The following is a 72,089-nucleotide window of genomic DNA, read 5'->3' on the forward strand; positions in this document are numbered from 1 at the left end:
GATGAAGTGTGTGCAGCCTGCTCAATAAACAAAGCAGAGCTCATGTCTTTCATGCAACTTTTTTTTAAATCATCATTAGTCACATCATGCAGCCTTAGAATGTACAGTGGCAAGAAAAAGTAGGTGGCCCCTTTATAATTACCTGGATTTCTGCATAAATTTGTCACAGATGAAGATCAGATCAAATTTTAAGTCACAACAATAGACAAACACAGTCTGCTTAAACTAATAACACACAAACAATGACACTTTTTAATGTCTTTGTTGAACACACTGTGTAAACATTCACAGTACAGGGTGGAAATGGTATGTGAACCCTTGGATTTAATAACTGGTTGACCCTCCTTTGGCAGCAATAACCTCAACCAAACATTTTCTGTGGTTATGGATTAGACCTGCACAATGGTCAGGAGGAACTTTGGACCATTCCTCTTAACAAAACTGTATCAGTTCAGCAATATTCTTGGGATGTCTGGTGTGAACCACTCTCAAGGTCATGCCACAGCATCTGAATTGGGTTGAGGTCTGGACTCTGACTGGGCTACTCCAGAAGGTGTATTTTCTTCTGTTGAAGCCATTCTGTTGTTGATTTACTTCTGTTTTTTGTCATTGTCCTGTTACATCACTCAACTTCTGTTGAGCTTCAATAGGCAGACAGACAGCCTTCCATTCTCATGCAAAATGTCTTGATAAACTTGGGAATTCATTTTTCTGTCAATGACAGCAAACTGTCTAGGCCCTGAGGCAGCAAAGCAGCCCAAACCATGATGCTCTCTCCACCATACTGGGGATAAGGTTTTGATGTTGGTGTGCTGTGCCTTTTTTTCCACACATAGTGTTGTGTTCCTTCCTTCCAAACAACTCAACTTTAGTTTAATCTGTCCACAGAATAGTTTGCCAGAAGCGCTGTGGAATATTCAGGTGCTCTTTTGTGAACCTCAGATGTGCAGCAATGTTTTTTGGACAGCAGTGGCTTCTTCCATGGTGTCCTCCCATGAACACCATTCTTGTTTGGTGTTTTAAGTATCGTAGACTCGTCAACAGAGATGTTTGCATGTTCCATAGATTTCTTTAAGTCTTTAGCTGATTGAGCATTCTGCACTGTGCTCTTGCAGTCATCGTTGCAGGATGGACACTCCTAGCAAGAGTTGCAACAGTGCTGCACTTTCTCCATTTATAGATGTCTTAACGTGGACTGATGAACATCAAGGCTTTTAGAGATACTTTTGTAACCATTTCCAGCTTTAATTAAGTCAACAATTCTTCATCTTTGGTATTTTAAGATCTCTTTTGTTCAAGGCAAGGTTCACATCAGGCAATGCTTCTTGTGAATAGCAAACTATGACTCGCACTGTCCCCTTTCTTTCCGGCCGGCTCGGGCCTCCCTCCTGCTCTGTGGCTGAGTGACTCATTGCGAGCTTACAGAACAGGGCTGTGGGCAGCTGAGAGAAAATGGAGGAAAACTAATCTTACGGAGGACCCATCATCCTTTCACTCCCCGTCTACCTTCTCTTCCTATGTATCCGTAGCTTCTGCATCTAACCCTAGGAAGCACCACCTTCTCCTCCCTCAATCCTCCACCCCTACCGACGACTTAGTCAACCACTTTGAAAAGGTTGACGACATCTGCTACTCAATCACTACTGAGTCCACTGCTCTCACTCACACAGAACTACTCTACGCCTTGACCTCTTTATCCCTTCCCTCTCTAGGTGAAGTGAGGTTTGGCCGCCCGACAACCTGACGGACATAATTCCCACAGCTCCGTGTCAAGCCAGGATTATCGCACATGGTTACTGGGGGATCAGTGTGATCGGCTGGCGCTGATTTCAACCACATCTGTCCGTAAGGTGAGACAAGCTGTGACACTGAGCGTCCCGGACCAGACATGAAATATTATCGTCAGCAGATTTCCAGCCATAATGGTTCAGCAAAGCCTCGTTGTGTTTCAGGGGCTATTATAACAGCAAAGGCAAAGCTCCTGGCGCGTGATCTACCTTCAGATTGAGAACAAAGGGTTAAGGAAGGCTCTTCTCCATCTGCTCAGAGGGACGCACTCAGGCTGTCTGGCCGCCCGACAACCTGCCCACTCGACCCCATCCCCTCCTCCCTTCTCCAGACAATCTCTGGAGACCTTCTCCAATTCTCCAATTCCTCAATTCCCTCATCAACTCATGCCTGACCACTGGCTGCGTCCCCTCTGACTTCAAAATGGCCTGAGTCGTTCCCCTCCTCAAGAAACTAACACTTGACTCATCTGACATCAAAAACTATAGACCTGTATCCATTTCTTTCCTTTCCAAAACACTTGAGGGTGTGGTCCCTGATCAACTTTCTCCATTTCTCTCTCTGAACGATGTTCGGTCAGGCTTCAAGACGCGTCACTCAACCGAGACAGCTCTTATCTGTGTCACGAATGCTCTCCGCACAGCCAAAGTTGACTCTCTCTCCTCTGTTCTCATCCTCCTAGATCTATCCATTGCATTAGATACCATGAACCATCATATCCTCCTCTCCATCCTCTCAAAGCTGGGCGTCTCAGGCTCCGCACACTCTGGGTTGTATACTACCTGGCTGGCCGCTACGCATAGCAGGATATCTTGTAAGTTTCCAGGTTAGAGTCCCGCTCCTTGAAAGCGGCAGCTCTACCCTTTAGCTCAGGGTGGATGTTGCCTGTAATCCATGGCTTCTGGTTGGGGTATGTACACTCAGTCACTGATGCACTTATTGATGAAGCCAGTGACTGATGTGGTGTACTCCTCAATGCCATCGGAAGAATCCCAGAACATATTCCACTCTGTACTAACAAAACAGTCCTGTAGCTTAGAATCCGTGTCATCTGACCACTTCTTTATTGACTTTTTAGTCACGGGTGCTTCCTGCTTTAGTTTTTGCTTGTGAGCAGGAATCAGGAGGATAGAGTTATGGTCAGATTTGCCAAATGGAGGGCAAGGGAGAGCTTTCTACACATCTCTGTGTGTGGAGTAAAGGTGGTCAAGATTTTTGTTTTCCTCTTGTTCCATATATTTAACATGCTGGTAGAAATCTGGTAAAACGGATTTAAGTTTACCTACCTTAAAGTCTCAGACCACTAGGACTGCCGCCTCTGGCACAGTGTTTTCCTGTTCGCTTATGGTCGTATACAGCTCATTGAGTGCGGTCTTAGTGCCAGCATCGGTTTGTGGTAGTAAATGAACAGCTATGAAAAATATAAACTCTCTTGGTAAATAGTGTGGTCTACAGCTTGTCATGAAATACTCTACCTCAGGCAAGCAAAACCTTGAGACTTCCTTACATTTCGTGCACCAGCTGTTATTTACAAATATACACAGACCGTCACCCCTCGTCTTACCGGAGGCAGCTGCTCTATTTTGCCAATGCAGCGTAAACCCCGCCAGCTGTGTTATTTATGTCATCGTTCAGCCACGACTCGGTGAAACATAAGATTAAAAAAATAAAAAATTATGACCCGTTGGTATGATATTCGTGATAGTTTGTCTATTTTGTTATCCAATGATTAGTCCTAGTAGCCAATGTACAGAGGCAGATTACACACTGGCAGAAATAAAATAAAAATTACAAATAGCGCGATAAAACACACAATAACACAATTGGTTAGGAGACCATAAAACAGCGCCATTTTACCCTCACAGGAAGCAGCGTAGGTCCTAATCCAGGCACATGTCCTCACTCATCTTGACTACTGCAACTCACTGTTGGCTGGGCGCTTCACTTGTGTCATCAAACCCTGCAAATAATCCAGAACGCTGCAGCCGCCTGGTTTTCAATCTTCCCACGTTCTCTCATGTCGCCCTGCTCCTCCGCACACTCCACTGGCTCCCAGTCAAAGCTTGCATCCACTACAAGACCATGGTGCTTACCTACTGAGCAGCAAGAGGAACTGCCCCTCCCTACCTTCAGGCTATGCTCAAACCCTACACTCCAACACGAGCACTTCGTTCTGCCACCTCTGGGTCCTCCTTTTCACCTCAACCCCCCCAAAATGTAAATTATGAACTAGCACTTGACCTCCCTTTTCTAGAGCTGACTAATGATAGCTCCTTAATTGAGGAAACATGTATTTTCTATACTTGTGATATGTGGTTGTCCCAACTAGCCATCCATAGATGAATGCACTAAGTTGCTCTGGAGCATTCTCTAGATGAGTAAATACATTTTTTTTTAAAATAACTATATTCCTGAAATTCTACACATTTTGCCAGGACAATATGATATCTGAGTAAGAAAATAAATTGGGCCACGTGTCCTTCATGCACAGTGCAGTGCATTCGGGAAAGTATTCAGACCCCTTGACTTTTTCCACATATTACATTAAACTGAAATATCACATTTACATAAGTACTCAGACCATTTAATATCAGTACTTGGTTGAAGCACCTTTGGCAACGATTACAGCCTTGAGTCCTCTTGGGTATGACATTACAAGCTTGGCACACCTTTCTCTGCAGATCCTCTCAAGCTCGGTGTCAGGTTGGATGGGGAGCACCACTGCAGTTATTTCAGGACTCTCCAGAGATGTTAGATTGAGTTCAAGTCCAGGCTCTGGCTGGGCCAATCAAGAATATTTAGAGACTTGTCCGAAGCCACTCCAGCGTTGTCTTGGCTATGCGCTTAGGGTCGTTGTACTGTTGTAAGGCGACCCTTCAACCCAGTCAACCCAGTTAAACCAGAGGTCCTGAGCACTCTGGAGTAGGTTTTACCAGCAAACTATCTGTACTTCGCTCTGTTCATCGTTCCTCGATCCTGACGAGTCTCCCAGGCCCTGCCGCTGAAAAACCTCCCCACAGCATGATGCTGACACCACCATGTTTCACCGTAGGGATCGTGCCTAGTTTCCTCCAAAGGTGACGCTTGGCATTCAGGTCAAACCGTTCAATCTTGTTTCTCATGGTCTGAGTCCTTTATGTGCGTATTGCAAACTCCAAATGGGCCTTTTCCTGAGGAGTGGCTTCCGTCTGGCCACTGTGGTACCTTATATAGACAGGTGTGCGCATTTCCAAATCATGTCAAGTGAATTTACCACAGGTGGACTCCAATCAAGTTGTAGAAACATCTCAAGGATGATCAATGGAAACAGGATGCACTTGAGCTCCATTTAGAGTCTCATACGAAAGGGTATGAATACTTGTGAATAATGTATTTATAAAAACCTGTTTTTGCTTTGTCATTATGGAGTATTGTGGAACACAATCAAGGGGTCTGAATTCTTTCGAATGCACTGTATATACAAAAGTATATGGACACCCCTTCAAATTAGTGGATTCGGCTGCCACGAGCCACACCCGTTGCTGACAGGTGGATAAAATCGAGCCATGCAATGTTCAGAGGCACACATTGGCAGTAGAATAGCATTACTGAAGAGCTCAGTGACTTTCAAATTGGATAGGATGCCACCATTCCAACAAGTCAGTTTATCAAATGTCTGCCCTGCGAGAGCTGCCCCGGTCAACTGTAAGTGCTGTTGTGCTGTAAGTGGAAATAGCTCAGCCGCATAGTAAGTCATACAAGCTCACAGAAAGGGACCGCTGAGTGCTGAAGCTAGTAAATATAGTCTATCCTCAGTTGCAACACTCACTACCGAGTTCCAAATGGCCTCTGGAAGCAACATCAGCACAAGAACATCGGGAGCTTCATGAAATGGGTACACACGGCAAAGCAGCCGCACACAAGCATAAGATCACCATGCGCAATGCCAAGCGTCTGTTGGAGTGGTGTAAAGCTCGCCGCCATTGGACTTTGGAGCAGTGGAAACGCGTTCTCTGAAGTGATGAATCTGGGTTTGGCGTACGCCAGGAGAACGCTACCTGCCCAAATGCATAGTGCCCACTGTAAAGTTTGGTGGATGAGGAATAATGGTCTGCGGCTGTTTTTCATGGTTCAGGCTCCTTAGTTCCAGTGAAGGTAAATCTTAATGTACAGTGTACAATGACATTCTAGACGATTATGTGCTTTCATTTGAGGAATGCCCTCTCCTGTTTCAGCATGGTTCAGGCTAGGCTCCTTAGTTCCAGTGAAGGTAAATCTTAATGTACAGTGTACAATGACATTCTAGACGATTATGTGCTTTCATTTGAGGAATGCCCTCTCCTGTTTCAGCGTGACAATGCCCACTTGCACGAAGCTAGGTCCATACAGAAATAGTTTGTCTAGATCGTTGTGTTAGAACTTGCCTGGCCTGCACAAAGCCCTGACCTCAACCCCATCGAACACCTTTTGAAATTAATTAACAATTTTATGCTGAAGTGTCTTGAGTCAGCAAGTATTCAAGCCCTTCATTGCATGGACTCACTGTAATAGTGTTTTACAGACAGAGTAATACACTGTACAAAGACACATGCGTCTTTCCTAAAAGGCATCCTGGCTGAGTCTACTTTCCACCAGGCACTGGGAGACAAATGAACCTTTCAGCAGGACAATAACAGCAAGACAATCTGGAACCTCTCTTTCTAAAACTATGTGCCGAAAATGTTGCATCCCTATTACGAGCCTGTTCATCCTCTCTTTTGTATCATCTGAGATCCCTAAAGATTGGAAAGCTGCCGCGGTCATCCCTCTCTTCAAAGGGGAGACACTCTAGGCCCAAACTGTTACAGACCTATATCCATCCTGCCTTTCTAAAGTTTTCAAACTGTTAACAAACAGATCACCGAGCATTTCGAATCCCACCGAACCTTCTCCGATATGCAATCTGGTTTCCGAGCTGGTCATGGGTGCACCTAAGCCACACTCAAGGTCCTACACGATATCATAACCGCCATTGATAAAAGACAGTACTGTGCAGCGGTATTCATTGACCTGGCCAAGGCTTTCGACTCGTGTCAATCACCGCATTCTTATTGGCAGACTTAATCGCCTTCGTTTCTCAGATGACTGCCTCGCCTGGTTCACCAACTACTTCTCAGATAGAGTTCAGTGTGTCAAATCGGAGGGCCTGTTGTCCGGCCCTCTGGCAGTCTCTATGGGGGTGCTCCAGGGTTAAATTTTCGGGCCGACTATTTTCTCTGCATATATCAATGATGTCGCTCTTGCTGCTGGTGATTCTCTGATCCACACCTTTTCGCAGACGACACCATTCTGTATACATCTGGCCCTTCTCTGGACACTGTGTTAACAAACCTCCAAACGGGTTAACGCCATACAACACTTCTTCCGTGGCCTCCAACTGCTCTTAAATGATAGTAAAACTAAATGCATGCTCTTCAAGCTATTGCTGCCTGCACCCGCCCGCCCGACCAGCATCACTACCCTGGACGGTTCGGACTTAGAATATGTTAGAAATACCTAGGTGTCTGGTTAAACTGTAAACTCTCCTTCCAGACTCACATTAAGCATCTCCAATCTAAAAATTAAATCTAGAATCTGCTTCCTATTTCACAATAAAGCCTCCTTCACTCACGCTGCCAAATATACCCTTGTAAAACGGACAATCCTACCTATCCTTGACTTCGGAGATGTCATTTACAAAATAGCCTCAAACACTCTACTCAGCAAATTGGATGTAGACTATCACAGTGCCATCCGTTTTGTCACCAAAGCCCCATATACTACCCACCACTGTGACCTGTATGCTCTCGTTGGCTGGCCCTCATCTATAAGTCTTTGCTAGGTAAAGCCCTGCCTTATCTCAGATCACTGGTCACCATAGCAACACCCACCAGTAGCACACACTCCAGCAGGTATATTTCACTGGTCTCTGCTCTGCAATGACTGGAACAAATTGCAAAAATCACTGAAGCTGGACACTTACATTTCCCTCACTAACTTTAAGCATCAGCTGTCAGAGCAGCTTACCGATCACTGTACCTGTACACAGCCCATCTGTAAATAGCCCACCCAACTACCTAACTACTATTTTGCACCCCAGTATCTCTACTTGCACATCTATCACTCAGTGTTAATGATAAATTGTAATTATTTCGCCACTATGGCCGACCTTACCTCCCTAATCTTATTACATTTGCACACACTGTACATAGATTTTTCTATTGTGTTATTGACTGTACGTTTGTTTATCCGATGTGGCCAATTGTAGTTTTTATCGAAAAGCTGTGCTTGATGTTGGCCAGGTCGCAGTTGTAAATGAGAACTTGTTCTCAACTGGCCTACCTGGTTAAATAAAGGTGAAATAAAAAAATGAACTAAAACAGAAGGCCAAATCTACCCTGGAGTTGTTTACCAAGACAGTGAATGGTACAGTTTTGACTTAAATCTACTTGAAAATCTATGGCAAGACCTGAAAATGGTTGTCTAGCAATAATCATCAATCAATTTGACAGAGCTTGAAGAATACATAAAAAATGTTGCACAATCCAGGTGTGGAAAGCTCTTAGAGACTTACCCATAAAGACTCAGCTGTAATTGCTGCCAAAAGTGTACTGTGAATACTTATGTAAATGAGATATTTCTGCATTTCATTTCCAAATAAATAAGCAACAAATGGGTGAGAAAAGATGGGAGTAGATGGGTGAAAAAAAAAAATCAAGAATCCATGTTGAATTCAGGCTGTAACAACTAAATGTGAAATGGGGGGTATGAATAAGTCAAGGGGTATGAATACTTTCTGAAGGCACTATGTTTGTTTTTTTTTTTTTGGGGGGGGCCCTAAAGCGTCGGCTTATGTCGCTTAATTAAGCCCGGGTCGGCCCTGAATGCACTACTTTGGACCAGAGCCCTATGGTCAAAAGTGGTGCACTATGTAGGGAACAGAGTTCTACAACTTGTTTTGCTAATGTGTTATAATGCGTGAGTGAGTGAATGGGGGATTGCATTTAGTGGATGAAATTATGAATGACAGACTTGTAAACACATAACACTTATGCTTTTTTTCTGGCAGAAAACTAGTCATTACTTTTGCTGTCCACATCATGGCATTTCATATCTTGAAAAATTCAATAGGATCAGGTTAAAATAATGCTTCTGAAAGAAGAGGTAAATTCATACTCAATCGTGGAGTTTAGATTTAATTGAAGCAGGGTACACAGCAACAAAGAACTGGTAGGGAGATTGACAAATCATTATACTTCATACCGGTGCAGTTAACTTTTTAACAGTACAAAAATAAAGATTCTATATTTTCACCACAAAAGCAATTGTGGCAAATTACTTTGAGTCAAAGAGTAAAGAAAGCATAGAAATAAACTAGTGAGAATATATATTGCCTCTATTCATGTTTATGGCATATAAAACTTTAGGTATCTAAATCACACAGTATGCTACAGAACAATGAATTTGTTAGTCCAGTGATATGGCTCTCTGGGTAACTCTGCAGTTAAGCTAATTTGCCATTGAAAAGGCAGCAAACATTTCAAAACAGGAATGTGCTTTACAATAGCCCAAATGGTATCAACTGCCCCAGAAACAAAAAAATTACTACTTTTAAATACATCGTTAGCTGTGCATATGAGAAAAAAAAATCAAAATATAATCAGAGGATACAGTATGCCTTGTCATTAGAAAATATAGTAGAGACAGTAATCATGTAACAAATCATAGCATACATTCTTGCTCACACAAAAACAATCATGTTAGCGAGTAACAGAGTGTTCTGGTTGGGATATTGTGGAAGCTAGGGGGTACACACATTTGCCATACAAAAACAAATATTTTTAACAGGTAGAATGAAAGAAAGGCTTAGCAGTCTTGAGCACAGAGTGTATACTGGGTTTATATTTGCACTTGGTGAGAGATGCAACATCAAATTTCGAAACATATTTACCATATTTGAGCAGTGAATACAGAAAATTGGGAGAGCATCCATGTGAAAACTACACAAACAATCCTTATTCAACAAATATACTTAAATACCCATGTACATAAGGATACATACAAGATTAAATCAAACTCATAATAATAACCCCTTAACAGATCATTTTGACAATCATTTATTACACTTAGGCTTAAACCTAAGATTTCTAATGTAGGAATAAGAACTCATTTTTGTCAACATATTTGTCTGCAAACCGAAACGAGATATTGCACCTCCCTGAACAGAAAACAAAACAATAACACAGAAGAATAACAGGATTAAATAAGAAATTAGACACCATACCAGGAATTTAGTACAAAGAAAACTTTTTCCAACAATAATACATTACATTTCAATCTCTCAACAAAAAAATGTCTACGTAAAAACACAAATCATCACAAGCACATGTTTAAAACATAGTTTACAAAAACAAAACTGTCATTATACTCAATACTCAAGACTGCTAAGCCAATACCATTTTATTGCTAAAACTGGACAAAATAGATTATACTGCATTTTGTTCAAAGCCACACCGACACATTTTAAGTTCAAGTTTGATCAAAAAAAAAAGAAAGTTATATTCTCAAGACCAGAGGGTATTCCAAATTGCCCAGTAAAATATCAGTTTTAGGTAAAAAAATAAAATAAAATAAGAAAAAAAGAAAAAGAAATAGATTTATGAATTATTTTTTTGTTATTCTATAGCTAGTGCATTACAAAAAGGAAAGGTAAGCCGCAAAGTGTTGAAAATATACTTTAGAAACCTCAATAGTACTGTTAATAGCTCTGTTTTCATCATCTCAATGATTCCAGAATCTTCATAAGACGGCGTCCACTCTAATGCTCCTGAAAGATATTACAAAGAGGAAAATGTTGTGTTGTTTACCTTCATTCATGCAACAGCACACACCAATACACGCATGCCTGTAAACTTTTCAAGACTTGGCTTTAACATATACAGTGCCTTCAGAAAGTACTCCGACCCAATTATCGGGCTACCCAAGAGGAAATGCTGGCATTAGAGAGGCAAGGGGGAGTCCATGCGAGATTAAGGCAAAAAGGATAAACCGGCAACCTCTTCCCTCCATTCTACTGGCGAATGTAGTCACTCGGGTTTGCCTCCACATCAACTCCAAGTGGTGTGCTAACTCCAGTGCGGTGGAAGTGTCGACCCACTATTCACCGGTCTTGGAATACCTGATGGTCAAATGCCGACCCTTCTACCTCCCGAGGGAGTTTTCAGCTCTTATCGTGACTGTTGTATTCCACCAGGATAAGAGAAATAACTAGCTGAACAAGTAAGAAAACCTACACTTCCGTTCAAAAGTTTGGGGTCACTTAAGAAAGGTCCTTGTTTTGGAAGAAAAGCACATTTTTTGTCCATTAAAATTAGACGCCGACCGATTAATCGGCATGGCCGATTAACTAGGGCCGATTTCAAGTTTTCATAATCGGCATTTTTGGATGCCGATTATGACCGATTACATTGCAATCCTGGAGGAGACTGTGTGGCAGGCTGACCACCTGTTACGCGAGTGCAGCATCGAAAGGACCTTGTGGCTGCAAGGAGCCAAGGTAAGTTGCTAGCTAGCATTAAACGTATCTTATAAAAAAACAATCAATCTTCACATGGTTGATGATATTACTAGGTTAACTAGCTTGTTCTGCGTTGCAAATAATCAATGCGGTGCCTGTTAATTTATCATCGAATCACAGCCTACTTCAAACGGGTGATGATTTAACAAAAGTGTATTTGCGAAAAAAGCACAATCGTTGCACCTAACCATAAACATCAATACCTTTCTTAAAATCAATACACAAGTATATATTTTTTAAACCTGCATATGTAGTTAAAATAAATTAATGTTAGCAGGTGCAAGCAGAGTTCGGTTATATGCAGCAGTTTGGGCCACCAGACCGTAATTAATTGGCCAGAATTTTACATTATTATGACATAACAGTGAAGGTTGTACAATGTAACAGCAACATTTAGACTTAGGATTGCCACCTGTTAGATAAAATACGGAACGGTTCCTCGAGGTCGACCGATTAATCGGAATGGCCGATTAATTAGGGCCGATTTCAACTATTCATAACAATCGGAAAACGGTATTTTTGGGCAGATTTTTTTTTCTTTTACATCTTTATTTAATCTTTATTTAAGGCAAGTCAGTTAAGAACACAGTCTTCTTTTCAATGACGGCCAGGAACGAGACAGAACGAGAGATTTTTACCTTGTCAGCTCAGGGGATTCAATCTTGCAACCTTACAGTTAACTAGTCCAACGCTCTAACCACCTGCCTCACGAGGAGCCTGCCTGTTACGCGAATGCAGTAAGCCAAGGTAGGTTGCTAGCTAGCATTAAACTTATCTTATAAAAACAATCAACGACTGTCGTTGCTCCAATGTGTATTTAACCATAAATATCAATGCCTTTCTTAAAATCAATACACAAGTATATATTTTTAAACCTGCATATTTAGCTAAAAGAAATCCAGGTTAGCAGGTAATATTAACCAGGTGAAATTGTGTCACTTCTCTTTGCGTTCATTGCACGCAGAGTCAGTGTATATGCAACAGTTTGGGCCGCCTGACTCTTTGCGAACTAATTTGCCAGAATGTTACGTAATTATGACATAACATTTAAGGTTGTGCAATGTAACAGGAATATTTAGACTCATGGATGCCACCCGTTAGATAAAATACGGAACAGAATAAACGTTTTTGTTTTCGAGGTGATAGTTTCCGGATTTGAACCAAGGCTCGTATTTCTGTGTGTTTATTATAGTTAAGTCTATGATTTGATAGAGCAGTCTGACTGAGGGGTGGTAGGCAGCAGCAGGCTCGTAATAGTCAAAGGTATATGGTTTAGAGAGAAATAGTTGACGCGCTGTAATTCCTGTAATAACTTGCGGCTGAACTTGAAAGGGTTCCTTCGTAATTTTACCGTTCATGTCTTCCATTGAGAATGTCTTGATCTACTTCAAATAAGGTCTGTTTCGTGCTTAAACCACCTCTGCGTTTTGATACCCATGTAAATCTCACTAGGATAAGGTAACGTTTGGCAACATATTTTCATAAATCCACTCTACAAAAAAATGACCTTCGCTTATATTTAGCCAATATTGATCAGAGTTACCTTGTCCTATGGATATCTACACAGTTATAAAATTGGTGGTGTAAGCTACCTACACGAAAACAGACCTTATTTTAAGTTAATCTAAAAAAATATCTTATGGAATAAATGAATGAACGAACCGCTTTTCAGATTTTGCTAGAAGGTGTCATGGGAATTTTGACTCGCACATAAGAATCACCTTAAGAAACACCCATTCAAAAGCCCATATGTATTATATTAAGTTAAAATAAAAGTGTTCATTCAGTATTATTGCAATTGTCATTATTACAAAATATTTATATATATAATTTTATTTATTTTTTTAAAATAGGCCGATTAATCAGTATCGGCTTTTTTTGTCCTCCAATAAATTGGCGTTGAAAAATCATAATAGTCAAAGGTATATGAAATACAAATGGTATAGCGAGAAATAGTCCAAAAATAATAACTACAACCTAAAACTTATTAACTGGGTGTCACACCCTGATCTTTTCCCCTGTCTTTGTGATTGTCTCCACCCCTCCAGGTGTCGCTCATATTTGCTTTGGTGTATTTATCCCGGTGTTTCCTGTCTCTCTGTGCCAGTTCGTCTTGTATGTTTTGCCAAGTGGGTTAGCCTAGTGGTTAGAGTGTTGGACTAGTAACCGGAAGGTTGCAAGTTCAAATCCCCGAGCTGACAAGGTACAGCTCTGTCGTTCTGCCCCTGAACAGGCAGTTAACCCACTGTTCCTAGGCCGTCATTGAAAATAAGAATTTGTTCTTAACTGACTTGCCTAGTTAAATAAATGTAAAAAAAAAGTCAACCAGCGTGTTTTCCTGTATTCCTGCTTCTAATTCTCTTTTTGCTTGTCCTCCGGATTTGACCCTTGCCTGTTTTCTGACTCCGTACCCACCTGCCTGCCCTGACCTCAAGCCTGCCTGTCACTCTGTACCTCCTGGACTCTGAACTGGTTTTGACCATTCTCTTGCCTACCCTTTTTGGATTGATTAATAAATAGAAAAGACTCAAACCATCTGCCTCCGTGTCTGCATCTGGGTCCCGCCTTGTGCCCTTTTACTGGGAATATTGACGACTCATGTTAAAAGGAACCACCAGCTTTCATATGTTCTCATGTTCTGAGCAAGGAACTTAAACGTTAACCTTTTTACAGGGCACATATTGCACTTTTACTTTCTTCTCCATCACTGTGTTTTCGCACTATTTAAACCAAATTGAACATTGGTACCGGCTTTTGGTCCTCCAATAATCGCTATCGTCGTTGAAAATCATAATTGGTCAACCTATAATTAAATTAACATAAAATTGATCAGAAATACAATGTAGACATTGTTAATGTTGTAAATGACTATTGTAGCTGGAATCGGCAGATTTGTTTTATGGATTATCTACACAGGCGTACAGAAGCCCATTATCAGCAACCATCACTCATGTGTTCCAATGGCACGTTGTGTTAGCTAATCCAAGTTTATCATTTTATAAGGCTAATTGATCATTAGAAAACACTTTTACAATTATGTTAGCACAGCTGAAAACTGTTGGTCTGATCAAAGAAGCAATAAAACTGTCACCATCACTCCTGTGTTCCAATAAAACTTTATACTACTTGAGTATCTGGAGCATCAGCATTTGTGGTTCGATTACAGGCTCAAAATAGCCAGAAACAAAGAACTTTCTTCTGAAACTCGTCAGTCTATTCTCGTTCTGAGAAATTAAGACTATTCCATGCGGGAACTGGCTCTAACCAGAATAGAAAGGGGAGTGGGAGGCCCCGGTGCACAACTGAGCAAGAGGACAAGAACATTTGAGTGTCTAGTTTAAAACAGACACCTCACAAGTCCTCAACTGGCAGCTTCATTAAATAGTACACCAGTCACAATGTCAACAGTGAAGAGGCGACTCCAGGATGCTGGTTAGGCAGAGTTGCAAAGAAAAGCTGTCAGGCATATTAAGGTACTTTCAACCTCTCCTTGTCCCAGTCTCAAATTTGAAGATGGCCAGCATCATTCCTGTCCTCAATAACTCTAAGGCTTTATGCCACAATGACTACCAGTAGCACTCACCTCTGTAATCATGAAGTGCTTGAGAGGCTGATTATGGCACACATCAACTCCACCATTCGAGACACACTAATTTGCCATAGACCCAACAGATGCATAGATGACGCACTATCCCTGCTCTCCACACTGTTCACCCGCCCTCACCCACCAAGAAAAGAGGAATACCTATAAGAGTGCCTTCATTGACCACAGCTCAGCATTCAAAACCATTGTCCCCTCCAAGCTTGTCACCAGCTACGACTCTGGGGATGCAACTGGATCCTGGACTTCCTGACAGGTCGATTCCCAGGTGGTCAGGCAACATCCCCTCTGCCATGCTGACCCTCAGCACAGGGGCCCCACAGTGGTGTGTACTGAGTCCCCTCCTGTTCACCCACGAGCCACGCATGACTCCAACACTAGATAATGGCGCTGGAGGGGATGACTGCTGTTAATGTTGCTGCTACCGTCTCTTATGACCGAAAAGAGCTTCTGGACATCAGAACAGAGATTACTCACCTCGAAATGGACAAAGATTTTTTTCTTTAATTAATAAGTCAGATGTGAAGGATATACTGCTTCCTGGAGACCAGGCCCAAATCCCCATCATTCGCGTGAAGAAAAGAAGGAAATACAGGGTGCGGAGGTCTGGGTGCCTTATGAGAATTTGTTGGCGAGTGAGTAAACCACCACTACCCTCCGTATTACTGGCCAACGTGCAAGCTGTATTAGGCCTTAAGCAAACAAGAAAATGCTCATCCAGAAGTGGCGCTCCAAGTGGCCGGGGACTTTAATGCAGGAAAGCTGAAATCCGTTTATCTCATTTCTACCAGCATGTCACATGTGCAACCAGATGAAAAAAATTCAACTCCCCGACCACCTTTACTCCACACACAGAGAAGCATACAAAGCTCTCCCACGCCCTTCATTTGGCAAATCTGAGCATAATTATATCCTCCTGATTTCTGCTAACAAGCAAAAACTAAATCAGGAAGCACCAGTGACTCGCTCAATATGGAAGTGGTCAGATTTTTCTTTTTTTTAAAATTTTACCTTTATTTAACCAGGCAAGTCAGTTAAAAACAAATTCTTATTTTCAATGACGGCCTGGGAACAGTGGTTTAACTGCCACTTCAGGGGCAGAACGACAGATTTGTACCTTGTCAGCTCGGGGGTTTGAACCGCAACTTTCCGGTTACTAGTCCAACGCTCTAACCACTAGGCTACCCTGCCACCCGATGACTCGGATGCTACGCTACAGGACTGTTTTGCTAACACAGACTGGAATATGTTCCGGGATTCATCCAATGGCATTGAGGAGTATACCACCTCAGTCACTGCCAACATCAATAAGAGCATTGACGACGTCGTCCCCACAGTAAACGTACGTACATTTCCCAACCAGAAGCTATGGATTACAGGCAACATCCACACCTACATAAAAGGCTAGAGCTGCCGCTTTCAAGGAGCGAGACATTAATCCGGACGCTTATAAGAAATCCCGTTATGCCCTCAGACGAACCATCACAGGCAAAGCGTCAATACAGGAATAAGACTGAATCCTACAACACCGGCTCTGACATTCATCGGATGAGGTAGGGCTATTACGGACGAAAAAGAGAAACCCAGCCACGAGCTGCCCAGTGACACGAGCCTACCAGACAAGCTAAATGCATGTTATACTCACTTTGAGACAAGCAACACTGAAGCATGCATGAGAGCACCACATGTTCCGTCCGACTGATCAAGCTCTCCGTAGCCGAGTTCACAAAGTCACGGGGCAAGACGGATTACCAGGACGTGTAGTCAAAGCATGCGCAGATCAACTGGCTAATGTCTTCATTGACATTTTCAACCTCTCCCTGAGATGGTACCTACATGTTTCAAACAGACCACCATAGTCCCTTTGCCCAAGAAAAACCTGTCTAAATGATTACCATCCTGTAACACTCACATCGGTAGCCATGAAGTGCTTTGGAAGGCTCGTCATGGCTCACATCATCACCATCATACCAAAAACCCTAGACCCACTCCAATTCGCATACCACCCCTACAGGTCCACAGATGACGCCATCTCAATCGCACTCCACACTGCCCTTTCCCATCTGGACCACCTATGTGAGAATGCTGTTCATTGACTACAACTCAGCGTTCAACACAATAGAGCCCACAAAGCTCATCTCTAAGCTAAGGACCCTGGGACTAAACATCTCCTTCTGCAACATGGTCTTGGACTTCCTGATGGGCCGCCCCAGGTGGTAAGGTTAGGCAACAACACATCTGCCACATTGATCCTCAACACTGGGGCCCCTCAGGGGTGTGTGCTTAGTCCCCTCCTGTATTCCCTGTTCACCCATGACTGCGTGGCCAAGCACAACTCCAACACCATCATTACATTTGCTGACGACATATCATTGTCCTGATCAGGACAATGTTAAGAGAGACCTGGCAGTGTGGTGCCAGGACTACAACCTCTCTCTCAATGTGAGCAAGACAAAGTAGCTGATCATGGACTACATGAAAAGGAGGGCTGAACAGGCCCCGTTAACAAGGCTCCCGAGTGGTGTAGCAGACTAAGGCACTGCATCTCAGTGCAAGAGGCTTCACGACAGTCTCTGGTTTGAATCCAGACTGTATCACTTTCGGCCGTGATTGGGAGTCTCATAGGGCTGCGTACAATTGGCCCAGCGTTGTCTGGGTTTGGCCATCAACGTAAATAAGAATTTGTTCTTAACGGACTTGCCTAGTTACATAAAAAAAACATTGACGGGACTGAAGTGGAGCAGGTCGAGAGTTGCAAGTTCCTTGGTGTCCACATCATCAACAAACTATCATGGTCTAAACACATCAAGACAGTTGTGAAGAGGACACAGCAACACATTTACACCCCTTAGGAGACTGAAAAGATTTGGCATGGGTCCCCAGATCCTCAAAAGTTCTACAGCTGCACCATCGAGAGCATCCTGACTGGTTGCATCACCACCTGGTATGGCTCCGCATCTGACCGTAAGGTGCAACAGAGGGTAGTGCAAATGGCCCAGTACCTCACTGGGGCTAAGCTTCCTGACATCCAGGACCTATATACTAGGCGGTGTCAGAGGAAGACCCCTACCGCACAGCAAAAATGGTCAATAGCCACTTGGACTATTTACATTGTATCTGGGGAAGGGTATAAAACTCTTTCTAGATTGTTGGAAGTTTCCCAGAGCACAGTGGTGTGTTCCAGACTTGTTCTTCATGATGCAAATCTCTGTCATGACTACACGTGAGGTTCACAATTAACGTTGACAAATCTCTGAGACTACCTGGTCTTACACAGTGCACCAACAGGATGCGTGGTTTTATATGCAGTATTCTGTTTAGACTTGATTAAACACTTAGGTGGATTAAAACTCATTTTTTCAACCATAACACATTTTTTGTTAACAAACTATAGTTTTGGCAAGTCAGTTAGGACATCTACTTTGGTCAACATTAGACAGATTATTTCACTGATCATTCAGAGATATCATCACATTAAGCATTGCGACTGAATCTATTTGTTTTGCGATTCGATACTGAGATTGGAGATGAGATGTCTGCTGCAGAGAGCATGAAAAAGTTTTGATCAGTCAGGGAAATAAAACATGTTGGCTCACTATTTGAATAATTTTGCACTTCCAATTTTTCAGTTCTGTCTCCTAGAGATGAATGTTTTTCAATAAAGACCCTGTGAAAACGCTGGAGGAAATATCCAATAAAGTTTGAAATATCCAATAAATGTTTCCACTTCATGATTGTGTCCCACTTGTTGTTGATTCTTCACAAAAAAATACAGTTTTATATCTTTATGTTTGAAGCCTGAAATGTGGCAAAAGGTCGCAAAGTTCAAGGGGGCCGAATACTTTCGCAAGGCACTGTATATCCACAGTAAAATGAGTCTATATTGACATAACCTGAAAGGCCGCTCAGCAAGGAAGAAGCCACTGCTCCAAAACCGCCATAAATAAAGCCAGACCACGGTTTGCAACTGCACATGGGGACAAAGATCGTACTTTTTGGAGAAATGTGCTCTGGTCTGATGAAACAAAAATAGAACTGTTTGGCCATAATGACCATCGTTACGTTTGGAGAAAAAAGCGGGAGGCTTGCAAGCCAAAGAACACCATCCCAACCTTGAAGCACGGGGTGGCAGCATCATGTTGTGATGGTGCTTTGCTGCAGGAGGGACTGGTGCACTTCAAAAATAGATGGCATCATCAAAATGATGTGGATATATTGAAGCAACATCTCAAGACATCAGTCAGGAAGTTAAAGCTTGGTCGCAAATGGGTCTTCCAAATGGACAATGACCCCAAGCATACTTCCAAAGTTGTGGCAAAATGGCTTAAAACTTCTCTAGAGTAGGGGGCAGCATTTGGAATTTTGGATGAAAAGCATGCCCAAATTCAACTGCCTGCTCATCCCCAGAAGATAAGATATGCATATTATTAGTAGATTTGGATAGAAAACACTGAAGTTTCTAAATCTGTTTGAATCATGTCTGTGAGTATAACAGAACTTATGTAGCAGACAAAACCCGGAGGACAAACCATTCAGATTTTTTTTTTCAATGGTTTTCCAGATTTCTAAGGGACTTGCTTGCAGTTGCTATCGCTTCCACTGGATGTCACCAGTCTTTAGAAATTGGTTGAGGTTATTCCTTGTGTAATGAAGAAGTAGCCCTGTTCAAAACGAGGGTCACTTCATGTGTCCCGTTTGATAGAGGCGCGTGACCAGAAAGCTAGCGTCAGTTTGTTATCTTCCTTGTATTGAACACAGATCATCCAGTCTTCAATTTTATCGATTATTTACAACTTCTTCCGTGTTGCCCCAAATTTCTAATGAGTTAACTGTTACATGATTAAAAAAATCAAATAAAAAGTTTTAAATCGGGTAACAATTAATTAGTGGATTAAATGAATCATCAGATTAATGAAAGTCAAGTCATGACAACACTGACAGAACAACAGAGTTCATTGTATGAGATGGGAGAACTTGCAAGAAGGACAACAGTCTCTAGAGCACTTCACTAATCTGAGATTTATGGGAGAGTGGCCAGATGGATGCCACTCCTGAGAGAAAGTGCACAACAGTTCGTCTGGAGTTTGGTGGCAAAAAGGCCCGTGGGTCTGTGGTCTGATGAGACAAAATTGTAACTTTGTCCTGGATGCAAAGCAATATGTCTGGAGAAAACAGCACAGCCTATCACCCTCTTAACACTATTGCTACCATGCATAGTGTTCAGCATCATTCTGTGGGGATCTAACTTAAGAGTTGAATGGAGCCAAATACAGGGAAAATCTGCAGAGCAAAAAGAATGGGGACAAGAATGTTCCAAAAGGACAAACAAGCATACAGCCAAAGCAAAATGGCATTAGAACAATAATGTGAAAGTCCTTGAGTGGCCCACCAAATCCAGACTGAATACATTCAAGCCAAAGCTGTTCACCACCACTCCCAATCTAACTTAAGAGCTTGAGAAAATCTGCAAGGAATGGGACAAAATCCCCAAATCCAGATGTGAAAAGCTGATAGACATACCAAAGACGACTCAAAGCTGTAATCACCGCTAAAGGTGCTTCTACATTCGGGGTTATGTAAATTACAGATTTCCTTTTCAATAAATTTGCTAAAATGTCTAAAAACAATGTCATTATGAGGTATAGTTTGTAATCAATTTATTCCACTTTGAATTCAGGCTGCAACACAACAAAATGTGTAATAAGTCCAGGGGTATGAATACTTTCTGAAGGCACTGTATGTTTAAAGGCAGAGCTGTGCAGAGAGGCAGACACAGTGCTGTGCTGAGAGGCAGTGCACTGTTTAGGGGTAGAAACAGAGCAATTTAAAGACTGAGGCAGAGACAGAGCGGTTTAGAAGCAGAAAATCTGTTTAGAGAACGAGAAGCGAGAGACGGCGCTGTTTAGAGGCAAAAACAGAGCGGGTTAGAGACAAAAAAAGAGATGATAAGAGAGAGGCACATAAACTCAGCAAAAAAGAAACGTCCCGTTTTCAAGACCCTGTCTTTCAAAGATAATTCATAAAAATCCAAATAACTTCACAGATCTTCATTGTTACACCGTTTCCCATGCTTGTTCAATGAACCATAAACAATTAATGAACATGCACCTGTGGAACGGTCGTTAAGACACGAACAGCTTACAGACGGTAGGCAATTAAGGTCATAGTCCTGAAAACTTATGACACTAAAGAGGCCTTTCTACTGACCCAGAAAAACAGCAAAAGAAAGATGCCCAGGGTCCCTGCTCAACTGTGTGAATGTGCCTTAGGCTGCAAGGAGGCATGAGGACGGCAGATGTGGCCAGGACAATAAATTGCAACGCCCGTACTGTGAGACGCCTAAGACAGCGCCACAAGGAGACAGGACAGACAGCTGATCATCCTCGTAGTGCAGACCACATGTAACAACACCTGCACAGGATCGGTACATCCGAACATCACACCTGCGGGACAGGTACAGGATGGCAATAACTACCCAAGTTACACCAGGAGCGCACAATCCCTCCATCAGTGCTCAGACTGTCCGCAATAGGCTGAGAGAGGCTGGACTGAGGGCTTGTAGGCCTGTTGTAAGGCAGGTGCTCACCAGACAACACCGGCAACAACGTTGCTTATGGGTACCAACCCACCGTCGCTGGACCAGACAGGACTGGCAAAAAGTGCTGTTCGCGGTTTTGTCTCAACAGGGTGATGGTCGGAGTCGCGTTTATCGTCGATGGAATGAGCGTTACACCGAGGCTTGTTCTCTGTAGCGGGATTGATTTGGAGGTGGAGGGGCATCACCGGACTGAGCTTGTTGTCATTGCAGGCAATCTCAACGCTGTGCGTTTCAGGGAAGACATCCTCCTCCCTCATGTGAAACCTTTCCTGCAGGCTCATCCTGGCATGACCCTCCAGCATGACAATGCCATCAGCCATACTGCTCGTTCTGTGCATGATTTCCTGCAAGACAGGAATGTCAGTGTTCTGCCATGGCCAGCGAAAAGCCCGGATCTCAAACCCATTGAGCACGTCTGGGACCAGTTGGATCGGAGGTTGAGGGCTAGGGCCATTCCCCCCAGAAATATCTGGGAACTTGCAGGTGCCTTGGTGGAAGAGTGGGATAACATCTCACAGCAAGATCTGGCAAATCTGGCGCAGTCCATGAGGAGATGAGGAGGAGCAGTACTTAATGCAGCTGGTGGCCACACCAGATACTGACTGTTACTTTTGACCCCCTTTGTTCAGGAACACATTATTCCATTTCTGTTAGTCACATGTCTGTGGAACTTGTTCAGTTTATGTCTCAGTTGATGAATCTTATGTTCATACACATATTTACACGTTACGTTTGCTGAAAATAAACGCAGTTGACAGTGAGAGGACGTTTCTTTTTTTGCTGAGTTTACAATGTAGTTTAGAGACAAAAGGCTGTTTAGGTCATGTTTAGAGAAAGTTGTTTAGAGGCAGACAGAGCTGTCTAGAGGCAAAGACCACTGCTTAGAGAGCTGTTTAAAGCCATTGTGAGTACAAGTTTGGCTGTGTTGTACATTACCTGAAGACCTGGGCCCTGGGTTGCCTGTGCACCCGGCCAGAGGTACGCTCCCTGCTGCCTGTAATACTCTGCCACAGCCGCGCTGTATTCTGGGAGCGAGCTCTGCTGCTGAGATGTCTGACCTAAAGACATTGTGAGAAAACAGCATCAAATAACGCTAGCACAATCCTATTTCTAAACCTTGACTATGTCTAAAGACAACTGACAAAATGAATGAGCCTACAATTTCTTATATTAATCCTCCCATGCTTTGTTATAGTCATGGACAATAATCTGGGTATTTTGGCCTGCAAACACAGAAAGGGCCATGAAGGTGGACATGGAGAATCATAATCATTGCATTATCTGCAATGTCTACTACTGGGGATATACTGCGCTAAATGCTGAACCTCAAGCTTTGATGCAGTTGCACTAAATTGTCACAATAAAGCAAAGTTACTGAAAAACAAAACTCTGAATATTGCATTTGTTCGAAAAGTCACATGGGTAAGACAGGGTTTGTATGGTCTCATGAGCACTTGCCTAGCTTTTTATAATACTGCTCCCATGCTTTAGAGTAGTCCATCTGGCCTGCTTGGGGTCCATTGTGACCTGTACCCAAATAATACAACATTGTATTAAACATATGACAAATACCAGTGTATTTAAGATGGGCTCCAACATTTGGGGATAAGTTCTCTAACATTTGGGGATATGTATTTGCTTTGCAGCATTTGGCCCAAAGCTGTCAGAACTCACTTGATTCGGTGAATAGTAGTCAACTTATATTTTAATTTTCCTCAGAAGCCCTTCTGACAATTGTTTTGTTATTTGTAGAACATTTCTGTTTCGCCAATGAAATTGGTTCAAGCCATAACAGACTAACCCCTTCAATTGGCTTACAAGCAAAAGAGGAGTGGATGAACTCTAATGTGTACCTACTAGACCTGGTTCATTCTAGGGCTGCATGATTAATCCAATTCGCATCGAAATTGCAATGTCCATATCGCAAGAGGCTGTGTGCGATACTTTGAAATACCCCTCAGCCGCATGGAACATTGTTTCTATAGTTTACTCGTTGTTACTTATGATTTGTCGGATGTTCGAGTGGTCTCTCACTGTCCTCCGGTTTCCACTAGTGACCACAGCCACAAAGTCAAAATTGGCTATATTGTAAAGATTAATGAGAACAAACATTGCTTTTTGGTCTTGATTTAAGGTTAGGCATAAGGTTAGCACAATGGTTAGGCTTAAAATCAGATTTTAAGATAACTAGTAGAAATAGGTAGGATTTATGATTTTGTGCCATTACAGGATTAAGACTTATCGCTGGTCAGATGTAGCAGGGCTTGAAAACTAATACGTATTACAAAAAGGATTCCCAGCCGCGAGCTGCCCAGTGAGGCGAGCCTTCCAGATGAGCTAAATGCCTTTTATGCTCGCTTCGAGGCAAGCAACACTGAAGCATGCATGAGAGCACCAGCTGTTCCAGATGACTGTGTGATCATGCTCTTGGCAGCCGACGGAAGCAGACCTTTAAACAGGTCAACATTCACAAAGCCGCAGGGCTAGACGGATTACCAGGACGTGTACTGAAAGCACGTGCGGACAAACTGCCAATTTTCAACCTCTCCCTGACTAATTATAATACCTACGTTTCAAGCAGACCACCATAGTCCTTGTGCCCAAGGAAGAGAAGGTAACCTGCCTAAATGATTACCACCGTAGCGTTCACGTCATAAGCCATGAAGTGCTTTGAAAGGCTGGTCATGGCTCACGTCAATGAGCCACTCCAATTCTCATACCTCCCCAAAAGATCCACAGACGACACAATCTCAATCGCACTCCACACTGCCCTTTCCCACCTATACAAAAGGAACAACTATGTGAGAATGCTGTTCATTGACTACAGCTCAGCTCAGCTGTAGCTCAGCGTTCCAACACCATAGCGCCCACAAAGCTCATCACTAAGCGAAGGACCCTGATGGGCCGGCCCCAGGTGGTAAAGATAGGCAGCAACTTAGTCCCCTCCTGTACTCCCTGTTCACCCACGACTGCAACACCATCATTAAGTTTGCTGATGACACAACAGTGGTTGGCCTGATCACCAACAACGATGAGACAGCCTATAGGGAGGAGGTCAGAGACCTGGCAGTGTGGTGCCAGGACAACAACCTCTCCTTAATGTGAGCAAGACAAAGAAGCTGATGGTGGACTACAGAAAAAGGCAGGCAAAACAGGCCCCCATAACATCAACCGGGGTGTAGTGGAGCGGATTGAGAGTTTCAAGTTCCTGGTGTCCACATCACCAAACAAATATCATGGTCCATCACACCAAGACAGTCGTGAAGAGGGCACCGACAACACATTTTCACCCTCAGGAGACTGAAATAATTTGGCATGGGTCCTCAGATCCGCAAAGTTATACAGCTGCACCACCAGAGAGCATCACTGCCTGGTTGCATTACTGCCTGGTATGGCAACTGCTGATGCCTCCGACCGGCAAGGCACTACAGAGGGTAGTACAACCCAGTACATCACTGGGGCCAAGCTTCCTGCCATCCAGGTGTCAGAGAAAAGCCAAAAAAGTTGTCAAAAAGACTCCAGTCACCCAAGTCCTAGACTGCTCTCTGCTACCGCATGGCAAACGGTATGGGAGCGCCAAGTCTATGACCAAAAGGCTCCTTAACATCTTCTACCCCAAGCCATTAGACTGCTGAACAATTCATCAAATGGCCACCCGGACTATTTACATTGACACCCCCTATTTGTTTTTACACTGCTGCTACTTGCTGTTTATTATCTATGCATAGTCACTTTACCCCTACCTACATGTACAAATTACTCTCGACTAACCTGTACCCCGCACATTGACTCAGTACCCAGTGTATATAGTCTCATTATTGTTATTTTATCAAGTTACTTTTTATATATGTTTTTACTTTCGTTTCTTTTGTAAATATTTTCTTAACTCTTTCTTGAACGGCATTGTTAGGTAAAGCGCTTGTAAGTAAGCATTTCACGATAAGGGCTACACCTGTTGTATTCGGCTCACGTGACAAATACAATTTGATTTGATGACCCTGTCCTCCTGCACCCGCAGAACACACACCAAGACCGCCCCCTGCCACTCAAGCAGGTAGTGCAGTTCCTGACTGGCCAAAGTTATATTCACACTGTCAGCGTGCAGTTCTTATATTAATGCATGCGGTATTGCAAACAGACTTGTCCAATTTGTGAAAACAATGCAGCTTACCAATTGCTTCTTTATATGCATCGACATCTATAATATGCATCTACTTTGTGAATCTTCCTCTAGCGCGACCTGAAAAAAGATTGTTAGTTACAGAGGTACTTTTTTTAGCACGCTGTATCTAGCCACTAATGCTAATTGACTGAGCTAAATAAAGGTGGTATTAAATTATTTGACCAGATAAATTGACTGAGAATACATTCCTGTTTACAGATTAACGCCCTGGGGAATAGTTACAGGGGAGAGGAGGATTAGACAACGCCTGGGGAATAGTTACAGGGGAGAGGAGGATTAGACAACGACCTGGGGAATAGTTACAGGGGAGAGGAGGATTAGACAACGACCTGGGGAATAGTTACAGGGGAGAGGAGGGATTAGACAACCCACCTGGGGAATAGTTACAGGGGAGAGGAGGATTAGACAACGACCTGGGGAATAGTTACAGGGGAAAGGAGGATTAGACAACGACCTGGGGAATAGTTACAGGGAGAGGAGGATTAGACAACGACCTGGGGAATAGTTACAGGGGAGAGGAGGGGATTAGACAACGACCTGGGGAATAGTTACAGGGGAGAGGAGGATTAGACAACGACCTGGGGAATAGTTACAGGGGAGAGGAGGATTAGACAACGACCTGGGGAATAGTTACAGGGGAGAGGAGGATTAGACAACGACCTGGGGAATAGTTACAGGGGAGAGGAGGATTAGACAACGACCTGGGGAATAGTTACAGGGGAGAGGAGGGGGTGAACGCAGACAACGACCTGGGGAATAGTTGATTAGCGGCCAGCCAGACAGATGGATGCAGGGTGGTATGCTGCTGGCAAAGAAATTTGGCTCACAAACGTTAGCCATCTAATAGACTGGTACCAGTGGTGGTGGAGATCTGAATGTTTGTGCAACGACATGTTCTGAATGAAAATCCTCTGCTTTTTCATTCATTGCAAAACACCGTATTCAAAGTGCCCACTATTCCAAACATCGAAATAGAAAAAAAATATTTCCTTAAGAAAATGTTTGCTTGTCTTGAACTATGGTTGTGAAGAACGTTGTCATGGGATTGAAAAACCTTTGTTGTAGTAGTAGTAGTAGTAGTAGTAATGGTGGTAGGCTACTGACTGCAGTAGTTAAGAAGAGGTACGTAATTGCAAATCATATTAATCTTTGGTGAAATATTATTTTGTCAAAATCGTGCAGCCCTAGTTCATTCCCAACTAAATAAGTCTTATGCCTGGATGGTGTTTAACACGCTGGGTCAGAAACATCTAAACATGTTTGTGGTGGTGTTTAACACCAGCCAACCACACCTACTGCTGGGTCAGAAACATCTAAACATGTTTGTGGTGGTGTTTAACACTAGCCAACCACACCTACTGCTGGGTCAGAAACATCTAAACATGTTTGTGGTGGTGTTTAACACCAGCCAACCACACCTACTGCTGGGTCAGAAACATCTAAACATGTTTGTCGTGGTGTTTAACACCAGCCAACCACACCTACTGCTGGGTCAGAAACATCTAAACATGTTTGTGGTGGTGTTTAACACCAGCCAACCACACCTACTGCTGGGTCAGAAACATCTAAACATGTTTGTGGTCGTGTTTAACACCAGCCAACCACACCTACTGCTGGGTCAGAAACATCTAAACATGTTTGTGGTGGTGTTTAACACTAGCCAACCACACCTACTGCTGGGTCAGAAACATCTAAACATGTTTGTGGTGGTGTTTAACACTAGCCAACCACACCTACTGCTGGGTCAGAAACATCTAAACATGTTTGTGGTGGTGTTTAACACCTGCCAACCACACCTACTGCTGGGTCAGAAACATCTAAACATGTTTGTGGTGGTGTTTAACACTAGCCAACCACACCTACTGCTGGGTCAGAAACATCTAAACATGTTTGTGGTGGTGTTTAACACCAGCCAACCACACCTACTGCTGGGTCAGAAACATCTAAACATGTTTGTGGTGGTGTTTAACACCAGCCAACCACACCTACTGCTGGGTCAGAAACATCTAAACATGTTTGTGGTGGTGTTTAACACCAGCCAACCACACCTACTGCTGGGTCAGAAACATCTAAACATGTTTGTGGTGGTGTTTAACACCAGCCAACCACACCTACTGCTGGGTCAGAAACATCTAAACATGTTTGTGGTGGTGTTTAACACTAGCCAACCACACCCTACTGCTGGGTCAGAAACATCTAAACATGTTTGTGGTGGTGTTTAACACTAGCCAACCACACCTACTGCTGGGTCAGAAACATCTAAACATGTTTGTGGTGGTGTTTAACACTAGCCAACCACACCTACTGCTGGGTCAGAAACATCTAAACATGTTTGTGGTGGTGTTTAACATAGCCAACCACACCTACTGCTGGGTCAGAAACATCTAAACATGTTTGTGGTGGTGTTTAACACCAGCCAACCACACCTACTGCTGGGTCAGAAACATCTAAACATGTTTGTGGTGGTGTTTAACACCAGCCAACCACACCTACTGCTGGGTCAGAAACATCTAAACATGTTTGTGGTGGTGTTTAACACTAGCCAACCACACCTACTGCTGGGTCAGAAACATCTAAACATGTTTGTGGTGGTGTTTAACACCAGCCAGCCACACCCACTGCTGGGTCAGAAACATCTAAACACCTACTGCTGGGTCAGAAACATCTAAACATGTTTGTGGTGGTGTTTAACACCAGCCAACCACACCTACTGCTGGGTCAGAAACATCTAAACATGTTTGTGGTGGTGTTTAACACCAGCCAACCACACCTACTGCTGGGTCAGAAACATCTAAACATGTTTGTGGTGGTGAACCAGCCAACCACACCTACTGCTGGGTCAGAAACATCTAAACATGAACTATTCCTCCTGTCCTATTCATGCTCTATTTGGCTCAGTGTGAAGTCCCGCCAAGGGACAGATTTATGATTAGCTTCCCCTCCCCAATCCTAACAGAAACCACTAAGGGATAACTGCATAACTGACCCAAGCACAGCAACCTCTACTTCACTGATTACTGAGAATTGCCCTGAGAAGATGAAATAACTTGGACAATTCAAACTCTGACTTATCTGCTTGTAAGCATTTATGAGTCTTACATTTGAGAGATATTTGTAAGACACTGAAATTAGCCACATTTTGCAGAGTCCATCTTTATATGTCTATTTCATATAAACTCTGTGCAAAATCGTTTCAAAACTATGTTTAAGCTGAGGAAGTATCGATATCAAGATATTGCTGTAAAGTTCAGCCTGGTGGAACCAGCCTGATCGCTGCATTCACCTTTGGTTTCAATGACGAATGTCACTTGGGCTCCCAAGTGGCGCACTGGTCCTAAGGCACTGAATCTCAGCTTGAGGCGTCACTACAGACAACCTGGTTCGAATCCAGACTATTACAACCGGCCGTGACTGGGAGTCCCATAGGGCGGCGCACAAGTGGCCCAGCGTCGTCTGAGTTTGGCCGGCGTAGGGGCCGTCATTGTAAATAAGAATTTGTTCTTAACTGACTTGCCTCGTTTAAATAAAGGTTAAATAGATTTAAAAAAATAAAAACATAATGCAGATCAGGCTGGTTCCATCAGGCTAGCAGAGTTGATGTTAATCGCAATACAAGAAAGGGTTACCAAATGTTTACAGGCTGTGCTTATGACTAGCTGTTGAGCAAAAGGTGACTTACTGGGGTCCTGCTGGCCTTGAGGCTGCCATGTTTGATAGGTAGTCCCCCATCCTCCTGTCATGAAGGTCTGGCTCCACTGCCACAACTTATCAAGACAGAAAGCAGAAAGAGCTACAGCAACACAAAAAAATGCATTTAGGTACAACCGACAGGGCGAACAGAAAGTCTGACTTACTTTTGATGAGTTGCAGGACCTTGAGTGAAAGGCTAAATCCAAAATTATTGTTGCTCACTATTCCTGAACCCTGAAAAAAAAAAAATACATTCAACACTGTTAACCAGAGTAAATAACACCAGGTTGAATAAGTTGAAATCATGGCAGTATTTATTTAGTCGACTAACAGTTAATAATTAAAACGTTTAGAAATGTTTAACAATTAGCCTAGGTAGTCCTGTTGACTCATCACTAGAACTGCCAGGCCTTTCAGCTATAAGTATCTGCTAGAGAATGTTAGCATACGCTGGACCCCCATTCTAACAATCTAATAAACAAATGATACATACAGTGCATTCAGACAAGTATTTAGACCCCTTGACGTTTTTGTGATGTTACAGCCTTATTCAAAAATGGATTTATTTAAAATATATATATATTTTAAAATATGTAAATACTCAATCTACACACGATACCCCATAATGACAAAGCGAAAACAGGTTTTTCTTTCCTTCTTTACATAAGTATTCAGACCCTTTGCTACGAGACTCTAAATTGAGCTCTAGTCAGGAAAGAGGGAAAGAGGAACGGAGCAAAGTACAGAGACATCCTTGATGAAGCTCAGGACCTCAGACTGGGGTGAAGGTCCACCTTCCAACAGGACAATGATCTTAAGCACACAGCAATGCAGGAGTGGCTTCGGGACAAGTCTTTGAATGTCCTTGAGTGGCCCAGCCAGAGCCCGGACTTGAACCTGATCAAACATCTCTGGAGAGACCTGAAAATAGCTGTGCAGTGACGCTCCCCATCCAACCTGACAGAGCTTGAGAGGATCTGCAGAGAAGAATGAGAGAAACTCCCCAAATACAGGTGTGCCAAGCTGGTAGCATCATACTCAAGAAGACTTGGAAGTTGTAATCGCTGCTAAAAGTGCTTCAGCAAAGTACTGAGTAAAGAGGTCTGAATACTTATGTAAATGTGATATTTCAGTTCAGAACATCTCTAAAAACTTTTTTTTCTTTGTCAAACTATTTCATCCATTTTAGAATAAGGCTGTAACAAAATTTCAGGGGGTCTGAATACTTCACGAATGCACTCTGTGCTATCAGAAAAACAACAATTTGGTTGTGTTTATGAAGGTCTAAGGTAACAGAATGAAAACATATTTTTAAAATAAATTAATAGCATTTTCAGTAGTTTCTTAAAAACCAAAAACCACTAGTTCAAGAGTTAAATCCATCAAAGAAATCTGTTCTAATTGAGTTTGTGCAGGTCTAAAGAAACATTGTGGAATAAGAAAATGTATATTTTAATCAGATTACTAGTCTGTGCTTAGTGGCCTGAGAAACACTGTCGTGCGAGTGCTGAACACATGGACAGTGCTGTTATTCAAAAGTGATGTTTGGAAATAGAGCTGCACCTCTAGAACATTGAGAGTTATTTGACTCTTTCTGATACGTTTAACCTGAGACTCTTGAGGAGGATTTGAGTTGCTCCTTTCCCTGCCTCTGTCAATTCCAAGCTGCACCCATCTCGTCATGTACAATTTGGCAACTGATAATATTGTCACTCATCAGACTATTGCCAATTTAATCTAACTCTTATTAAGTGTGAAATTTGTTTTGGTTTAGGTGTAGTTTTAAAATTGGGCCGGCTTTGCAGGCTGTCTGGCATCATTCGCTTCCCGTCGCTCATCAACTCGGATAGAGTCAGGGATCTGTTTTGCATCAATCTAAAGGCCTACTGTAACAGGCACCATTCGCTTCCCGTCGCTCGTCAACTCGGATAGAGTCAAGGATCTGTTCAGCATCAATCTAAAGGCCTACTGTAACAGGCATCATTCGCTTCCCGTCGCTCATCAACTCGGATAGAGTCAAGGATCTGTTCAGCATCAATCTAAAGGCCTACTGTAACAGGCACCATTCGCTTCCCGTCGCTCGTCAACTCGGATAGAGTCAAGGATCTGTTCAGCATCAATCTAAAGGCCTACTGTAACAGGCATCATTCGCTTCCCGTCGCTCATCAACTCGGATAGAGTCAAGGATCTGTTCAGCATCAATCTAAAGGCCTACTGTAACAGGCATCATTCGCTTCCCGTCGCTCGTCAACTCGGATAGAGTCAAGGATCTGTTCAGCATCAATCTAAAGGCCTACTGTAACAGGCATCATTCGCTTCCCGTCGCTCATCAACTCGGATAGAGTCAAGGATCTGTTTTGCATCAATCTAAAGGCCTACTGTAACAGGCATCATTCGCTTCCCGTCGCTCATCAACTCGGATAGAGTCAAGGATCTGTTCAGCATCAATCTAAAGGCCTACTGTAACAGGCATCATTCGCTTCCCGTCGCTCATCAACTCGGATAGAGTCAAGGATCTGTTAACAGGCATCATTCGCTTCCCGTCGCTCGCAGTCAGGATCTGTTCAGCATAAAGGCCTACTGTAACAGGCACCATTCGCTTCCCGTCGCTCATCAACTCGGATAGAGTCAAGGATCTGTTTGCATCAATCTAAAGGCCTACTGTAACAGGCATCATCAAGGATCTGTTCAGCATCAATCTAAAGGCCTACTGTAACAGGCATCATTCGCTCGCTCATCAACTCGGATAGAGTCAAGGATCTGTTTTGCATCAATCTAAAGGCCTACTGTAACAGGCATTCGCTTCCCGTCGCTCCACTCGGATAGAGTCGATCTGTTCAGCATCAATCTAATGGCCTACTCGCTGATCAACTCGGATAGAGTCAAGGATCTGTTCAGCATCAATCTAAAGGCCTACTGTAACAGGCATCATTCGCTTCCCGTCGCTGATCAACTCGGATAGAGTCAAGGATCTGTTCTGCATCATTCTAAAGGCTGTAACAGGCACCATGTTTCCCTTACAATATACTTGATTAGTACTAGAAGTATAGTAAATACATTCTAGTACCATCTTCATACAAAGAAACACAGAGAATGTTATCAACCTGCGAGCACGCAGACAAATGATTTGCTATAAACACACTTGCCAACGCTGATAAACAGGCATAACACAAAGTTAAAGAATTAATTGCAAAAAGAAATATTCGTGAAAATATATTTTCAGGACAAGATATGAGAACAAGAAATGTATTGGTTGTATCAGACTCTGTATTGAGCATTACGCATTAATACGCATTAATTAATTCAGTGAGGAGAGAAATACGTACAAAGTCAAACGCCAGTGGCCAGTGGCCTACGGCAGATGTAGTGTTAAAGGCACTTGGGGAACTTTTTCAAACAACTACTTACTCCGATCTTGTCATCGATGAGCTGGCGTGCTAGTTCCATCTGTTGCGGGGTGCCTCTGATGGAGAAGATGCGGACATTGGGGTCGGTGTTGTGAGGGGGGTTCCTCTGCAGCTCCACGTGGGCTCCAGACTGCTGGTTGATGCTCTTGATGGTATCTCCGCCTGGACAGACATCACATCACATGAGACTCCACACGGCTGGGAATAGCACATCCTTGGTCATTCTTTGACAGCACCCTTTGTCATTTGTATGCAATAGGGTTAGCCGATATACGATATCGGCAAAATTTGACCAAGACAATATATGGTTGAGATATCGTAATGTGCAAGACGACACTCTACTTGAAGTTTGTAAATTAAACCTGCAGTTCTCTCAGATGGGTTATATCAATATGTTACAAATTAAGCCTAAATGAATTAACTAGTTCTTATTTTATTGCTTTGAGAATATTTTTCATGAAAAGCAACCATCATCATAAATAAGCACATAAATAGCAGTGTAGTATTATTTAGTCATTAAAGGAAAATACCACTCCTGTTTTTGGTATTTGTTTCATTAGCCCACTGTTGATATAGTCAACATGTAAAGTGCTGGTCCCATGTTTCATGAGCTGAAATACTAAATCCCAGAAATGTTCCATACGCACAAAAAGCTTATTACTCTCAAATGTTGTGGATAAAATTGTTTATGCCAGCAATCCTCCGGGTGCTGGCCCGCTTCTGGTACCGAGGCTAGTTGAGAACGTTTAAAAATAGAAAGAAAAGAGACTGCTACATTATAATGCTATGTCAGAACATCAAAGAGACTGCTACATTATAATGCTATGTCAGAACATCAAAGAGACTGCTACATTATAATGCTATGTCAGAACATCAAAAGAGACTGCTACATTATAATGCTATGTCAGAACATCAAAAGAGACTGCTACATTATAATGCTATGTCAGAACATCAAAAGACTGCTACATTATAATGCTATGTCAGAACATCAAAAGAGACTGCTACATTATAATGCTATGTCAGAACATCAAAAGAGACATTATAATGCTATCAAGAGAGATACATTATAATGCTGTCAGAACATCAAGAGACTGCTACATTATAATGCTATGTCAGAACATCAAAAGAGACTGCTACATTATAATGCTATGTCAGAACATCAAAAGAGACTGCTACATTATAATGCTATGTCAGAACATCAAAAGAGACTGCTACATTATAATGCTATGCCAGAACATCAAAAGAGACTGCTACATTATAATGCTATGTCAGAACATCAAAAGAGACTGCAACATTATAATGCTATGCCAGAACATCAAGAGACTGCTACATTGTAATGCTATGTCAGAACATCAAAAGAGACTGCTACATTATAATGCTATGTCAGAACATCAAAAGAGACTGCTACATTATAATGCTATGTCAGAACATCAAAAGAGACTGCTACATCATAATGCATTATAATGCTATGCATCAGAACATCAAGAGAGACTGCTACATTATAATGCTATGTCAGAACATCAAAAGAGACTGCTACATTATAATGCTATGTCAGAACATCAGAGACTGCTACATTATAATGCTATGTCAGAACATCAAAAGAGACTGCTACATTATAATGCTATGCCAGAACATCAAAAGAGACTGCTACATTATAATGCTATGTCAGAACATCAAAAGAGACTGCTACATTATAATGCTATGTCAGAACATCAAAAGACTGCTACACATTAAAATGCTATGCCAGAACATCAAAAGAGACTGCTACATTATATTCATGTGAACATCAAAAGAGACTACCAACATTATAATGCTATGCAGAACATCAAGAGACTGCTACAATATAATGCTATGTCAGAACATCAAAAGAGACTGCTACGATGTAATGCTATGTAGAACATCAAAGAGACTGCTACATTATAATGCTATGTCAGAACATCAAAAGCAGGTTACTTGAATATCGTCGATCTCCTTTAATGCCGGGAGTACATTACAACTTCCCGAAATCCTAGAATCTCTGAGCCTCTCACATTAAACGTCTTTCCAGTAGTTTGTATTGCCAACGTAATGGAGGCTGCAAACTAGCAAGTCAAACACTACAAGATTCTTCACTTGGTCGTGATACCCGCAGTTCACGAAAACAGTATGATGTGTTTAGATGTTTAACCTGGCTAGAACCAGCTGTGGTTTCAAGTAGCCTCAAACATTTTCAGTCAGACATTAACGCTTCCATCAGAGTTGACATATCTAGCCAATACATTTTGAATTGAATAACATTGCTTGTGAATTTCAGGGCTGTAACGATCTGACACTTTGGATAAAGGCAAATGCAATACACAGTTGTAGTCTAAACATTCTGGGCAATATGTCGTCATCTCACAGGCTTCTTCTCAAGCGAGCTCTGCTATTGCTGATCACCGTTCTCAAAACTTGTCATTGCACATCTCACACTAAATCAAATCAAATTGATTTATATAGCCCTTCTTCAGCTGATATCTCAAAGTGCTGTACAGAAACCCAGCCTAAAACCCCAAACAGCAAGCAATGCAGGTGTAGAGAAGCACGGTGGTCAGCAATAGCGAGCTCAGCTAGAGAAGAAGGCAGTGAGATGGTGTGAAAAACTCGCTAGAAAGGCCAGAACCTAGGAAGAAACCTAGAGAGGAACCAGGCAGAGGGCTGGCCAGTCCTCTTCTGGCTGTGCCAGTGGAGATTATAACAGAACATGGCCAAGATGTTCAAATGTCCATAGATGACCAGCAGGGTCAAATAATAATAATCACAGTGGTTGTAGAGGTGCAACAGGTCAGCACCTCACAACTAAATGTCAATTGGCTTTTTTCATAGCCGATCATTCAGAGATATCTCTACCGCTCCCTGCTGTCTCTAGAGAGTTGAAAACAGCAGGTCTGGGACAGAGTAGCCCGTCCGGTGGAACAGGTCAGGGGTTCCATAGCTGCAGGCAGAACAGTTGAAACACTACATGAGCTATGCAGATTTTGAAAATGATCGGGACGTCTGGGATGGCTCAAAGACAGGATAGCCCTCAGCCTCACATTAAACAAGCGTTGGTGACGACCCCAAGTAGGCATTAATTTGATCAACTGCAGGCTAATTTTATCGACTAGTCCTTCACATGCATTCAATACATAAACACGGTGCATTTCTAATATGAATCAATGGCCGTAGAGGTCTGGCGTTGAATTCACCGAGGTGTAAGGGCATGTTGAATGCACCGTGTTCTATGTATTGAATGCATGTGAAGGTTAGTTGATAAAATTAGCCTAGTTGATCAAATTAGTGCTACTTAGGAGTCATCATCAACACTTTGATGTGAGTGGGCCTGAGCTATCCTGTTCTTTGAGCCATCCCCAGGCGTCCGATTTTTCGAGTCTACATAGTATTTCAACTGTTCTGCCGCCGGCTGTGGGTGCCCTGACCTATTCACGGGCGAACTACCTGTCCCAGACCTGCCCATTTCAACTCTCTAGAGACGCAGAGCGCGTGAAAAATATATGAATGATAGATATGAAAGAATGTATTTAGTTGTGAGGTGCTGTTTTTGTGCACCCTCTACAACCACTGTGATATATTGACTGACCATGCTGATAATCTATGAACATTTGAACATCTTGTATGTTCTGTTATAATCTCCACCGAGCACAACCAGAAGAGGACTGGCCACCCCAAATAGCCCTGGTTCTCTCTAGGTTTCTTCCTAGGTTCTGGCCTTTCTGACGAGTTTTCCTAGCCACCGTGCTTCTACACCTACATTGACTAGTTACAGGCTGGGTTTCTGTACAGCACTTTTGAGATATCAGCTGATGTACGAAGACTATCTCATAAATCAATTTGATTTGATTTAGTGCGAAGATAATGCAATGACAAGTTTTGAAGCGATTGATCCTTTAACAAGTTGAGGAGCGACAGAGGAAAACCTGTGAGACATATTGCCCAAAATGTTTAGACTTTAACTAGCATGTACATTTGCCTTTATCAAATTGTCAGATGATTACAGCTCTGAAATTCACAAGCAATGTTATTCAATTCAAAAATGTATTGGCTAGTAATAAATATATGGAAGCGTCTCTCTGACTATACCTGAAACTTCACAGCAATTCTAGCTAGGTGCAACATCTAAACACATCATATATTTTAAAATGAATCAAGCGTGTTATCCACCCGACCAAGTATTTATTTACGTTTAGGACTAGCGCTCCACTCGTTGGCAACACAAACTTTACTGGAAAGGCGTTTGAAAATGTGAGGAGACTCAGAAGATGTGTTTTAAATTTCGAGGAAGTTATTTGTATTACCCCGGCAGTAAAGGAGTCCATTTGTGTTCAAGTAACTACAAATGTTCTGACATAACATTATAATGTAGCAGTCCTCTTTTTGATGTTCTGTATAACGTATAATGTAGCGGTACTCTTTGATGTTCTGACATAACATTATATTGTAGCAGTCTGTTCTGGCATAGCGCTATAATGTTGCAGTCCTCTTTTGATGTTCTGACATCTTTGTATATGATCTGTTCTTGGCATAGCATTTAATGTAGCAGTCTGATGTTCTGACAGCGTATAATGTAGCGATCTCACGATTGTTTGACATAACGTCTCTCTGATGTTCGACAGCGATATAATGTGGCAGTCTGCCCGATGTTCGCAACTAACGTATGATGTAGCAGTCACTAACGATGTTTGCGTATGTGCAATGTGGCAATTCTTTGATGTTTACGGCATAACGGTCTCCCGATATTCTGGCGCAGCATTATAATGTAGCGAACTCACGATGTTCGCAACTTTTCTTTTTGTACATAATGAATGCTGTGTTCTGGCACCAACTTTATAATGTAGCAGTCTCTTTTGATGTTCTGGCATAGCATTATAATGTAGCAGTCTCTTTGATGTTGCAATAACACAGCGGTCTCTTTTGATGTTTGGCATAACACCATAATGGCAGTCTTTGATGTTCTGGCACGCCTTCTGTGTAACAGTCTCTTTATGCGCATTATAATGTAGCAGTCTCTTTGATTTCGCAACGCCTTATAATGTAACTTGATCTGCTGATATTCTGGCATAACATTATAATGTAGCAGTCTGCTGCAATAATAGCATTATAATGTAACGGTCTAATGTTCTGACATAACATAATAGCAGTCTCTTTTGATATGTTCTGACATAGCATTATAATGGCAGTCTCTCACTGATGTTCTGATATAACGATATAATGTAGCAGCAGTCTCTCTTGATGTTCTGGCATAACTATAATGTAACGGTCTCTTTTTGATGTTGCGACATAACATTATAATGTAACAGTCTCTCTTGATGTTCTGACATGCATACTAATGTAACAGTCTGACTGACATAGCATTATAATGTAGCAGTCTCTCTTGATGTTCTGACATAGCATTATAATGTAACAGTCTCTCTTGATGTTCTGACGATGTTGACATAGCGATTATAATGTAGTCCTCTTTTGTGTTTTTGGCACTACATTATAACTGACAGTCTCTTTTCTTCTATTTAAGCGTTCTCAATAGCCTCAGTACCAAGAAAATAGTTTAGCGCAGGTTGCTGGCATAAACAATTTATCACAACAAATTTGAAATAATAAGCTAGCTTTTTGTCTTTCGTATAAGTATTTCTGGGATTGCTCATGAAAACATAGGACCAACACTACGATGATATATCGCTGATTTGAAACTGAAAATACAAAAACGGGAGTGGTATTTTCCACACAATGACAAATACTACGCACTATTTATATTAACTTATTTATGATATGATGGTTGCTTTCATGAAAATATTCTCAAAAAACAATAAAATAAGAACTAGTTGTTCATTTGGAGCAATTACTGTGATATAACCATGCGGAAAACTGCGGGTTTAAAGTACAAACTTCAAAAGAGAAGTAGAGTGAGTCTTTACTGTCTGTCTTTGAGTCAGAATTTGATGATGATATGTATATATTAACCCGGAAGTGTGCTAAAATAAATGTAATGTATATTCTTGTGTCTCTATATAATGATGTCTCTGTGCCAAGCAGATTTTTACATCAAAAACATCAACCAGCAGTCTGAGCCGCGTGGAAAAAGAGAACCCCCTCACAACAACTAATGTCCTCTTCTCCATCAGAAACACCCGCGGCAAATGGAACTGCTGCGATAGCTCATCGATGGCAAATCTGATATAGTTGTTTGAAAAAAGTCCCAAGTACTGCACATCTACCGTAAAACCACAACCACTATTACTAAGCGCTGACAATCTTCTCTCTCCTCACTAGTGAAACCAATGCGTATTGTCTCTAATGTAGAGTATTTTAACCAACTTCTGTTCTCATATCTTGTCACTGAAATATATTTTCACGAACTCTTCTTTTTTTTGCAATTAATTCTTATTGATACCTGTTTATCAGCGTTGGCAAAGTATTGTTTATAGCAAATCATTTGTGCAGATTTTCTAACAATATAAACAATGTTTCTTTGTATGAATATTTTACTAGAATGTATTTATACTTCTAATTTATAATCAAGTATGTGTAAACATGAACATATTACAACCTTTGAAATGTGCAGAACAAATTTTTATTGATATCAGTTGATCAGCAGGCGAGAAATGATATATTTTTGAATATCAGTTGATGAAAATAAATTACAGTAGGCCGTCGTGTGCGATACACGTCTTATTGCCGAGTTGGCCCGAGCGGCAAAAATAAACTTATAGATGTCTGTCCTCTAGCCCGAGTTGATGAAAGCGACGAAATGATCTGACCTTTAGGTGATGCTGAACCCAGATCCCTGACTCTATCAGGGATAATGGCAGCAAGCAATATTTATTTGTCATTTTGGTGTGCTGAGACAAGATCAGCGATATCGAGTTGATGAAAGCGGCAAGCGAGTGAGTGCCTGTTACAGTAGGCATGAACAGATCGCTGACTTCTATCAGTTGGTAATGGCGGAAATGATGCCTGTTGTGTGCCTTTAGACGTGCAAAACGATATCAGTTGGTGAAAGCGTGAAAGCGAAAATGCCTATTTTGAGTAGGCCTTTAGATGATGCTGAACAGATCTTGATATCAGTTGATGGCGGCGAAGTGATATATTACAATGGAGCCTTTGTGCTGAACAGAATCCTGACTCTATCAGTTGACGGAAGCGGAAAGTGATGCCTGTTACAGTAGGCCTTTAGACGTGCTGAACGATCCTTGACTCTATCGAGTGATGGCGGCGGGGGCGATGATGCCGCAACAACCAGGCCTTTAAGATGCAGACAGATCGCTGACTCTAACGGCAGCGGCGAACGCAAATTTTTAGGCCTTTAGACAGACCTTGATATCGAGTTGATGGCGGAAAGCGTGAATGATACCTGACGTGGGCCTTTAGATGATGCTGAACAGATCGCGACTCTATCGAGTTGGCGGCGACGAGAAAATGAGTGGTGCCTGTTACGTAGGCCGCTAGGCGTGCTGAAGACCGTCTTGACTCTATCAGTTGATGGCGGCAGAAATGATACCTGTTACAATGGGCCTTTAGATTGATGCTGAACAGATCACTGACTCTATCGAGGAATGACAGCGGCAGAAAGCGAAAATAGTGCCTATTTGAACTGGAGCTCTGCATCCTATCCGGTTGATGGCGGCGAAGGCGAATGACGAGACAACCTGCAAAGCATTTGGTACTACACCTAAAACCAAAAACAAATTTCAGCTTAATAAAGTTAGATTAAATTGGCAATAGTCTGATGAGTAACAATATTATCAGTTGCCAAATTATACATATTGTGGCAAGCGAGAAAAGAACAACTCAAATCACCTCCTCAAGAAGTCTTTCAGGTTAAGCGTATCGAAAAGAGTCAAACTCTTCTCAATGTTCTAAATTGCAATATTTCCAAACATCACTTTGAGACAACAGCTTTGTCAGATATTGTTCAGCGCCAGCGACAGAGTAGTTTCTCAGGCCGCAAAGCGCAGACTAGTAATCTGATTAAAATATACATTTTCTTATTCCTAATCTCTTTAGACCTGCACAAAATAATTAGAATGAGATTTCTTTTGATAGATTTAACTCTTGAACTGTGGTTTTGGCTACTGAAGTACTATTAATTTATTTTAAAGTATGTTTTCATTCTGTTTCCTTAGACCTTCATAAACAGCCAAATTGTTGTTTTTTCTGATAGCACAGGATACATTCATTGAAGTATTCAGACCCCTGAAGTTTTATTTTACAGCCTTATTCTAAAATGGATTAGATAATTTGACAGAAAAGTTTTTTAAGTGTTCTGGCTGAAATATCACATTTTATAAGTATTCGGACCAGCGCCGGTACTTGCTGAAGCACTTTAACAGCGTTACATTGGCATGATGCTACCAGCTTGGCACGCCTGTATTTGGGGAGTTCTCTCATTCTTCTCTGCGGGTCATAACCTGTCGAGTGGATGAAGCGTCACTGCACAATATTTTCAGTGAGTTCAAGTCGATCTTTAACAGGCTTATATTCAACACTCCTGTGCTGTATTAACTTTCTGTCACTGCTGGAGAACCTTCGCAGTCTGAGATCTGAGATGTCTCTGTACTTTGTTTTTCGTTCAAATTAACCACTCTTTTTCTAGCTAGGCTTTCAATTTAGAGTCAGTAACAGGGTCTGAATATATGTAAGAGGAGAAAAACCTGTTATGAGACGTATCGTGTAGGTGAGCATTTACATATTTTTTAAAATATATATATTAAATAAATCCATTTTGAATAAGGCTGTAACATCGCAAGCGTCAGAAATCTAAATACTTGTGCAAATGCACTATTTATGTATCATTTGTTTATTAGACTGTTAAATGGGGAGTCAAGCATATATAGCGTGCCGACAACAGTAGTCAACAGAACTACTACAAACTGTGTTAAACATTTCTAAGCGTTCTATTAATGCTATTAATTCGACTAAATAAATACTGCCATGATTTCAATATTGTCAACAATTTATTTTCTGGTTAACAGTGTTGAATATATTTATTTTTTTCAGAATTCAGAAATAGTGAGCAACAATAATTTAGTTTAGCCCTTTCAATTCCTACAACATCAAGTAAGTCAGGCTTTCTGTTCGCCCCTATGCATTTTTTTGTGTTCTTATGCTGCTGCTTTCTACGATAAGAGATTTGGCAGTGAACACAGACCCCTTCATACTTTTGGGAGGATGGGGCTCAGAAACATGGCTACTCCAAGGCAGCAGATTGTAAATCACCCCTTTTTTTGCTCAACGGCTAAAGTCATAACACTATAAACATTTGTGAACCCTTTCTTTATATTGCGTTAACGCATCAACTCTGCTAACTACAGTGGAACCAGCCTGATCTGCATTGTATTTTTATTTTTAAAAAAATATTTAACTACTTTATTTAAACGAGGCAAGTCGAGTGGGAACAAATTCTTATTTACAATGGCGTCGCGTGGACGCTGGAAGCATGCCCTGTAAGGACCAGTCGCGGCGATTGCTATTAGTTAATTTCAGGCCATGCATAGTGGCGCCTCAAGCAGTGCCTTGAGACCCCGTCGCCAAGTGACGACCGTCACAAGAAAGGTGAATGCAGCGATCAACTGAACCCTACCAGACTGAACTACAGCAATATCTCTGATGCTCGATACTCCTCAGCCTAAACACATCTTGGATTTTAAACGATTTTGCACAGGTTTATATAGAATAGACATATAGATGGGCTCTGCAAAATGGCTAATTTCAGTGTCTTTACAAATATCTCTCAAATGTAGGTATAAATGCTTACAAGCAGATAAGTCAGAGTTTGGGTTGTCAATTATTTCGTAAATATAATACTCCCTTGAATTCTCAGTATCAATGAAGTAAGAGATTTGCTGTGCTTGGAGTCAGTTATGCAGTTATCCCACTTGAGTAATTTCTATTAGAACAGAGGAGGAAAGCTAATCATAAATCTAATCCTTGGTGGCGAGACTTCACACACCGAGACCAAATAGAAATAGGCTAAGCGAGGCGTTCATGTTACCCGTGTTTCTGGCCAACATTGTGGTTTGGCTGGTGTTAAACACCACCACAAACATGTTTAGATTTCTGACCCAGCAGCCAATAGTGTTAAACACCACAAAACATGTTGCAGGTGTTTCTGACAACTTGTAGGTGTGGTTAGCTAGTGTGCACCACCCAAAACATGTTTAGGTTTCTATTGGCAGTAGGTGTGGTGGCTGTGTTAAACACCACCACAAACATGTTTGGAAATGTTTCTGACCCAGCAGTAGTGGTGTTAAACATACCACAAGCTTACATGTTTAAGTATTTCTGACAGCAGCCAAAGTAACTGATGTTTTCTTCTAAACATGTTTAGAGATATTTCTGACCCAACGAAGAGTAATGGGGTTGGCTAGTGTTAAACACCACCACAAACATTTAGGCAACAGATGTTAAACACCACCACAAACATAGATGTTTCTGACAATAGAATTTGTGGGTAGCTGTGTTAAACACCACCACAAGCTTTGAAAATATTTAGATGTTTCTGACCCAGCAACAAATTGTGGTTGGCTAGTGTTAACACCACCACAAAATATGTTTAGATGATGATGTGGTTGGCTAGTGTTAAACTGCTGACCACAAGTATGTTTAGATATTTCTGACTTGGCTTTGAGGATAGTGGTTGGCTGAAGTGTTAAGAAACACCACCACAAGCACATGTTTAGATGATAGTGTTAAAAAACACCTGGGATTTGACAACGTGGTGTGGTGGCTAGTGTTAAACACCACCACAAACATGTCTTTAGATGTTTCTGACCCAGCAGTGACCGTGATTTGGCTGGTGTTAAACACCACCGCAAACATGTTTAGATTTCTGACCCAACAGTGGGCTATTGGTGTAAACACCACCGCAATCAATGTTTTAGGTGTTTCTGACGTAAATTGTGGTTGGCTAGTGTTAAACACCACCACAAACATGTTTAAGTATTTTTCTGTTAACGGCGGCTAGTGTTAAATGCCACCTGCTTTTTATCTGTTTAAGTGTTTCTATTTGGCAGCTTAGGTGGTTGGCTAGTGTTAAACGCCACCGCAAACATGTTTGGAGTATTTCTGACGGCAGCTAGATGTGGTTGGCTAATGTTAAACACCACCACAAACAGCGCTAGTGTTCTGACAGCGTAAAATTGTGGTTGGCTAGTGTTAAACTGCGACCACAAAATATGTAGATATTTCTGTTGGCAGAGTGTGTATTTAACTAGATATTAAAAACACCACCACAACATGTTTAGATGTTTTTCTGACGAGTATGGACAGCTAGTGTTAAGCACCACCACAAACATGTTTAGCCGTGTGTACAGCCCAGCGTGGGTATTGGTGTGAGTGATAGAAACACCACCGCAAATGTTTTTAGATGTTCTGACTTAACGTAGAGCATGAGTTTGGCTAGTGTTAAACACCGTCTAAATATGTTTAGATCTTCTGACCCAGCAGCAAATGTGGTGTAGTGTGCCACCACCACAAACATGTTTGCCTGACCCAGCAGTGGGTTGGCTGGTGTTAAACGCCACCGCAAACATGTTTAGGCCCAGCGTGTTAGGTATAAGACATTTAGGTGGGAATGAACAGAACTTTTCACCCAAGATTAATATGATTTGCAATTACGTACCTCGTCAGTAACCTACTACTACTACACTACACAACAAAGGTTTTTCAACGTTGTAGTTCAAGACAAGGCAAGCACACGATATTTTTTCTATTTTCGATGTTTGAAATAGTGAACACAGAGCCTGATGTTTACAATGAATGAAAGCAGAGATTTCGTTAGTGTTGCACAGGCGTTCAGTCTCCTGCCGCTGTTGCGGTCTATTAGATGACTGGCGTTTACAGTAGAGCTGCTTGCCCGGCAACATACTGCACCCATCCATCCTGGCTTTAACACCGTTGCTCACTATGCTCTAACCTGGTGGAGCCGGTCTATTTCGCCACCGAGGTGGGTGTCTAATCTCTATCCCTGTATTTATTCCCGAGGTAAGATTGATCTCTCTGCTCCCCTGACTTACGGTGGAACGATGCCAATCTCTGCTCCACACAGCGGCTATTCCCGAGTGCAGTTGTCTGTCCTCTCAAATCCACAACGACTGTTCTTTGGGTGGGGGACGTGTCTCACTACTCCACATGCGGCTATTTAGCGGGTGGGTTGTCTGGCCAAACACCAGCGACTTGTTCACATGCACACCATTGTGCCCACACGAGTGGATTGTCTCTCTATACACAGTACGACTACGTTGAGCTCCCACGCCAACTAATTCGACGACAGTGCGTTGTGTCACTACTATACACACCACTGCGACTATTCCCCCGGGTAGAGTTGTCTGTCACTCTGCAACTGACTACTTGGGTGAATTGTCTCCTGTCTCCACTTCTCCCCTCTTCAACCCTTCTACGATTGGGGTGTCTGTCTTCCACAACTGACTATTTTTGATCGTTATCTGTCACCTCCCCTCTCCAATAATCGAACTATTCCCCAGATTAGATGATCTGAGTCTCACTGCCATATTGACTACGAGATGGATTGTCTATCCTCTGTAACCTATTCCCCCAGGTGGATTGTCTAATTTTCTCTAACAACAACTACAGATTAGACTCTGTCCTCTGCTCCCCTGTAACTGACTCCCAGGTTGGTGATCTGAATCCTCACCTCTCCTAACAAACTAACTACAGGTCTTGACTACTCTTTCTCTACGCAGTATTCCCCGAGTGGATCCATGTGCCAATCCTCTACCTCTCCCCAGCAACCTACAGTTAAATTATCTATTTCTCTACATATTCCCCGGGTAAGATTGTCTAATCTCTATATACACAACCATTTTTATTCCCCCGTTATTGTCTGTGTCCTCTCTCCACTGTAACTATTCCCCCGGGTAGGTTACGTCTCTATACAACATTCATTTTTCCCCAGTTAGTTGTCTGGCTCTCTCCTGTGGCCCAGGTGTTATTCCCTGCCCAGCCTATTCCCAGATGGATGTCCCTCCTCTCGCGGCCTCCCAGGTGAAAATGATGCAATCTCTCTCCCTAACAACCTATTCCCCCGGGTGTAGAGATTGTCTAATCCTCCTCCCTCTCCCCCGGGTCCTCTTGAGTGGATTCTATCTCTCACCTCCCACTCTCTAGCTCTTCTTTTGGGTGGGTGTGTCCCCCTCATGGCCTAATTCCCCCAATTCTGTGGTGCCCTCGCCACCTCTCCCCTGTAACTGAATCCCCCAGTCTCGTGTGATAGTCCTCCTCCTGCTACACACTACTGACTATTCCCCGGTAAAGGTCTGTCCTCGCCACGTAACTATTCCCGGTGGAACCGACGGCTATTCCCCGAATTACGTTGCTGGCAGACAGAGATGTATTCTCGTCCCATACTGGTCAGGCCAATACCGCATTTATTTGGCTCTCATTAAAATTAGCGACCAATGTAGACACAGCGGCAAGCAGTCTTTTTTCGGAGATAAGTAGATACTATATTGGAATGTGTGCATATAAAAGAAACAATTGGCAAGCATTGTTTCAAATTGGACGAGTCTGTTTGCAATACGCATGCATTAATAAGAACTGCAGCGGTATGTGAGTAACTTTGTGATCATACCTAGCGAGTGAAATTTGTGGGGCAGGTCATCAAAATCAAAAAATTGTATTTGTCAATTGACTGGCACAGGCAACCCTTTAAAGAGTCTTACTAGCGCTTACAAAAGTTAAGAAAATATTTACAAAAAAAAAAGAAAGCGAAAAACATATATAAAGTAACTTGATAAAATAACAATAATGTACCACTGAGACCCTGAGTGATAATGCTTGAATTTAAAAGGGAATTGAGTCGAATGAAATTTATACAGGCCAAAGTGACAATATAGATAATAAACCCAACAAGTAACTTAACGAGTAAAAAAACAAGAAGTGTCAATGAACCGGAGTGGTATTTGATGAATTGTTCAACAGTACTAACTTGAAGTAGAGAAGATGTTAAGAAACCTTTTGGTCATAGGCCTGTAAGCGGCTTTCCCTACCTCTTTTGACTTAGCAAAAACGGTCTAGAACGGTCTTTTGACAACTTTTTGGCTTTTCTGACACCTGAACAGGGCGGCTAGTAGGTTGTACTACCCTCTGTGTCGGAAGGCGAGCAGTTGCCATACCAGTAATACAACCACCAGGCAGTAATAACTTTAACGGTATGTAAATTATTTCATTCTGAGGATGAGACCCTGCTTCCGCATTTAATCTTAAATGACGAACCATATTCTTGTTTGGTGATAATAGATTTTCTATAAACGCTCCACTACGATTGTGTTATGGGGCCTGTTGCCCTTTCTATGGTCCACCATCCTTCTTGTCTTGCTCATCAAGGAGAGGTTGTTGTCCGCAACCAGGTGACCTCGCCACCTAGGCTGTCTCATCGTGTGTGATGACATTTGCGATAGGTGGGTGGCAGGAGACAAAGAGATTGTGCTATCTTTACCGCGGGCGGCCCCATCCGTGCAACAGTGATATTTATTAGTGACGGAGGCGCGAGCCCCGCAGCTGAGCTGTAGTCAATGAACCTTTGATCTATAATTATTCAGGAAAGAAACAGTGTGGAAGTCTTGACCAGGTATTATTAGGTCTGTGTTTGGGGAGGTATGGGGAAGTAGGTGGCGACCGGCCTTTCAAGCACTTCATGAACATAACGTGGCCGCTAAGCGTGGTAATCACAGGCAGGTTGCAAGCACTCTAGCTTCCGCTGGGCACAAAGACTGTGGTAGTAAATTATAGTCAGGAAAGCGGAAATTGGCAGTTCTCGTACGCGTTACTTTCGAGCCACGCGTCCTGTCTGTCGTCTGGCGCCCTAACGGCTTTGTGAATGTTGACTGTTTAAGGTGCTGCTTCGTCCGGCTTTTGCCAGAATCACGCAGTCATCTGGAACAGCTGGTGTAACTTCATGCATGCTTCAGCGCTTGCCGAGAAAACATAAGCATTTGCTCATCTGGAAACTTCGCCTCACTTTGCTTCCCGACGACAAGATATTAATACGTATTGGATTGCACTACATCTGATAGCGGTAAATCTTAATCCTGTAATGGCTTTTCGTCATAAATCCCCACCACAATTTCTTTTTAATTTATCTTAAAAATCTGATTTAAGAAATACAACCATTATTAGTATACTACAACCTTATTTAAGACCAAAAAGCAATGTTTGTTTTCTCATTAATCTTGCAATATAACCAATTTTGACTGTAATCTGTGGAAAACGGAGGACAGTGAAGATTTTCCAGGTATAACTGGAAATCATAAAGAAAAGCTAACTAGTAAACTATAGAAACAATTTACATCACGACTTTGAAAAATATTTCAAAGTATATCACTTGCAGCCTCTCTTGATATGAACATTCACGGCCCCGTGCGAGGAAGTGAATAGAACCGGGTCTGTAATTTACATTTTATTTAAATCCCTCCTCTTTTTGCTTGTAAGCCAATTGAGTTAGTCTGTTGAATTAATTTCATTAGTGGCTGAGTAATACAAATAACAAAACAATTGTCAGAAGAGCTTCTGAGGAAAATTAAAATAGAAGTTGACTTACTATTCCTCCGAATCCAGTTCAGCTTTAGGCAAATACAGAAATATACAGATGTTAGAGAACTTATCCCCAAATGTTGTTATCTTAAATACACTGAGTATTTGTCATGTTTAATACAATGTTGTATTATTTAATTTAGTCACAATGGACCCCAAGCAAGATTGAATGGACTACTCTAAACATGGAACGTAAAGCTGACTAGCTCGAACATACCTGTCTTTACCCAATATTTTTTTAACAATCGGTTTTGTTTTTCATTGGCGTGTGACAAATTTAGTGTATTGCATCAATTTTCAGTACTTAGTAGTAGACATTGCAGATAATGCAATGATATGGTCTCCATGTCCACCTTCATGGCTTCTGTGTTTGCAGGCCAAAAATACCCAGATTATATCATGACCTGTAAGCATGGGAGGATTAATAGAGAAATTGGGCTCATTCATTTTTGTCAGTTGTCTAGACATAGTCAGGTTACAAATAGGTTGTGCTAATGCTGTTTTTCACAATGTCTTTAGATCGAACATCTCAGCAGCAGAGCTTCGCTCCCAAGAAATACAGCTGTGACTGTCATTACCGAGAAGCGCACCTGGCGGAGTGCGGGGGCCCAGATATTAGCCAAACTTGTACTCACAATGGCTTTAAACAATATACAAACAGTGGTCTTTTGCCTCTAGACAGCTCTGTCTACCTCCCGTACAACTTTCTCCCTAAACATGACCTAAACGCCTTTTGTCCAAACAACATTGTAAACTCAGCAAAAAGAAAGCGTCCTGCTCACTTGTCAACCTAAACATTTTTCAGCTGACTAAAGCCTGTTAAACATGAACCGTTCTGGACATGAACTGAGACCAAGTTCCCACGAAATGGAATGTCTGTTCCTGAACAAAAGAAGTCAAAAGTAACAGTCAGTACTCTGGTGTGGCCACCCGCTGCATTAAGTACTGCTCCCTCATCTCCTCATGGACTGCTGGAATTGCCGAGATCTGCTGAATGTATCCACTCTTCCACCAAGGCACCTGTTCCCAGATATTTCTGGAATGGCCCTCAGCCTCGATCCAACTGGTCCCAGGGCGTGCTCAATGGGTTTGAGATCAGTGAGCTTTTTAAAGCCACATAGCAGAAACACTTTATTCCTGTCTCTTGCAGAAATCAGCTGCAAACGGTATGGCTGATAGCATTTGACCAAGCCTAGAAAGGTTTCGACGATGGCTCTTCCTGAAGCGCACGAAGACGTTGGTGCCTGCAGTGACAGCAAGCTCAGTCGATGATGCCTCCTCCAAATCAGTCCCTCGAGAACAGGCGATTAACATCATTCAAGTCGGCGATAAGCATCCCTCACCCTGTTGAGACAAACTCCCGCTGAGCAACACTGCCAGTCCTGTCTCAGTCAGCGACGTGTACCCATAGGCAACGTTGTTGCCCGATGGCATAGTGGCGCCTGCCTTACAACAGGCCTGCAAGCCTTCAGTCCAGCCTCTCTCAACCTATTGCCCGAATAATCTGAGTAGAAATTGTCTTAAAAACTCTGGCTGACTGGAGTTACTCACCTGCTGCCTGTCGCGGGGGTGTCTTGAGAGTGTGATACCCGACTCTGTGCGGGTGTTATTACATGTGGTCTGCCCGGGATGATCAGCTGGTGTCCTTGGCTTGTCGCCTATGCGGGGCGTTACTGTACATCTGCCGTCCTCATGCCTAAGCACGGCCTAAGGCACATTCCCAGTTGAGCAGGGACCTAGGCATCTTTCTTTGCTGTTTTGGGTCGTGTCATAAGTTTTCAGGACTATGACCTTATTGCCGTCTGTAGAGCTGTTGCGACCACAGGTGCCATGTTCGACATAGTTCATTGAACAACGATATGACAATGAAGTCACAATGAGGTTATTTGGACATAATCTTGAAAACGAAGTGCTAACAAGCGAGACTGTTCTCTTAACAGCACTTTTTGTCTCTAACCACGTCTGTTTTGCCTACTGCAAACAGCTTTTGTGCAAAACTTCTCGTTCTCTAAACAATTTTCTGCTTTTTAAAGAGACAGCCGCTAATACAAACCCGCTCTCTGTCTGCTACTTTCAGTCTTTTAGTGCTTCTGTTTCTACCCTCGCTCTCAGCGCAGCATGCAGCTGCACCTTTTGGCCGTGCCTTCGAAAATATTCTGGACTTGTACACATTTTGTTGTGTTGCAGCTAAAGTGGGAATGATTACGCACTGCCTCATAACTATTTAGTTATTTTTAGCAAATTTATTGAAAAGGAAATCTGTAATTTACATAACCCGAATGTAGAAGCGTTAGCTGAGTCGTGCTGTATGTCTATCAGCTTTTCACATCTGGACAGGGAGATTTTGTCCCATTCTTGCTCTACTTGAATTTTTCTCCAAACTCTTAAGTTAGGTGGGAGTGAACTTTCATGAGCGAAGCAGCAGAAGGAGTGATGGGGCTGTGCTGCTCTCCAGACGTATTGCTTGCATCCAGGACAAGTTTGTTTTGTCTCATCGAACCGCCGACGCTTGCCACCAAGCGAACAGCTCTCAGGAGTGGCATCCATCTGGCCGCTCTCCCATAAATCAGTGAGATTACTGTTTGTCCCTTCTTGCATTCTCCCATCTCGAACTCTGTTGTTCGTAGAGTGTTGTCATGACTTGACTTTCATTAATCTGATGATTTAATCCACTAATTAATGCGATTTGATTTTTTAATCATGTAACAGTAACTCATTAAATTTGGGGCAACGAAGAAAATTGTAAATGTCATTCAAAATTGAAGACAGATGATCTATTGTTCAATACAAGGAAATAACAAACTGGCATGCTGCAAGCGGACATGAAACTGAACTACTCTCATTACATAGGGATTAATAACCTCAACCAATTTCTAAAGATAGTGACATCCAGTGGAAGCGTGCTGCTGCAACCGTCCGCATCATGAAGCCCATTGAAAAAAAAATCTGAAATAGTCTGCCTACATAAGTTGCCTTTCACGAACATATTCAAACGAATTTAGAAACTTCAGTGTTTTCTACTCCAAACAATAATATGCATATCTCTTCTGAGGATAACGAAGCAGTTAATTTGGGCATGCTTTTTCATCAAAATTCCAAATGCCCCTTTCTAGAGGATTTTAAGCCATTTTGCACAACAGGCAAACAGGGTCGTGTCCATTTGGAGACGATGCGACCAAACAACTTCCCGACTGATGTCTGAGTTCAATATATCCACATGAGATTTTGTGCCGTCTGTTTTTTGAAGTGCGCAGTCCCTCTAAGCACCATCGCAACATGACTCTGCCACCCCGTGCTTTGGCTTTTCCGGCTTTTCTCAAGCGTAGCGATGGTCATTCTATTTTGTTTCAAATTTCTCAAAAATGCGATCTTGCAAGCCGTGGTCTAGCTTTGGTATAAGATTTTGATTTTGAGGCAGTGGCTTCTTCTGTAACGGCATATAACTCGATTTTACTGTGGATCTCAGTGCCTTGCTTGAAAAGTGTCCGGCCCCATGACCTTTTCAGGCTTCAGGCATAAAGATATAAAACTGTATTTTTGTGAAAATGGTTTTTACAATCATGAAGTGGAACAGCATTTATGGATATTTCAAACTTTAAAAAAAAACTGAAAAACGGAAGTGCAAAAATTACACCAACCTCCAGCGCAGACAGAGGTCACTTTTGCTGCTGTTCGCAAGTTGATTTCGCTTTGCACCAAGTACGTCGTCTGAACAGAGCGCATCTCCTCTGTTTTGCTATGGTGTTTAAGCTAATAACTTATTATGTATTTTTTGCAAGTGTAAATTTTTTCATCCTGTAATGGATATACGTCTTCTCAAATAGTGAGCCAACTCTCCACCACTGACGGCTAGTTTTCTCATGTAACGAGACATCAAGTAGATGTTTGGAACATCAATTCTCAATCTCGATGTCGAGTCGCAAAACAAATAATTTGTAAAAAATTAAAAAACAGTAAACTGTGATGATCATATAGTCCTGAACCACTGGAATATGATACAGTGAAATAATCTGTCTGAAACAATTTTTGTAAAATAACTTGTCATGCACAAGTAGATGTCTAACTGACTGCCAAAACTATAGTTTGTTGCAAAAAATATTGAAATATTTGAAAAATGAAGTTTTGTGACTCCAACCTGTTTGAAAACTTCTGACTCAATAGTACATAAACAGAATACGCATAATTTCCTAAGAACCATAATGACAAAATATATTTTGAGTCTAACTGAAAGAACAGAAAAATACACACAAAAAATGTAAGACCAGGTGAAAGGTGTCAAAAAGCCCCACCCACTTCGCAATAGTGAAATTTGTCAGCCATTTACCAAACTCATCTGACCCATTGTGAACCTGCGGTGTATTGACAGAAACTCACAGTCACCTCCCCAGGTCCTCGCTAATCAGTTTAAACTCAATTTGGTGAGGATGTTAGTTCCATATTTTTTCCTTATCCCAATTATAAAGACCACTGTGTCTGGAAAACTTCTGAGAAAGAAGTTTTATACCCTTCCCAGATACAATGTAAATAGTCAGGTAATGATAGTTTAGTTATTCATTGTCTTATAACTAAGTAGGCGCGGTGCAAGAACCTTTTGGTTCTAGAAATAGCTCGGCTCCATGTGATAGCAGATCAACTGGGTGACAAGATCTTTGACAATTTTAGGGGCTTCCTCTGACACTGCACGCTCTAGTCTATAGGTCCTATCAGAAACTTAGCAGTGAGGAATATAGCCCATTGCACCGCCACCTCCACACCAAAACGAGGAATGTGATTCTAACCAATGTCAGGATACTTTTTCGATGGTGCAGCTCTGTACTTTTATCTCTTCAGTCTCTAAGAAATTAACAAATATTTTATGTGTCCTCTTCACAATGTCTTGTGTGTTTAGACCATGATAATTTGTTGATGATGTGGACACCAAGGAACACGACTCTCAGGCCTTAACCACTTCAGTCACGTCAATGTTTTTTATTAATATGACTGATCAGTAGGTAGGTATTTTGCGTTGATAACCCAGACAGAGCGTCCAGCTGGGCCCAATTATGCGCGTATAGTGCTCAATCGCGACGTGACTACGGTAGGTGAAGCCCCGCTGGTGCGGTGCCTGAGTCTGCTGCGGCCCAGAGCGGGCGAATATTCAGCAGCTTCCTTTCATGTAGTCCATGATCAGCTGTCTTGCTCACGTGAAGGAAATGGTCACAACCACGCTGCAGGCTGATCAGGCTGTCGGCAAATGTGATGGTGTTGGAGTTGTGCTTGGCCTGCTATCATCGTGAACAGGAATACAGCAGCTTACACCCCTGGTTGGTGTTGAGGATCAATGTGGCAGGAAAATGTGCTGCTACCGCCTGGGCTGACGCTCAGGAGTCAAGACCATGCCCACGGCAGGAGTGTTTGAGTCAGGTCCTTAGCAGGATGGCTTTATGGGCTCTATGGTGTTGAGCGCTGAGGATTTAGTCAATGAACATTCACAGCAGATGAAATAGCGATGAGCAAGCTCATCCTGTAAGTGGTATGCGAGGTAAGTGGAGTCTAGGGATTTTGGTAAATGATGGTGATGATGTGGCGGGCTGAAAACTCAAAGCGCTTTCATGAGCTACCCGATGTGTATGTTACAGAGATGGTAATCATTTAGACAGGTATTTTCTTGGGCAAGTGCGACGAAACGTGTAGTACCATCTCAGGGAAATGTCAGTGAGACATTAGCCAGTTGATCTGCGCATGCTGACTACACGTCCTGGTAATCCCGTCTTGCCCGGCTGTGTGAGAGCTGCGTGCAGAGTGATCAGTGCCAGATCTGTGCTCTCATGCATGCTCAATTGTCTCAAAGTAATGTATAACATGCATTTAGTCTGTAGGCTCGTGTCACTAGGCGGCTGTAATCACTGGTCAGCACGTGCTGGAGTGCACAGCTCGTCAGTAATAATACACACATCCGATGAATATGTCAGGGCGGTGTTGTAGGATTCAGTGCTATTCTGTATTGGCAGCTTTGCCTGTGATGTGAAACATAAGCAGGGTTTCTTACTCAAGCGTCAGTTCGCTCCTTATGCTGGCTCTAGGTGTGGTGTTGCCTGTAATCCGCTAGCTTCTGGTGCGAAATATGCGTGCGTTTACTAATGAGGGCGGCGTCGTCAATGCTCTTATTGATGTTGGCGTGACTGGTGGTATACTCGCAATGCCATTAGTTGAATCTATATGTTAACAACGATCACAACTGGCGGCATCAGGTATCGTGGCAGGCCAGCCTAGTGGTAGAAAGCGTGAACTAGTAACGGAAAGTTGCGCAGTTGCCCGATCACAAAGCCCCTGAACAGGCAGTGCTACAGGCGTCATTGAAATGAAATTTGTTTTGCCTGGGCCAAATAAGGTAAAATTTAAAAATCTGACCACTTCGTATTGGCGAGTCACTGGTGCTTCCTGATTTAGTTTTTAACTGTTAGCGAAATCAGTTCTAATTATGCTCAGATTTGCCAAATGAAAACTGTATGCTATACTAATTATTGATGATGATACGTAATTTTCATCTGGTTGCGCATGTATTTTATGCTGGTAAATGGAAAGCGGTTCCAGCTTTCCTGCATTAAGTCCCGGCCACTTGGGCGCCTTCTGGATGGCATTTCTTAGCAAGACCTAATACGCTTGCCGTTGGCCAATACAGGAGTGTGTGGACTACTCGCCGTAACAAATTCATAAAAGTTGATCATTATATTATTTCCTTCTTTCTTCCGCGAATGATGGGGATTTGAGGCCTGGTCTCCAGGAAACGTACTCCTTCACATCTGACTTATTAATTAAAGAAAGATCTTTGTCCCTCTGTTCTGATGTCCAAGCTCTTTTACGTCATAAGAAGACGGTAGCAGCAACATTAGTTATCCAGCTAGTGTTTTGGTCATGCGTGTCGTGGACAGGAGGATAGTACACACCATAGACGGTCAGCATGATGTTATACTCACCACCTGAGAATTACGATCTGTTTTAAAAACTAGACACTGAGTATGTTGCTATCCTCTCTGTGTGGCCAAAAACGAGGCCTCCCCACTCCACTATTCTGGATTAGGCCCCACCCGCGTGGGAGCGCCTTGAATTTCTCAGGAGAAGGAAATAGACTGGCGAGTTTCAGAAGAAGTTCTTTGTTTCTGGCTATGAGCCTGTAATCGAATCCACAGGCGATGCTCAGTCAATGTATAAAGTTTTATTGGGTTTTGCAAGTATTGACAATTTTAGTATATCAGATAACAGTTTTCAGCTGTGCTAACATGTTAACAAAGAAACTTTCTGAAAAATGATCAATTAGCCTTATAAAATGATAAATAGTTAGCTAGCGATGCCGATGAGACACAGGAGTGATGGTTACTGATATCAATAGGCACAGCTGTCACATATGTGTAGCTGGTATATAAAAACAAATCTGCCCGATTCAACTGCAATAGTCGACAACATTAATATGTCTGTGCTATTTCTGATCAATTTATGTTAATTGAGTATAGGTTGACGAACATGATTTTCAACGACGATGCGTCAAAAACGGTATAATGTTCAATTTGGTTTAAATAGTGCGAAACAGTGATGGAGAGAAAGAGACAATATGTGCCCTATAAAAAGGACGTTTAAAGTTCCTTTAGTAGAAACATGAAATTTATATAACTGAGTAGTTCCTTTAACATGAGTCGTCAATATTCCCAGTAAAAAAGAAACAAGCGGGACTAGGTACAGTACGCGGAAGGCAGATGAGTTTGAGTGCTTTCTATTTATTAATCAATCAAAAGGAGTAAACAGAAGAGTGGTCAAATTGTGTTCGAAATCAGGAGAATACAAATGACAGGCGGAAGCGAAGGTCAGGGCAGGCAGATGGGTCTGAGTCGAAAACAGGCAGGGTCAAATCGGGGACAAAGAATTAAACAGATACAGAAATGCGCTGGTTGGCTATTTACCTTTGTGCTAGGCAAGACAGTTCTGCTGGCGGCAGGTTAACTACTTTTTATATTTCAGAGGCAAGAACGGCAGACACTATAATCAGCTGAGACTGCAACCTTCGATCAACACTCTAACCACTAGGCTAACCCGCAACAAAACGCTAAGACGAACGAGCACAGAGAGACAGGAGAACGCGGGATAAAGCAAATGGCGACACACAGAGGAGGACAGGACAGGAAAAATGGTGTGACACCCAGTGTAAATTTTTAGGTTGTAGTTATTATTTTTTGTTTTTATTTCTACTTTATACCATTTATTTATATTTCATATATATTTTTTTGACTATTATATTTTTCAGCGTAATTTAAACTGGAGGACAAATGCATTAATCGACTTTTTTTTATTAAAAATAACTAAAAATTATATATATAAATATTTTGTAATGTGACTTGTTGCGTAATACTGGTGAACACTTTTATTTTAACTTGGCTATATTGCATGTGGGCTTTTTAATGGGTGTTTCAAAGGTGATTCTTAAGGTAGTCAAACTTATGACTATACTAGCAAAATCTGAAAAGCGTTAGATTCATTCGACGTCCATTAGATATTTTTTAGATTAACAAATAGGTCTGTTTGATGTAGGTAACTACCACCAATTACTATAACAGATATCAGGTCGTAACTCTGATCAACTATTAATAAATAGCGAGTCATTTTTGGTAAATTGGTTTATGAAAATATGTTATAGCGTTACAGTATCTAGTGAACACATGGAGTATATCGAAGTTGAAGCGCGAGCGAACCTTATTTGAGTAGTCAAGACATTCATGGAAGACATGAGCTGACTACGAAGGAACCCTTTTTCAAGTTCAGCGCAAATACAAGTGAATTCAGAAATTTACAGCGGAGTAGCCAAATATACAAACCATATACCTTGACTGTGCAATGCTGCGCCGCCCGATCAGACTGCTCTATCAAATATAGACTTAACTATAATAAACACTTTATAGATCCAAATCGAGGAGCTACGAAAAACAAAGCGTTTATTCCTGTTCGGTATTTTTTAGCGAGTGGCATCCATGGTCTAAATATTCCTAGTACATTACGCAACGCCTTAAATGATGTATTACGTAACATTCTGGCAAATTGAACCATAAAAAAATCAAGCGGCGCTGGCATATACACTTGTCTCTCGTGCAATAACGCAAACTACAACGAACCTGGAGTATTTTGAAATATGGTTTAAACTTATTGATTTTAAAGGCGTGTGTATAGTTGAATACATTGGAATTTAGCGACAGTCGATTGGTGACAAGGCAAGTTTAATGCAACGCAACCTACCTTGGCTACTGCATTGTCGTAACAGAACGGAGCTTCTAAATTGGCAAATTAATTAAGCGTTGGACAGATTAACAAGATTCTGCAAGATTGAATCCCTAATTGGCAAACAAAAATCTCTTCGTTCTGTCTAAAAATTTTTAACGCGTCATTGAAAAGAAGTGTGTTCTGCTGACTGCCTTAAATAAGATTAAATAAAGTGTAAGAAAAAAATCTGCCCAAAAACTCCGCGTTTTCAGTATTATGAACATGAATCGGCCTGAGCCATTCCGGTCGATTCGACCTGAGAAAGGCACCGTTCGTAACAGGTAGCAACCTAAGTATTGCTGTTGTGTACAACTTCACTTTTTGGTATGTCATGTGTGTAAAATTCTGGCCAATGCAATGGCAAACATGTAATACTGCTTGCGCATAACGATTAACACGACTACATATGCAGGTTAAAAAATGTATACTTGTGTATTGATTTTTAAGAAAGGTATTGATGTTTAATGGTTAGGTAATGATTGTGCTTTTCCGCAAAATTACTTTTGGTACCGTTTGAAAGTGATGATGGGCACGCGTGATATTTGCAACGCCGTAGTTAACCTGAAGTATTATCGTAACCATGTGAAAGATTGATATTTTTATAAGATGCGTTAATGCCCAACTCCTTGCAGCACCACAAAATCCCTTTGTGCTGCACGTTCAGCGTAACCGTGGTCAGCCTGCCACACAGTCTCCTCAAGTACAATGTATCGACCATGTCGACGTCAAAAATACATTTAATCGGCCTAGTTCGTCGGCCATGCGGGCTGGCGTCTAAATGGGCGGCCTCGGACCTTTTCCCAAGTGACCCTGAACTGAGTAAATTTTCTTACTTGTTCAGCAATTTCTGCTTATCTGGTGGAGCTACAACAGTCCGCGATAAATGAAACTCCCGGGAGGTGTCGGCATTGCCCGACCATCAGGCAAGGTGCAGTGAGTCTTCCCCGCGCTGAGCACCGCCTAGATGGTGACCAAGCCGAGGAGGAGATTGCTATCGCGCCTGTCGCCGCATGGACTCCCTTCTCTGGTAGCATTTCATGCAGGTAGCCAGGTCATTTCTGAGGCACTGTATATTAAAAATCCAGAGTCTTAATCTCGAATTTTATGCGTCTGTTGGTATTGTGCTATTTACATAGTGGAGTAAACAACACAACATGTCCCTCTTTTATAGCTATCTTTCAGGAACATTAGAATGAGCAGCCCGTCTTATGAGATTCTGGAATCATTGAGATGATGAAAATAGAGGCTTTACTATTGAGGTTTTCTAAAGTTTTTTTTTAATTTTTTTTGTAATGCCTTTAGTATAACAAAAAATAATTCATAAATCTGTTCTTTTCTTTTTCTTATTTTATTTTATTTTACTAAAATGATATTTTACACACAGACTATTTTTCTGGTCTTGAAATATAACTTTCTTTTTGATCAAGCGAACTAAAATAGTATTGATTATTGGCTGAACAAATACATTATGGCAATCCCAGCAATTAAAACGGTGTGTGGCTTTAGCAGTATTGAAGTATAATGACAGTTTTGTTTTGTGACTATATTTTAAACATGTGCTAGCATTTTGTTGAGAGGGACGAAATGTGTATTATTGTTGGAAAAAGTTTTCTTTTATTACTAAATTCCTGGTATGGTGTCTATTTCTTATTTAATGTATTATTCTTCTGTGTTGTATTTTGTTTTTACTGTTGAAATTGCAATATCTCCGTTTACAGACAAAAATGAAGTTCTTGTTTATTAAAAATCTTAAGTTTAAGAAAAATTAATGCTTGTCAAAATGATCTGTGCTATTATTATGAGTGGATTTGAATTAATGCTAATAATATCCTTATGTATGGGTATTTAAGTATTTGTTGAATAAATTTGTGTAGTTTTCACATGGATCTCTCCAATTTCTGTATTCCTGCTCAAATATATTAAATATGTTTGAATTTGATGTTACATCTCACCAGTGCAAATATAAACAGTATACATATTCTTTCAGACTCTTAAACTCATTCTACCTGTTAAAAAATATTTGTTTTGTATGGCAAGCCCTAACTTCCTGTCTTATTACTTGTTTTGTGTAATGCTGATTTGTTACATGATTACTGTCTCTATATTTTCTAGCCAGAATACTGTATCCTCTGATTATATTTTATTTTTTCTCATATATTTTTAACTAACTTGTTGTTTCTGGGGCAGTTGATACCATTTGGGCTTATTGTAAGCGCATTCATATTTTGAAAATATTTAACTGCCTTTTCAATGCCAAATTGAAAGCAACTGCAGAGTTACGAAACCACTGGGCTAACAAATTCATTGTTCTGTAAGCGCTTACTATGATTTAGACTATAAAGTTTTATATGCCATAAACATGAATAAGAGGCATTATATTCTCACTAGTTATTTCTATGCTTTCTTTACTCTTTGACTCAAAGTAATTTGCCACAATTGCTTGTGGTGAAGCATTTTTGTACTTTATTTAAAAAGTTAACTGCGCGGTATGAAAATATAATATTTGTCAATCTCCCTACCAGTTCTTTGGTGCGTAACCCTGCTTCAATTAAATCTAAACTCAATTGGTATATATATAAAACATTATTTAATACTGATCTAACCAATTTTTCAAGATATGTGATAATGGTAGCAAAAGTAATGACTAGTTTCTGCCAGAAGAAAAAAAGCGCCAAGTTATGTGTTGCAAGTCTGTCGTTCATGGCTAAATTTTAAACATTCCTTCACTCCTTTGCGACCCTTGCTACTGTGGCAAAACAAATTGTAGAACTCTGTTCCCCATAGTGCACCACTTTGACCATAAATTCTGAATCAAGAAATGCATTCAGAAACGACAAACAGATAAGCGACATAAGCGGCAAACCCCAAAAAAAAACAAAAGGCGTAGTGCCTTCAAGTATTCATACCCCTTATTTGATGCATACCCCCATTTCACATTCAATTTGTTACAGCCTGAATTCAACATGGAATTCTTGATTTTTTTCACCCATCTGCTCCCACATCTTTCTCACCATTTATTTGGAAATGAAATATCTCATTTACATAAGTATTCACGAGTACACTTTGGCAACAATTTAGCTGAGTCTTTATAGGTAAGTCTCCACAGATTGTGCAACATTTTATGTGACTCTGTCAAATTGATTGATGATTATTGCTAGACCTTTCATTTTCGAGTCTTGCCATAGATTTTCAAGTAAAGATTTAAGTCAAAAAAATTTCACTAATCTTATTAAACAACTCAGAATTTGGCCTTCTGTTTTAGTTCATTTTCACCTTTATTTAACCAGGTGACTGACAGTTAGTAGTTCTCATTGCAACTCTCGACTACAACAACATCAACACAATAGCTTTAAGACAAAAACTGCCCATCGAATAAATAAGCGTACAATCAATAACACAATGAAAAATCATGTACAGTGATGTGCAAAAACAAGATTAGGAGTAAGGTCGGCCATAATGAAATAATTACAATTTATCGTAGTGATAGATGTGCAGTAAGACATAGCAAGTGCAAAATAAGTAGTTAAATGTAGATAGATTAATAGATGTACAGAAATACAGTGATCAGTAAGCTTCTCTGACAGCTGATGCCAAATTAGTGAGAAAATGTAAGTGTCAACTTCAGTGATTTTGCAATTTGTTCCAGTCATTACAGCAAGACCGAGTGAATACCTGCTGGAGTACTGAGTGGAGTGTTATAGTGACCAGTCTGAATAAGGCGAAACCCGCCTAGCAAAGACTTATAGATGAGGAGCCAGCCAACGGAGCATACAGAGTCACGAGTGGTGGAGTATTATATAGGCTTTTGGTGACAAAGCGGATGGCACTGTGATAATCTACATCCAATTTGCTGAGTAGAAGTGTTTAGTATAAATGACATCTCCGAAGTCAAGGATAAGGTAGAGATTGTCCGGTTTTTACAAATTATATTGTAGCGTATTGAAGAACATGTGGAAGCAGATTCTAGTTGGTACAGGTGGAGATAGCAATGTGAGTCTGGAAGGAGGATTTGTAACCGAACACCTAAGTATTTCAACATATTCTAAGTCGAACCGTCCGAGGTAGTGATGCTGGTCCCGGCGGCAATGCAGGCAACAGCGAAGCATGCATTTAGTTTTGCCATCGTTGGAAACAGTTGGAGACCCGCGAAGAAGTGACCTTATGGCGTTAACCGTTTCGATGGCAGTGTCAGAGAGGGCCAGACAATATACAGAATGGTGGTAAAGTCTCGCGAAGATTATTGGATCAGAGAATCACCAGCAGCAGAGCGTTTCCATCTGACTATATGCAGAAATGTCGGCCCGAAGAACAACCGCGAACACCCATAAGTGCCAGAGAGCCAGGCAATATCGGTGACACACTGAATTATCTGAAGTAGTTGAGTGAGCAGGCGAACGATCTAACGAAAGCGATAAGTCTGCCAATATAAAATGCTGATGATGGCTGCTTGAGTCGAAAAGCGCAGGTCAATGAATACCGCTGCAATACTGTCTTTATCAATAGCGGCCTGTGTATCGTGTAGGACCTTGAGTGTGGCTTAAGGATACACCATGACCCTTTAAAGCTTAAAATTACTGCTCGAGAGAAAATTGATGAGATGCTGTGATGTTGTGCCCAGTTTAAACTTTAGAAAGCAGGATGGATATAGGTCTGTAACAATTTGGAGCCTAGAGTGTCTCCCCCTTTGAGAGGGTTGGCGCGGCAGCTTCAATCTTTTGAGGATCTCAGATGATACAAAAGAGAGGATGAACAGGCTTCATAATAAAGATGCAACATTTCGGCACATAGACAGAAGAGAGAGTTCCAAAACCAGCCTTGTGTGTCACTAAGCAGAAAAGATAATTAAATCTCCAATTGCCTAATTGGATGGCTCGAAAAAAACCAGAGATTTTTAGAAAGGCGCGTAAATCTTTGTACAGTGTATTACTCTGTCTCCAATAAAACATATTTTGTGAGTCCACCTGAGGAGCTAATGCAGCGACTCAAGACACTTCAGCATAAATTGTTAATTGAATTTCAAAAATTTGTCTAAGGTGTCCGATGGGGTTACTCAGAAACTTTATTTATAGACGGGAGCGTCTAGATGCTATTTCTGTATGGACCCTAGCTTCATTTTTAATTAAAACGATATCATAAAATGAAGAGGCATTCTGAGCATAATCGTCTAAAATATAATTGTACGCGGGTATTCACTGGAACTAAGGAGCCTGAACCATGCTGAAGCATTCCTCAGATGAAGCGCATGTCTAGAATGTCGTGTACACTGTACGATTGCAACTTCACTTTCTAAAGGCCTGAACCATAAAAAAAAAGTGAAAACAGCCGCGAGACCATATTTATAATCACCAATTTCACGTCGTACTATATCACATTTTGGGCAGGTGAAAGCTGCAAGTGCGTAAACCCGATTCGCTCGGAAAGCGTGCGTTTCCACTCTTCCAAAGTCAATGGCGGCGGGCGCTGGCACAGGCGCGCATGTGTCTTTATGCACTGTGTGTGTGACAACTTGCCGTGTGTTTACATTTCATGAAACCGTGTTCTTGTGCTGATGTTACTCAGAAGGCCGATATTTTTAAGCTTCAGCATATCAGCGGTCCTTTCTGTGGCTTGAGCCATGGCCTGTGCGGCAGAAAAATACTGCAGCACAACAGCACACTACAATTGACCGGGGCAACTCGGGCAAACATTGATAAACTGACTGATTGGGATGATGGCATCCTATCAATTTTTGAAAGTCACTGAAGGCTCTTCAGTGTCTTACTTGTAATGTGTGCCTCTGAGCCCATTGCATGGCTGTTTATCCGCCTGAGTCGGCTAGCGGAATTGTGGCCGTGGCTGGCGAATCCATAGACGAGTGTCCATAAACTTTGTATACAATTGCATTCGAGAAAATTCGGAACCCACTGGTAATGTTCACAATACTCCATAATGATAAAAGCAAGGAACTATAAATACATTATTCTGAAATTATTCATACGCAGTATAAATGGGCTCAAGTGCATCCTGTTTCCATTGATCATGCGAGATGTTTCACCACAACCCGGTGGAGTCCACCTGTGAGCAAATGCGCACACCTAAGCTCTATAAGGCCACAGTGGCCAGCCACTCCTCAAAAGACATTCGCAATCTCGCACATAGACTCGAGACCATGAGGCTAGGTGAAGCGGTTTGACCCTGGAGTGCCAAGCGACACCTTTGGAGAAGCAAACACGACTCTCTACGGTGAAACATGGTTGTGTCAGCATCATGCTGTGGGGAATTTTCAGCGGCAGGGACAGAGGACTCGTCAGGAGGGCGAAACGATGAGCCAAGCGCGAGTACAGATTTACTTTGGTAAAAAATGTCCGAGTGCTCAAGTTACCTCGTTCAGCTAGGTTGACTAGGTTGAAGAAATTAAGCCGCACAACAGTAAAGCACATAGCAAGACTTCGAGACGAAATCTCCTAAATCTGTGGCCAACCAGAAAACTGGACTTGAACTCAATCCTACTTCTGGAGAGTCCTGAAATTGCAGTGAGACAACTCCCCGGCACGGAAGGAGGATCTGCAGAGAAATTGTGCCAGAGAAGCTAAATGTCATACCCAGAACTCAAGGTCGTTGCCAAGGTAACCAACCAATGCTATTGTGCAAATGGTGCGAGTACCCATGTAGGTGTGATATTTCAGTTTAATGTAATAATATTGGAAAAGAAAATCGAAGTCTCGAGGCTGCCTGCACGGTATGTACGTGGCCCAGACTATTTTCTTACTCGAATATCATATTGTCCTGGCTAAGGTGTGTGTAAATTTGAAGGCTTTAAAAAAAAATGTATTTATAAATGCGAAATAACTCCCGGAACAACGAGTGCATTCATCTATGAGATAACTAGTTAGGACAACCACATATCACAAGTATAGAAAATTACATGTTTCCTCAATTAGGGCTATCGTAGGTCAGCTCTAGAAAAGGAGTCAAGTGCGCAGTTCTGTTTACATTTTGAAAGTGAAAATTTAGAGGTGGCGAACGAGTGAACCGTGTTAGTGTAGAGGTTTGGCATAGCCTGAAGACAGGAAAACAATTCCTCTTGCTGCTCAGTAGGTAAGCGCAATCTTGCCAGTGGATGCAAGCACGACTGGGAGCCAGTGGTGCGTAGGGGGCGTGCGAAAGGAAATTGGCACCAGGCGGCACCACGCGATTCTGGGTATTTGCAGGGTTTGATGACACAAGTGGCCAATAGCAGTGAATTACGAAGAATCAAGGTGAGTGAGGAACATGTGCCTGGATTAGGACCTACGCACTGTGAATAAAATAGCGCTGTTTATGGTCTCCTAATAGTGTGTTGTGTGTGTTTTATCGCTATTTAATGAATACCTGACATTTCTGCGGTGTGTATGTCTGCCTCTAAAATACATTAACCACTAGAGGCTAATCATTGGATAACAAAATAATTTAAAACTATCACGAGTGCATATAGCGGAATAATTTTATTTTTTGTCTTATGTTTCATTTCGTGGCTGGTGATGTGCAAAAACACAGCTAGCGAGAGACACGCTGCATTGTGCAAAGTAGGCAATAATCCCCCGGTAAAACGAGGGTGGCGGTGCGCAGCTGGTGCACGAAAATAGGGAAGTCTCAGACTGCTTGCCTGAGGCAAATTTCATGACAAGCTGAACCCACACTATTACAAGAGGACTATATTTTTCATGGCTATTCATTGCTACCGCAAACGATGCTGGCACTAGACGCGCTCGAGCTGTATCGTATAGCGTGAGAAAACACTGTGCCAGAAGGCGGCAGTCCCGGTCTGGACAAGGTAGGTAAACTAAATCGTTGCTACCAATTTCCTACCAGCATGTTAAATATATGGAACAGAGGAAAACAAAAATCTTGACCACCTCCGCACACGAGATGTGTGAAAGCTCTCCCTTGCCCTCCATTTGGCAAATCTGACCGCTAACTCCTCCTGATTCCTGCTCTGAAGCAAACTAAAGCAGGCTTCCCGTAAAGTCAATAAAGAAGTGGTCAGTGACAGCGTTCAAACTACAGGACTGTTTGTTGCTGCTTCTGGATTTCCAAAATTGGCATTGAAGTACACCACACTGAAGCTAAATCAATAAGTGCATCAGTGACTGTATACCCCCAACCAGAAAGCCATGGATTACAGGCAACATCCTCACCCTGAAAAAGTAGAGCTGCAGCTTTTCAAAAAGAAGCGGGCTCCAACCTGGAAACTTACAAGATATATCCCAGCCAGAATAATACAACCAGGAATATCTTCGAGAGCAGACATATGCAATGGAAAGGAGGATATGATGGATTTCATATTATCTAATGCAATGGATAGATCTAGGAGAGATGAACAGAGGAGGAAGAGTCAACGGCAGCATTCGTGATTAAAAGATAAACTGTATTAGTGGCAGCGTCTGCTGGCAGACATCGTTCAAGAGAAGAAATGGAGAGATCAAATTTTTTTTACCCTCCAATTTTTGAAGAAGAAATGGATACAGGTCTATAGTTTTGATGTCAGATGGTCAAGTGTTAGTTTCTTGAGGAGAGGCGACTCGGGCCATTTTGAAAGTCAGAGGGCGCCGAGTGGTCAGGCATGAGTTGATGAGTGAGGATTGGAGAATTGGAGAAGGTCTCAGGGTGTAATCTGGAAAGGAGAATGAGATCAGTGGAAGCAGGCGAAGCTCGAGCGCGGCCAAGGCAGCGAGTCATTTTGGATGGAAAATAGCTTCATAACTGCCTGTTCTCAATCTGAAGGTAGATCCGCGCGCCAGGCCCCTGGCCCCTAGCGAGAGCTGCTGAGACCATATGATATCTGCTGACGACTCTCTATTTCATGTCTGTCGAGCGCTCGATGTCTGGCGCTGCGCTGTCCCAGTAACGCTATATCACGTCTGGCAATGCAGATATCGAGTATGATAAAAAACATTTGCTGTTGCAGGCATTGCTGATGTGAACCTTGCCTTGAACAAGAAGGTCTTAAATACCAAGATGAAATTGTTGACTTGAGCCAAAGCTGGAAATAGTTACAAAAGTATACAAAAAAGTTGATGTTCATCAAGTCCCGCGTTAGATTCATCATAAATGGAGAAGTGCAGCACTCATTGCAGCAGAATCAAATCCTGCAACGACTGACACAAGAGCACAATTAAAGATGCTCAATCAGCTAAAGACAAAGAAATCATGGAACATGCAAACATCTCTGGCGGGGATCTGCGTTACCCAAACACCAAACAAGAGTAGTGAATGAAGAAACCATAACAACCGCATCTGAGGTTACAAAGAGCGCACAGGCAACTCTTGGAAACTATTCTGTGGACAGGTAAACTAGAAAGTTGAGATTGTTTGGAGGAAGGAACTACAACATATGTGTGAAGAAAAAAGAAACAAATATCCCCAATATGAGTGGAAAACATCATGAACAGGCACTGCTGCCTCAGGCAAGAACCGTTGACAAAAAATGAATTCTATCAAGACATTTTGCATGTCTGCTATTGAAAACTCAACAGAGATTGAGTGATGTAACAATGACAAAAAACAGAAGTAAATCAACAACAAATTAATTCAACGGAAAATACACCTTCTGGGTAGTCAGAAGTCCAGACCCTGAATTCGAATGCTGTGGCATGACCTTGAGTGGACCACACCGAACGATCCAAGTGGCATAACAGGCATTCTTTTTCAGTTTGTCGAAGGAATGGTCCAAAGTTCCTCCTGACCATTGTGCAGAGTCTAATCACGCAACCACGAAAATGTTTGGTTGGAATTATTGCTACAAAGGAGAAGTCTGTAAGGAGTTCACATACCATTTCCACCCTGTTTACACAGTGAGTTCAACAAAAAGACATTAAAAAAGTGTCATTATTTATGTGTGCAGACAATGTTTATCTATTGTTGTGACTTAAAGTCTGATCTTCATCTGTGAGCAAATTTATAAATCCAATTATTGAGGGCCACTATCTTTGCCACTCTGTACATTCCCAAGGCTGCATGATGTGACTAATGATGATTTAAAAGATTGCATGAAATACAAAAGCTTTTTTGAGCAGGCTACTCATCCATTCTCATTCACAATTTGACAGGCACTTGATAATGCCTACGGTGGCCTCTTTACATCGGCTATAATCATATGAATGCCTTTACGAGCGGTGGCGTTGTATACGAAAATAATCATTAAATTCCTATCCTCAGCAGCGTGCTCAGCACCTGGAGCAGCGGCTCTCTCGAAAATATCTCAATTGTCGTAATGCCCGTCGCCGTGTTGTCTAAAGGCGGTACACATGAGATGCAACTGTTCATCCTTATCGAAGTCGAAAAACATTGAAAAAGGTGGAAGAAATTGTATGTCATCATGCACTTAAACGAGTGAATGGAAAAGCTTTTCCCCATGTTGAGTACTATCCAGGCAGGCTATACTCCAGTTATAGTAGACCTAGCTATATAGAAAACTGATAGGATTCTGCTTTTAGAGTCTTGCGCGCGATTACAATAACTATTATGTTTAACACTAGCATGTGGCATGGGTGTTGTCGTGGTATTGATATCAGAAATGATTAGAGAAACAATAGAGTGCTGAAGTACAGGCAGTTAGCAAGTTTGGTTGGCTACTAATGTATCAACAGGATGAGCTTAGAAAGCCTAATTAGTCATTGGTGACTAAGCGACACGTGAAAATTTACTGCCCTCATGATGGCTGTGGCATGCGATCACGTGGCAGCCCTGCGCATGGTATCTGGGGCAGAGTAGTTGAAATAGTCAGAGACCTGGAGCTAATCAGAACGTGAGGCTCTTGAGGGCACCTGGATGACTGAGCGAAACCCAGTGGAGACCCGGCAACATGGGAATGGAGTGATAGGCAATCCCTTGGTCTCCATGTTAAAGGACCAAGGGGCTGAGGGGCTGCATAGAGCGGATTATACTGCGTTCTTGACCACAGGTGGCAGTTCAAATGCTGCCAGGGCTGTAGTCCATGGTGTGTGTGCAGTGTACACTGTGGAAGAGATTGCAGTCAGGAGTGAGAAATCTGTAAACAGGGAGTGAACATGGAGAAGCACACGTACTGCTAAAGCTAAAAATAAATTTGAAAATAATTAGGTAGGTCTCAGCGAGAAAAAGTGATGTGGAGCCTTTCCTAGAATAACTCGCGACATTCTTAGATGCACCAGTTGCACTATTTAACATGAGAATGACTCAGATTATTCCCAAATCCATTGGGAAAACAAGTCCATTTGGAACGAACATGGGATTGACATTGGGTGCCATCAGAAATATCTGATAGATCACACTACCTATCTCCATATTCCAGCATCTGTTTGAAATTTAGACGGCAATGTGATGATAAATGTGCTGCTCCTACATTCTCTTAACTGCCAGTCGCTCTTGCAGTGGTTTGTCAACAATCTCTCTCTTCACTCTTCCACTGGAAATTACAATGCTTGTCTTTCATAATTTGGTCAGATATACTTGAATGTGTAATTAGCAGTGTTTATTCTGGCATGTCATGCTAAAATATCTTGCCAATAAAGAAATCATTAACGTACCAATGATAGTGAAGCCATTTCAATGAATGAAGGAAGTGGAATTTTGTCTTTGCGACTTTTTATTTAGAGGTGCTCACAAAGCACACATATGTCAAGTCAAGGGCGGGCCCTTGAGAAGGAACTCACGACTAGATGTCTTGATTTATTAATGAACCGGCCCGCAGACCCGCAGCTCTTTCCCGGCAGCCCGTCTTTACGCGCACCAATACTACATTTCCCACAATACAATGACGCGCAACAGTAAACTGCTTCATTTCAATATTTATTGGCACAGCGAGTAGCATCACAATAAGGTAACTTTCAGATACCCATCCAAAAATGGCAAAAGCGAAAACGAGTTCAAGCAAGTGGGTGTCGAGAGATTATGGAGGTAGTAGCTGTCTTTCTGTGTGAAAGGGAAATGTGTGATATGAAAAGATTGCATCTGAACATTATGAAAGCGAACCTATGGTTTTTAAAACAAGAATATGGACAGCAAAAATACAAAAGAACAGAGAAGTATGAACCTCGAATCTGACTAAAAACCAAATCACAGGCCTTGCTGTCAAGGCCAGTTTTATTTTGGCGAAGAAAGGCTAAATTTAAATTTCATCAAAAACCATGATTAAAAGTTTGTTGAAAGTTTTTATCTGATCATATTGTGTTATTTAGGTTTCAGTAGGTTCAATTAGGTTCACTAGACTATATCGTCATTTAAAAATTGTGAATTTGACCGCGTCGGCCACCGACTTGTAGCTAAATTTTTTATTTAGCCTCGTCCATTTGACATTTGACACCCTGATAAAACTTTTATATCATTCTTTGTGTAATTTATCTTTATAGTGTAGTTAATTCTTTGTATTCAGTTTAGTCGCATGATTTTTCAATTTGCAATATCATACCTGTCGGTATTACAACTATTGGCATCTCTTGCCTCAAGCGCATTTTAATTCGGGGAAATCACAGAGATTAACGGGGCCACACAATATTTTTTCTGTAATAAATACGGTAACAGACAAAACCATTTACCACAACCTGACTAACCTGCGGCCACAACAACATAAATATCCGCAATACTAACCACAACCACATGACCGCAACTACATCTAATGACAACTATTACAGCACACAATACGACCCTACTACTGTCCGCTACTGTCCTGTCTGCTGACTAGAGATGGACATTGATGATTTCTGAATTTGAACTTGTTAAATATTTCACCTACAAAAATATTTTGAGTAGAACTTTAACAAACACAACTACATGTAAGTTACCATCTATAGTGATCCTCTGCGAGATCGATGTCCTAAACGGCAGTTATTACTCAATGTAGATAATATTGATTAGAAAATGTTGTGTACAACAGCCAACTTTCTAGGACATAAACATGACATATGGTCAGAAAGCCCAAATTGTGTTTGCTAACTGCAGTGTCCAATTTACAGTAGCTATTACAGTGAAAATGCCATGCTGATGAAGTGCACAACAACAACTTTATCGCGAAACTGGTTTGATACGACCACCTCTGAAAAATTGGCTACATTCCTTTCTGATTTCGTCTGAGGTCCCAGAAGACTAAAGTGTAGTTTTGTATTATATTCAAATGTAGGAACTGGGAATGGAAGCTGACATAGGTAATATACTAATGTGTGAAGGTGCTCCTGTAGGGCTAATGATCCATCGCACTGACATTCACCAGAGTGTTGAAATATACATTTTTGTATGTTCTCTATAATATTGTACTTGAAAATATTTCCGATGATAAGTGCGTACATGGGAAGCAAGCTACTGGCAGACTGATACTAATGTGTGTAATGTAATAATTCTTCATAGACCTTTAGCGATTGCTAAAATCTTGGCTACATAGTGTCTAATTATTGGCCCACTGTGCTAGTTTCTTTAGACAAAATATATATATTTTGTATGTTTTTCTGTTTGTATTATCTAATGTGTCTCCTACATTAATTTGACATTTCCACAATCCTCAAGTGTTTCAACAGGCAGTTAAAATAGGTATGTCATTTCGGCGAAAAATTGAAAAGATGTCCGATTTATTAATAAGGACGTGAAGCAAGCGTCCCCATTCGGCCTACCGACCTTCTTTCTTATTGTTATTGTTGTTTCGTCGCTTCTCCTCTACAGCGTTATAACATTTTGACATTATGATTGCCATAATATAAGCTGATATAAAAGACTGACCAGGTAAATCCAGGTGTGACAAGAATATGATCCGTTGATATCATCGTTAAATCCACTTTCAAATCGGTGGCTTGCGAGTGGGTGTAGAGGAGTCACCGCCCCTTTCAAAATGTCCCACTTTATTGCCTTACAGCATGAAATGAAACACGTAAAATCAGACTTTTGCGACTGTTACACAGTAACCCGCAATATCAAGTTATTTTTTCTAATAAAATACGAAATAAGTAAAAATAAAATACCCAGTGAACACTTGATGAAATTGCGACTACACGGAGAGTATAATCAACCACCTTCCAGATCACAAATCAAACTAATTAGCTTCCATCTGTGATCTAGTAAATGACTGACGGATTCAGAATAAGCTTAGTAGTTCATAGAACCATAACTATTAACTTTCCAACAAAGAATCACCTGCGGTAGAATAGGTAGTCTACAGGGTTGCAAAGTTGTGGAAATGGATAAAAGACAGGCTTTTGTCTATCCCTCGTAGCACAGGGCATGATTAGAAGCAGAATGGGCAGGCACCCAAGACCATCAGGCGAGCAAGGAGGACTGATCAAAAGGTCAGATTTGTGTTTTCAATGAACAACTAAAAGGTGGGCAAGGGTGTGTGACTTAATACATGAAGGGAGGAGAAGAATTTAAAGTCTTGAGACATTGAAACATGGATTGTGCATGTCATTCGAAATTTTTATTTAAAG

General features: G+C 41.7%; 1 protein-coding gene across 1 annotated transcript; it reads right to left on the reverse strand.

Moving 5' to 3' along the window:
* Positions 1 to 9,879: 9,879 nt before the first annotated feature.
* Positions 9,880 to 29,489, reverse strand: LOC135531539 (far upstream element-binding protein 3-like). The gene is made up of 4 exons (XM_064959556.1): positions 29,424 to 29,489; positions 23,020 to 23,088; positions 22,498 to 22,619; positions 9,880 to 10,612 (listed from the first exon to the last, which is right to left on the reverse strand). The coding sequence occupies exons 1-4, from the start codon at positions 29,482 to 29,484 to the stop codon at positions 10,604 to 10,606; spliced, it is 261 nt and encodes an 86-aa protein (XP_064815628.1). The 5' UTR covers positions 29,485 to 29,489; the 3' UTR covers positions 9,880 to 10,603.
* Positions 29,490 to 72,089: the final 42,600 nt, after the last annotated feature.

This window comes from Oncorhynchus masou, unplaced genomic scaffold (assembly GCF_036934945.1).
Source record: "Oncorhynchus masou masou isolate Uvic2021 unplaced genomic scaffold, UVic_Omas_1.1 unplaced_scaffold_1633, whole genome shotgun sequence".
In the NCBI taxonomy this organism is placed as follows: Eukaryota; Metazoa; Chordata; class Actinopteri; order Salmoniformes; family Salmonidae; genus Oncorhynchus; species Oncorhynchus masou.

Bases quoted from the DNA above. Each gene is read 5' to 3' on its own strand.
- LOC135531539 (XM_064959556.1), bottom strand. From the start codon at position 29,484: ATGACAGGAGGATGGGGGACTACCTATCAAACATGGCAGCCTCAAGGC. The intron at 23,089-29,423 runs GTAAGTCACCTT...ATTTGGGTACAG, and splicing joins TCAAGGCCAGCAGGACCCCA to GTCACAATGGACCCCAAGCA. The intron at 22,620-23,019 runs GCAAGTGCTCAT...CAATGTCTTTAG, and splicing joins GCAGTATTATAAAAAGCTAG to GTCAGACATCTCAGCAGCAG.